The sequence below is a fragment of the Balaenoptera physalus genome (assembly GCF_965194825.1).
Source record: "Balaenoptera physalus genome assembly, chromosome: 12".
In the NCBI taxonomy this organism is placed as follows: domain Eukaryota; kingdom Metazoa; phylum Chordata; class Mammalia; order Artiodactyla; family Balaenopteridae; genus Balaenoptera; species Balaenoptera physalus.
In genome coordinates this window covers 56,009,135-56,080,810 of record NC_138897.1, presented here as the reverse complement: position 1 = coordinate 56,080,810, position 71,676 = coordinate 56,009,135, and the positions used below count along the sequence as shown (strand labels likewise).

General features: G+C 39.7%; 3 protein-coding genes across 9 annotated transcripts in view; 1 reads left to right on the top strand and 2 right to left on the bottom strand.

The window, feature by feature from the left end:
* The window catches only part of OSBPL1A (oxysterol binding protein like 1A), a 215,755-nt gene extending 197,916 nt beyond the window's left edge, over positions 1-17,839 (bottom strand). For 2 of the 3 annotated variants that reach the window (XM_082417820.1, XM_082417822.1), the window contains exons 1-4: positions 17,600-17,839; positions 9,175-9,351; positions 6,300-6,422; positions 168-253 (exon numbers count right to left, since the gene is read on the bottom strand). In XM_082417820.1, the coding sequence (XP_082273946.1) occupies positions 168-253; positions 6,300-6,420 (207 nt within the window). In that variant the 5' untranslated portion in view covers positions 6,421-6,422; positions 9,175-9,351; positions 17,600-17,839. The remainder of the gene's footprint in view (positions 1-167; positions 254-6,299; positions 6,423-9,174; positions 9,352-17,599) is intronic. The other variant, XM_082417821.1, reaches the window with a different exon arrangement.
* A 5,150-nt stretch (positions 17,840-22,989) lies between these two features.
* On the bottom strand, positions 22,990-41,393 carry LOC309639927 (uncharacterized protein). 3 transcript variants are annotated; one of them, XM_082417849.1, is made up of 6 exons: positions 41,193-41,393; positions 32,354-32,454; positions 31,952-32,053; positions 31,750-31,818; positions 31,197-31,247; positions 22,990-24,764 (listed from the first exon to the last, which is right to left on the bottom strand). In XM_082417849.1, the coding sequence occupies exons 2-6, from the start codon at positions 32,405-32,407 to the stop codon at positions 24,705-24,707; spliced, it is 336 nt and encodes a 111-aa protein (XP_082273975.1). In that variant the 5' UTR covers positions 32,408-32,454; positions 41,193-41,393; the 3' UTR covers positions 22,990-24,704. The 3 variants fall into 3 exon arrangements, 1 of the variants encoding a protein (XP_082273975.1); XR_014251924.1 differs by lacking the exons at positions 22,990-24,764; positions 41,193-41,393 and adding an exon at positions 29,218-29,761 and having other exon boundaries at positions 32,354-32,663; XR_014251925.1 differs by lacking the exons at positions 22,990-24,764; positions 31,197-31,247; positions 41,193-41,393 and adding an exon at positions 29,218-29,761 and having other exon boundaries at positions 32,354-32,663.
* A 119-nt stretch (positions 41,394-41,512) lies between these two features.
* Positions 41,513-69,255, top strand: IMPACT (impact RWD domain protein). 3 transcript variants are annotated; one of them, XM_082417846.1, is made up of 13 exons: positions 41,513-41,678; positions 42,761-42,889; positions 43,895-43,947; positions 45,132-45,194; positions 51,171-51,239; positions 52,407-52,492; positions 56,398-56,520; positions 58,709-58,806; positions 60,897-60,970; positions 64,186-64,276; positions 65,607-65,741; positions 66,670-66,705; positions 67,261-69,255. In XM_082417846.1, exons 1-13 carry the CDS (start codon positions 41,643-41,645, stop codon positions 67,324-67,326), a joined length of 1,059 nt encoding a protein of 352 aa, XP_082273972.1. In that variant the 5' UTR covers positions 41,513-41,642; the 3' UTR covers positions 67,327-69,255. The 3 variants fall into 3 exon arrangements, with proteins under 3 accessions (XP_082273972.1, XP_082273973.1, XP_082273974.1); XM_082417847.1 differs by lacking the exon at positions 51,171-51,239; XM_082417848.1 differs by lacking the exon at positions 51,171-51,239 and having other exon boundaries at positions 66,670-69,255.
* Positions 69,256-71,676: the final 2,421 nt, after the last annotated feature.

Genomic DNA, 71,676 nt, shown 5'->3' with positions numbered 1-71,676 from the left:
TTAGTCAGGCTACCCTAATTCATGTATTTAGCAAAGAACAATTCAGTGATTAGCAACTGCTTTAAACAGGCCGTTATGCATCATGGCCCAGACCGCTTTTCCAAGACGTTTATAATTTCCATAATAGCCATATTTTATTTATTTAAAAATTAAAGCCGTACATATACCTTTAACAGATCCTGGACCACTTGCCTATGTCCAAAATAGCAGGCCAGATGAAGAGGTGTCCAGCCCAAATTAGACTTACTTCTTCCTAAAAAAAAAAAAAAATGGAAAGAGGTATTTTTAGATGTTACTGAGGTAACTGTACAATAAAATTAATTTCTCCTTAATACTCTGCTCCAACACATTGGCCGGTGGCTGCCTTTCACACTGCACTGCTGATGAGTGACAGGCAGGAGACATGACATTGTAATACATGTTCTGAGTGAGACGGGTCAGAACTCACAGGACCCAGATTCTGGGGCCACCTTCCTAACTCGAAGTCCTCACTCTTAACAGGGTGGAAGGAGACTTGACGGGGGTTACATTCAAACTGGCCTGCGGCTCTAAGGTGCCGAGCGAGTGTCTAACCACCCTGCCGTCAGCAAACAAGCACGTGGGTCTCTTGGCACAGCATTTCCTGAAAAGCACCTCTTGTTGAAAACCTGTCCCGCGTCAGGAGAGTGGACAGAAAGGGGAACTGGGAACCAATCTTTCCTGCAGCGTTTAGCAAGCGGTCGGCGCTGCAGACGGTGACTGAAAATGGAGGCTTGACCTCAGATAAAATCTCAGGTAACGAGGATAAGGGTTACCAGCATGGGAGAGTCCAACTAGATAACAAGAACCCAAATTAAAAGCAACGAAATGTCAGATCCCAGCTGAGGAGAGGTATAAAACAACTGAGCGTGGTGAAAACGAGCTACATAATTCAATTTAGGAAAAAAAGAAATAGGGCATTATAGCTTAGAGCTGAGAGAGCTTCAGAAGATCTCCAAAATTCCCAATGAAGCTTGAGAGAATACAGCCTATGACAGCCACGAAAGCCCACTACCGCCCTAGAGGGTCTCCCGAAGCCCAGCAGCAGGCTGCCCGGCCCTCCCTGGGAGGAGCTGGAGGTTAACGTCTGCCCTCAGCTCCTGGATTTCAGGTTTGGGGAAAACAGAAAGCCCGCCACCAGCCTCAGTGTACCCAGAACAGGGCTCTAACAGCTCCCAGAGGGACTGTCACCGCCAACAGTGTCCCTGTGACTGTTTGCCACTTACCAAACTCCCATAACTGTTCCCTCTCAAATGGGTGCCCTCTGGAACCCCTAATTCCACAGGCAATACGTCCTAGAGCCATGGTCTACTGCATGGAACATTTCTCTTTACCCTCTGTCCTTAACCTAGCTCTTCCTGATGACAATGATTCTCCTTCATCCCTCGGGGGGAGGCTCCCCCGTTCCCACACCCCCACTGGTCCTCATGGCACAGAGCCACGTGAATCTCCACGCCAAAACCCAACGTGGTCTTTGGTCAATGACCTCTCTCATGTTACAACTCCTCCTCTGAGGCTTCTGATATTAAGCACCGCTACACGCCCCGCAAATTCTTTCTCTGCCGTCATCTACCGGCCTCCCAGTGGCTCACCCCTCACCAGTTAACTCTGGGCAGCCAGAGTCTTTCTCCCCGTGGCAAATCCTGCCACCATCCTCGGGGTGACTACTAGGAGCCAGTATCCTGGTGTCTCCGATTCTCAGCTTCCCTCACTTCCCCGCGAACTTGGCCTCTGCTCCACGTCGGGTACCCAACCCCAGGGCCAGAGTCTGGATGTCATCATCATCTCTGAACTCAGGAACACAGAAAGCCCACTTTCCCACAGACTGCCCACTTTCCCACTTCTTCACACAGGCAAATCCCCAGACTTGTTCTTCAACTGAACTGACCCTCCAGTTCTTTAATCGCTTTCCCTCTATGTAAATACCCCCACCATCTTCACCTCCTTCCGTAAATCCAGCATATATTTCTTGGTCCCTCACTTCAACACTTCTTTGCCAATATCCTCAATATCCTATCTTTGTCACAGCAGCCTAGAAAAACCCCAAAGCCTGAAAAATACATGAGCTCAATTTTTTCTATAACCACACCCAGGTTGCTAACAGCGGTGGAAGAAAAATAACAAAACCTTGTGGATTCATGGCTCCATAAAGTCAGGATCTCATACTTCAGCAAAGCCTTCACTGCTGCCCGGCAATCCTTTCCACACTGCCGTTCAGGTGTCCCTCCTATGTTCCAGCACAGGTATTTCAATCCTCACCACTCCCCTCAAGCCTCTTACCCAGACACCTGCCTCTTAGCAAATGATCTGATCTCTTAGCTTCACAAAGAAGAGAGAAGCTTTCATAGGATTGCCTGGGCTTCCTGGCACCAAATCCACCCCATACCTCTACCCACAGGCGCCCATCCTTCCTCCTGAGGCCTCAGAACAATCACGCTTCCTGGATCCGGGATCCCATGCCCTCCTGCTTCCCAAGTACTCCTTTTCCTCCTTATCTTCAACCTCTCCCTCTTTAGTTGGGAATAGGAAGGAGCAGGTAAGGACTTGCGTCTCTTCCATCTAACAAGGAAAAGCACCCAACCCCTCCCTCTCTGGTCCCGGGCGCCCTCCGGCCACTGTCCTCCCCACTCTCCTCCCCTCCCCACCCCCGCCAGTCTTCACGCTTCCCACCTCGCGCTCCCTCCCATCAGCTACCCACCCACTGCAGACCAGGTTCATTTCCCACCGCCTCACTAAAACTGCCCTCAATTTTTACCAATAAATGGTGTCACTGGATCCCAGGGGCACTTTTCAGCAGCCAGCGCACCACGTCACTGGACGGCATCTGACAGCCCAGGCCAAGAGCCTCCACAGCCCTGCACTTCTTCCCAGGGCTCTGTGGAAACTCCACTTTCTCTGATTATCCTTCATTACTAGCATCTCCAATAATGACACCTCTCGGCCCTTTCTCACTGCTTTGTTTATAGGCTCTTGACTTCAAAATCCATATTTCCATTTCCAACTCTCTACTATTCACCTCCATTTGGACGATACAAGAATACCTTATGCTCAGGAGGTACAAAGCTGAACTCACTTACCTTACACATACACATGAGTACAGAAAAAACACCTGTTCCCCCTCCCACATCGTTTTCACAATGAACTGCCCCATTATTCACCTCCCTTCTCAAGTCAGAAATAAGCACCACTCTTGCTGCCTTTCTCCTTTTCAACCCCGTCCAACTCAATCAGTCCTATCAATTCTACCTCCTAAATGTTAACTATACCTACTTTTCACCATTCCCATTGTTTCTACTCCCATTTAACCCAAGAGTCTCCTCTGAGTTGCTGCAGCAGCTTCTGAACGGGTCTCCTCACATCTAGTGCTTCCACATGGGATTCTGAATCAAGAAGTCAAAATTTACAAAACCCTAAATAATTCTTAAAATACTCCAAATACCAGTAAAAATGTTTAAAAAAAAAAAAACGGCCATACTGTACAAGTTCTTGATAATCTTTAATAATTAAAATCTACTTTTTAATTTCACTTTGGTAAATAATGTAGCAGAGATACTTTCCCCTATCAATAAATCAGTATCTACATAAAAAAATAAGTAAATAAATGAGCTATTAAGTCATGAAAAAAAAAATGCTCCGAATATCCTTTATACTCTTTACAACTTATTATGGACATCCAAAATTTTTTATCAATAAGAAATATCAAGTTTAGAAATATTTACAGAAAACCGTACCCTATACTGAATATTAAACACTGGGAAACACCAGCAGACGTTATGGGTAATACTCAAGTAACTTCCCATGCAGACCTTCCAGCAAAGCAACAGGACAGCACTACACAAAATCATGTGTTGATGTTGCCAATATAAGCTCTTATTTTGCTTTCAAAAACTTATCTCTTAGATCACTCATAGAATTTATACAAAGCATGCTACGTGTATAAACATATTAGTATTTATTTCATTTGCAAGAATGTCTCGCCATTAGCAACAGACGGGACCATGAACACATGCTCATAACGGCAACAGCTACAAGCCAAACTGCCCAATTAGCTCTTCCTTTGTGCCCCTAGCCTAGAAGTGTTGACCTTAACCTTCAACTGCATGTCAGCGCTTCCCTCTCTCCCTTCAACTTGACATCAGTGGATTCCTTCCAACCAGTAAGTAACATCTCTATGTTGATTGTTGAGCTTTAATTCTTGCAGAAGAATTATACTACACTTTACCATTTTCTCAATTTCTCAGGGTTTGGAAAAACAAAATGAGATAGAAAAGAAAACCAAGAAATGCCAGGCACAGGGATTCCCATGTGGAGACACTCACACACCCAGTCCCAGCCCTCCCCACTCACTGCTGTTGGGTGAACTCACATCACCTGATTACGTTGTTCCTCTACATAAACCCTTCAAACTGCCCTGACGACAAGTCTGACTGACAGGTATCATGAGGGTGAAATTTTGAAAAAGCAGTAACACCTGTCTCTCAGTTTTACATTTCCAAGTAGGTGACTCTCCACTAACTAGCCTGAGGCAACCATGGGTGAGGGGGGGGGGGGGTGGTTGGTAGAAAGTAAAGGGTTGCTGAAGATTATCAAACCAGGCATGTTTCTGGCATTCCAAACAGAACCCCAAGGTAAAGATTAAGAACCAGGTTTCTGTTGAAGGATGAGAAGGATTTTTAGAATTCGTTTAGCATTCCAAGAACTGACTCAGACTACAATTTCTGGACAACTCAGAGCGTGGTTTCTTCACTGCTACAAAGATAATACTCCTTCCGCACTGAGGGTGAGGCCATGAAGTTTGCTGCTCTATGACAGGAGGAGAATGTGACACAGCAGAACAAAATACCCGTCAGGGACAGAGGGCTGTGGGAGAGGAAAAGACGTAAAATGGGGCACATGGCTCCTGATTCTAAGCCCAGAGAGTGAGATAAGTCGAGGGAACACTGCGAACAGGCAGTGGCATGTAGGATGCTAGGAAAAGGTCCCCTACCAGGCCACCTAGCCTAGCACCAACCTGCACGGTGGCCACGTCAAAGTAAACTCAGTAGTGCAGGCAGCGGGAAGGCCAAATGTTGGCTACCTAGAACTGCTCCGAGCCCCCATGGGTCACTCAACACCCCCATGGCCACACCCACAGGAGTGTGGCCGAGGTGAACCAGCAAGCCTAGGCCGCGTGCCACAGGGAGACATGAGAGAGGTTCAGGGTGACACAAAGCCAACAAGAGCCAGGATGAGACTCCCAACACAGCCAAGGAGCACCACCTGTGCTTATGAAAAACCTGCATTTGACTCTGAAGAGTTTTACTTCAGCTACAAATGCTTCAGGGGCACTAGGAAGACAGGTCACCAAGGAACCAAAGGCCGTACACACAGAACAAGGCTCACCTTTACATTTACAGGCCACCTTAGGTGAGACAGGGGAGGACACAGGTGAGAGGCTCTGGGAGGCCAATCATTTATCGAAAAAGCTACTGAAATGGAGGGACCCAAAGACTTATATTTAGTCCTCCAAACTCTCAGAATGAGAAGGAGCTTGTTGAAATATCAGAGCCAGTTTAGAAAATAAAGCCTATTTCTCTGCATCCCTGAGTTTAATCTACTTGTAACCTTGCTACACAAGGCACATTGTGATTTGGCTGCTACCTACCCACCTAGCCTTATCCCTCACCCCTCCTGCCTGCAAAAGCCCTTGCCATCTAGGCTGCTTCTCACCTCAGGACCTTGGCATATGACATTTCTTCTGCCTTGACCCCTTTTCTTCTCTATTTTTACTTGGTTAAGTCTACGCACTCTTCATTTATCACCTTAGAATAATTTCCTCCAAGAAGCTAATTCTTCGAGTTCCAGTTACATACTTCTTATATGTTCCCTAACACCCTGCACTTCATAGCTTCCATATTCTATACATATTGTGCAATGCAGACTAGTCTGAGTTAGTAATCCACTAATCTCAGTGAGGGTAAGGATCCTGTCTGACAACATTTCTAAGGTACTTCACATGCTTCACCTACAACGTCTTCGAGAAAAAGAAATTATCATAGCATGCATCCTGTGGACTCGGGGGTCACCCTTGTAGTTCATAAGGTTTAGGACCCATGACAATATTAAGACTGGATCTCAATTTCTCTGACTTAGAGGGGAGAAGGAGAGTATCCACTCTTACGGGGGTTCTTCCTAGGATAAGAGATGAAAATTTATTGCAAGTTCAGAAAGATTAGTGCTAAATAAATGATAAAGTAGTGCATACTCATAAGAAAAAGCTAAAAAATCCATTCAAAGGTTACCTTTGCAGTTAATGTCAGCAGTTACTTCATTCCTTTCCATGGTTTCCAATAACTGTCTTACTTCTTCAGCGTTGCCGTTTCTGGCATGATGGAGAAGCTGTTGCTCTGCTTCTGTGCTCATTTCTAGATTTAAAAAATAATAACATTGCTATTATCGAAGAACATATATTAGCTTTTGGATATTATCTGCTAACAGATAAAAGGGAACAAAAAATCATGTTCATTCTGCAGCTAATAAGACAGACACAAGAACTGATTAAATGAATCAGCTGCAGGGCCAAAACTTGACCTTGAGACTACGTGCCCTTTGTATTATTACTGAAGAAGTGCACTAGACAATTGGGCAAGTTTCTTACTCTCTCAAAGCTTCAGTTTCCTCACCTGCAAAATACAATCAACCTCATGACCTGTTGTAAGACCGTGTCTATGAAAGCACACTGTCAAGGTATTTTGTAAATAGTTATTAGTACAACATCAATAACCAGATATAAAGTTAAAATACGGCAATTCAGCAGTTTGTATAGAAATATCATAAGGCTGAAATGTAAATTAACACAATGTGAGAAACTTGTGAGAAAATAAATTACAGATAAGGATCCTGGAGCCACGATACTTACAAATAACTCTCATATTTTCTTACCAAGCCTCAAGCCAACTATAAAGGACTACAATCAAATTTAAAGCACTGATGTCAAAATGTTATGAACAGCAATTCCCAGAAAAAATACAAATTTCTTTCATACTAATAATCAGTTAAATGCAAATAAATCAAACACAATGATATTTTTTTGCCTACCTGATTAGCAAAAATAAAAAAATTAAACACACCAAATGCTGGAATGAACAGAAAATGTGCACTCCAGTAAACTGCTAATAATATTATGCATATTATATATTATAATAACATTCACACAATCCTTCATATGTTGCAGAGGGAGAGGCAACAATTTGACAAGATGAAATAATTTCAAAATACACAAAGGGTTCCAGGAGATAGCCAAGTAACAAATACCAGGGATCTGTCTCCCCACCTACACAACAACTGCACTGGCTGACTCTGTCCGATGTAACTAACAATTCTTTGGAACTCTGGAACCTCCTGAAGGCTTGCAACTGCCAGGGAAGACTTGGAAGGTAAATGTGGTTAATTTCAGCTCTTAGGGGTAGCAGCTCCCTACCCCCCACCTCCAGCCACTCAGCAGGCACCTGTGCATGTGCTTCTGGAGCAGCTTGCTGGAGCCGGCATCAGCAAAAAGGACCCTGTCCTCCAAATACTGGGGAGCCAGGCTCTGATCACTGATTGCTGCTTCTGACCACAGAAATGCAGACAAAGAAGTGGGCAGCCATTGTTGTTGCACCTGCACCCATGCTGCAAGCCTCTCCAGTGGCCTGGACTGCCAGAGGATTTAAAGGGCCAGCACCCTTTTTCCCCCTCTCTTCTTTTTTTCTCTTATCCCGCTTAAATTTCCCCTTAATTTCCCTCTTTTAAAGACTAGGACATTCACAAACAATTGCATATATGGGGAAAATTACAATGTGACTGTTCATGCCCACCAAAGGCTCAAAAAAGACATGAGACAACCTTAAGTTTAGGCTGGCCCTCAGCAGAAAGGTAGTCTACAACAATCAAAGACAAACAAACAATCAAAAAAAACCGACAAAAAATTAGCAAACCCTGAGGAAGAGGAGTATCTGATTTCTAGAGTTACTACATTAGATTCAAATGTCCAGTTTTCAGCAGCCAAAAAAAAAAATCACATGGCATATAAAGAAAACAGGAAAGCAGGGCCCCTTCAAAGGAAAAAAATAAATCAACAGAAACTGTCCCTGAAAAAGAACTGATGGCAGATATTCTAGACAAAGACTTCAAAAAAAGTCTTAAAAATGCTCAAAGAACTATAGGGATATATGGAAAAAGTCAAGAAAATGTATGAACAAACTTAAAATAAAGAGATAGAAAGCCTAGGGAATTCCCTGGTGGTCCAGTGGTTAGGACTCCATGCTTTCACTGCCCGGGGCTCAGGTTTAATCCCTGGTTGGGGAACTAAGATCCCATAAGATGCACGGTATGCCCTCCAAAAAAAAAAAAAAAAAAACAATGCATGGCTAGATTGCATATAATTTCTTAGATTGTAAATATGTCTATATTTTCTTGAATTTCAGAAGGAAATTTTTTTAATAACAATTTTTCCCCTGAATTTTGTTTAGACAGAACATTGGTGAAAGTATTCCTTACCTGTGGGTGGAGAAAATAAGAGATGCCCTAAGAGAATAAAAGCCTAAAAGGAAACCAAAAAGAAATTTTGCAGCTGAAAAGTACAATAACTGAAATGAAAAATTCACTTGAGGAATTCAAAAGCAGATTTGAGCAGGCAGAAGAATCAGTGAACTTGAAGACAGGACAATAGAAATATCCTTTTCCTGCTTTTTAAGAATGAATCAAAGAACATTTGAAGTAAGTATCTTCAGAACATACTAGAAATTGTTTATTATTACCTTGGGTTCTCACTACATTGGGTTTACAGAAAAAAAAAAAAAAAAAAAACCCACAATTTTTTTTAAGTTTTTCAACTTCTGTAAAATAAATATGAAGAGGGTAAAATTAAATCTACTTAAACAGTTCATTGTAATATCATATTAACCACGACAGCTGCTCATTAGTGCTGCAATTGGAATTAAGAATCATTCAAAGGTTTGCTGAGTACCCACCAATGACAGAGACTGCTACAGGCACTGGAGGTATGATGATGGACAATACAGTCCCTGCCCCCCAGACAGGGCAAACACGCACACAATTATACCAAATGTGCCAAGTACAGTAATGAACAAGGGACGGTGGCTGTACAGAGGACAAAGGGGGTGATTAGCCCTTTACCTGCATTAGTATGGGAAGGAATCACAGAGAAAGTGAAATTTAAGCTGGGGCTTGAAAAATGAGGTCACCAAGACCAGCAGGATGAAGAAGGTTTCCAACCCTGATGGACAACTGTTACACCAGAAAAAATCTTGGTTGAAGACGTGGCTCCATTTGGTCGTGGTGAGTTTGAGATTCCTGTGGGAAACAGAGAGGGAGATGTCCAATAAGCAGTCAGCTAATACCAGCCTGAGCAAGAGAAAGCAGTTATAGGCTAGAATTAAAATGGGGGGAGTTATCAGCACATCAGTAGTCATTAAAATCATAGGGGTAAATAAGACCTCTTACTGGGAGAAGACCAACACTAAAGGCGAAGGCGGCCAGTCACTATGGTCCAGCAAGAAAGGCCTAAGGATGGACAGAGGGACAGGAGAAGGCGATGGCACTGAAACCAAGAGGGGAGAGGGTTTCAAGGGGTTGGATAGGTGTGAAATGTCAAAGGAAGGGCAGGGACAAGGCCTGAAAATGCCGACTGGTTTGGCAGCTAGGCCATTGATGAACTCAAGAATACTTTAAGTAGAAATGACAGAGGCAAATAGATGTGGGTAAATTGAGGAGTGAAAGTGGGATGATGGGGAGAGACTGCAGCAGATTCCTTGAAAGCAACTCTGTTTTGAAGGGCTGGGGATAGCTTCAGTTTTCGGATATTAGATACCTGGGCATGTTCGTAGGTTGTGGGACAAGAGCCAGGAGAGAGGAAAAGCTTGAAAGACAGGAGGAAGGAGGGAAGAGAGGTGAAAAAGATCCTAGAGGAGCCTGAAGTAAGTGGATGAAAAGCCCAAGCAAGGATCAGCCTTGAAAAGAGGAAGCACCACACTAAGGCCGGGGGCAGGGCAGAGGGTAGTTAAGGGGCCGGTGGGGAGCTGGGTAGAGCTCCTTCCTGTCTGATGCTGCCAATTTCCTACGAAGAGAAACAGATTCTTAGGTATCTTCATAGGCAAGAGGAGTCTTACTATGAGACAGGATGGGGAGGGGGGCATGGAGGGGAGAGGTAACAGAGGTAAATAGAACAGATTGTTTGAAAATTAAAAAGGGTACAAGGCCAGTTAAATTTCACCGAGACAGAAAATTAAAACTCTTGTTGCTCTATGCCTAAATTCCATATGTGTTCATTTTAACACAGGCACCTGTCTGATTAAAAAATATTCTTAAAACAATTCATTCTCTCCTTTTCAAAGCAATTTCCCACCACATCCATTAAAACTAGCTACTCTACCTGCAGGCTGAGCAGATTCTAAAGGTTTGTCAACTGTAACACTTGGAACTTAGTCAAATAAGCAAGACCTTGAGGGTAAATTCCAAAATGCAAACAGGCATTTTCAACACTTTTCCTTTATAAACTTCTATTACTTTAGAAAGGAGTGGTAGGAGTTGCGGGGTGGGCTGACACTTTGCCCTATCTCCCTTTAGAAACAATTTTGTAAAATCATATATACATTTAGAACTTACTTCCATAAACAAATTATGTTAGGAGCAGAAAACAGTAAAAACACAATTTTATAACAAAATAATTTCCTAGTGCCTCTAACACCCAGTCAAAATAGCACAACTCCAAAAATATCTGTAATTTAAAGACCAAGTAAACGTCTTAAAATGATAGCTGTACTACAGTAAAACAAAATGATCATTATGTTCCTTTCAGCTATGCTGCAAAGAAACTCAGAAGATGTTCCAAACCAAGACATAAAAACATTCATTATTTTTTCTTCATCCAAGAACCATTATAACTAAAAGTCCACTGCCGTCTATGCAGACCTGAAGATTCAGAATTTGATACATCAATAGTACCTAAAACTTTATTCCTCAGGTCAGCATCTAGGTAGCCAGCTTGGGCTAGGAAGGTGCCCAACATGACATCCACAAGAAGCTGCAGTTTCCCCATCACCTCCAGGGCCAACAACACTTTCCCTATCTCTACTATCACAGTGTTACTACCAAGAAACCCTTAAATGAGGGCTGACCACGGTCCAGGCATTGTTCTAAACTTTGGTGACACAGTAATGAATAAAACCAGGCCTTACACTAGGATAATTTATGTTTTATGTTATTATATATTTTAACATATATAATATATATTAATATATATGTGCTTATATTTATATATTTTATATATATATATATGTATACACACACATTTTTTTTTTTTTTTTGGCCATGCTACACAGCTTGCAGGATCTTAGTTCCCTGACCAGGGCCTGAACCAGGGCCACGGCAGTGAAAGTGCAGAGTCCTAACCACTGAACCGCCAGGGAATTCCCAGTAACTTATGTTATACAGAAGTCAACTGTACAAATAAATTACTATCCACATTTCTCAAGAGGTCTGACTTGCCATCTCCACTCCCAACCTCCACTAGATCCCCTTTATAAACCTTCACAGCACCTTATTTTTGCCACAAATGTCTGTAGGTGCACATATGGTCATTTCTTTGGCTCTCCCTACACTACACTGTAAACTTAATGAGAAAAAGGGTCCCACATTTCTTATGTGTCCTCACTATATCCCTAGTACCCAGCAAGGTGCCTAGAACAGAGCAGGCAACCAAATATTTATTAAATGGACGGATGGATGAACGTGGAATTAGTTTTTCAAGAACAAAGCAATACCGATAGGAAGGCCTAAGAGTAACATGTTCATTATAAGTGGTACACCTTTATCCAGTGATCAAAAAATGAAGTTTTTTTTCCTTATATGCCACAGGAAATGAATTAAGATCATACCAAAAACCATACCTTTTTAAAATATACACTCCAGAATTATTGAGGATTATCACTGCTTCTTTAATTTGATATATCTCTAATTTATAATTTGTGGTTAACAGTTAACTTTAGAAAAAATACAAAAATCAAAGAATCCAAATTCAAATGTTGAACAGATGTTAAAAAACTTTCTTTGGACTCATGAGAGCTTATTTCAAAATGCACTGTCTCTGATGTTTAAGCCAAAAGAAAGACAAGTAATCTCTTAATGTATCTTATGAGACTAGATTTGAGCCACATCTTATCAGCATATATAGTATTTTTCAGTATCTCTTTGTGGATGTTTTCAGCCACTCTTTTCACATTTACGCAATTCCAAACTCTGCTTTTAAGATTAAGGAATGAGATTTTAATGGCCAAGAGAATGTTTTTGAGGAAATAACTAGTCAAAAACATTTTGAGCTTCAAAAACTAGGAGACTAGAGACCTTATGTTTTGCCTTATGTTTCCTCTCCTCCAAGGTCCACTGGGGAAGCCAAGCTTCTAATTCTAAATTATTTTGTGGAAAGCAAATTTGTTTTGTTGTTGTGTAAACACTGTATATTACCTAATTAAACTGGTCCCCATACTTGATAATCCATGCCACTAAATCCCCATTCACTACAGTGGATAAATTCTGTGGCCCTAACAACTCTGAAATCTTGGCAGAGACCCTGAAACTTGTAGCTTAAAGGGCAATCAACATTCAATTCAGTCAGAGGTCTACTATTTTACAAGTTGAACTGCTACTTTTCTTTACTATTTCTACAGAATCAAAGTAGAAAATTCCTAGAGAAATCAAAGACAGTGAAGTTCAACAATCAGAGCTAATTCCCCTGAGTACCAGACACTCAGAATATTAAATGATGTGTCCTTTAACAGAGTTCTTAAAGGTGTTTGAAGAGTTAAAATTCAAAGACCTCCAGGCTAACTTTATTTGATCATACATACAGCAATATTTAACTGGACATTATAAAACATCAGGAAAGTATGGTGAATCCTCAAAAACTTAAACATAGAATTCCCATATGATCCAGCAATTCCACTTCCGAGTATATACCCAAAAGAATTTAAAGAAGGAACTGCTGAAAGAGATATCTGCACATTCATGATCACAGGAGCATTCTTCACAAGAGCCAAGAGGTGGAAGCAGCCCAAGTGTCCACTGGTGGATGAATGGATGAGCAAAATGTAGTATATACATACAATGGACTATTATTCAGCCTTCAAAAGGAATGAAATTCTGAAACGTGACACAACAATCATGAACCCTGAACACATCATGCTAAGTGAAATAAGCCAGACACAAAAGGACAAATACATGACTCCACTAATATAAGATACTTGGAGTAGACAAATTCACGCAACCAAAAAGTAGAATGGTGGTTATTAAAAGCTGGGAGAGGAGAAAATGGGGAGTTAGTGCTTAACAGACACAGAGTTTCAGTTTGAGATGATGAGAAAGTTCTAGAGATGGATAGTGGTGATGGCTACTGCACAGTATACTTAAAAATGGTTAAAAACATATGTTACATGTATTTTACCACAATTAAAAAAAAATGAGGGGGTTCAGTTGTTAAGACTTCGCGCCTCCACTGCAAGGAGCGTGGGTTCAATCCCCGGTCGGGGAACTAAGATCTCACATGCTGCTCAGTACGGCCCAAAAATTGAAAAAAAAAAAAAAAAGAGGAAGCATCTGAAATTTGGCTCTAACAATTGAGAAATAGCTTTTGTACTATTAACAGAGCCAAAGGAAGCTAATTATTCAAAACTTGTTATGACTATATGTTGTGATGATTTTTAAAATTCTCAGATACTGATTTTATGCTTGGTAATACATTATTAAAATAATATTTGAAATGTACTGTATACTAGGGATTTGAATAGTGAGAAAAATTAAGTATTTATGAATACATATATTTTACAAACTAAGTCTTTAAAACAAAAAAATCTCTAGTGTGCTCAGCCCTGCATTCCGAAGTACACTAGTTAGCTGCTTAATGGTGCTTTCGTTTTCCAATATTTTTCCTTCCAATATTGTATTGTTAATATAAGGAAAATATTAAAAAATTCAAGTGACTATGTTAAAACATGGCGATAGAAATAGAGTTTTGCTCTCAATCTTATTAGTTCCTAGCAAGCAATCATTAAGTTCTTTTACGTGATCACATACTCCTCAGTGTATGTATGTGTGTGTGTATATACCTATTTGTACATAGGCATATACAAACATGTATATATAGAACTATGACATTGGTGATAACACAAATAATTAAATGCATTTTTTTCTTGGTTTAGAAATTTAGCTTTGGCAGATAGATTCATATTTAAGCTAAGACTGATTTTAGAGATGAAGAAACTGAAAAGCACAAAGATAAAGTTAATTGCCAAGGGTATGGCTTTAATAGCCACAACCAGAATCTAGAACTTCTTATCAAGGGATGAAATATTATTAATGCTATATATCTATAAAACTCAATTCAGCCTCTAAAATTAAAGGTCCTAGTTACTGTTCATGTATGAGCACTGAGGAAGCGGAATCTGAATTATAGCTTAATCCCCTCATTTTAAGAAGATTTACTGACTGAAATGAGACATCCAAAATATGGCAATTTAAGGAAAATGACAGCAAATTTTAAAGTCTATTTTAGGAAGCACTTGCCTTTTTTAAAAATATGAAATTAAATTAAAAATCACTTAATTTTTAATTCAGTGAAACTTTTTCTCTAACTTCAACAGGACCCTGTGTCCTGATAAACGACATCACCTCTTTTGCAGGAGAAATGATAGACACCTGGCTATAACTGTGATATGTCTTACTACAGTTTGTAAGCCATTGAAATCAATGTAAAATGCCTATACCAAATTATTTACTTTATATTCGACTTATTTACATTACTGTCTCTTATTCATTACGTACCCACACTGACTTGGATGCCATACAGGTATAATAAAAGAACAAGCCTACTTGCTGCCTATTTATTTATTATTTTACCTTTATTCAGTCGAAAATGTAAATGTTTAACAAAACTGTTGAAAATGAAATAAGCTTCATGGCCTTGCTTTATGAAATTGTTTAAACCTTAGGTTGCTATACATTTTATGTGCTTCACAAACAAGAACTAACCCTCAGATGCAGCTCTGATTTCAATTTGAACTTCGTAGATTCTACTGTTAATAAACAGTTAATAAAAACTATTAACTATTGTTTCCAAACAGTTTGGCCCATAGAAGCAAATGGCAGATAAGTCCACAAATTAAGATAAATAGTTTTAGATAATAATACCAACCAGGAGGCTGATCAACTGTTACCTTCCAATGAAAAAATTCCTTAAATTTTAGATAAAATGTATTTAAATGTTTCCCATTTTATTTCACATTTGAAAATTACCTTCCAAGCTTAATGAAACGTGTAATAATACTGACCAGTTATCCACCATATGGCCAGAAGTTTCTCTTTAAAGGAAAACTTTAAACAACAAAGTAAAAACGTGGTTACTTTCCATTGTCACATGATAGGAAACTGTACAGTTAAAGACCACTTTCACTGTATAGTACAGTAATTTCCTATTTGCTGGCTGATGAATACAACTCAGAAAAAGTTAGTGACCTAGTATATCCTCTTACTTTAGGCATTAAAAAGTATTCTTATACTTGCCCACCTTATTAGTGGATGAGATCAGGTAAGAGAAAAAAATGCAACATTTCTAGGGATCAAGAACATCCTGTAAGATACTTAGATGACATTATGATCATCAATATATTCTGTACAGAATGCAAGAGAGTATCTTTTCTGACACACATTAACGAATCCTGGTGAGACTGGCATCAGCTGGCGCCTATACTGCTAACACCTGTCCTCCTCCTAGGACCTGGAAAGAATTTACAAATCAATAAAGTTCTAATTACCACCAGACTTGGCTTAACCACTTCAAATTTCTTACATGTGCTTGCTCTATCCTCCATATGTTATTAGTTACGCTGATTTCCACTTTCTATTGACTACTTTTCTCAGTGAATACATATAATGTACAAAAGCTCAGCTCCTAGTAATAGCAAGAGGTAAGAAATCGCCAAAGTGTCAAGTTTGAGGTATTATAATTATAGATACGTCTAAGTAAAATAAAGCCACATGAAGAAAAAAAATGTGTTAAATAGACATTGCACCACGTTATCACACAAAAGAAATTGGCTGTTTCTACCTAGTTGCTGGTTCTAAACAAGTATCATTTCCCTTTGCTTTGGGGGAAGAGTGGGAAAGCAATTTTCACAGAAGTAACATCTAGCTGCTCTGAATTACAGGTGTAAGTGCTGTGCAAATAATTCCTGCGAGGCTGAGCAGCCTCCAGAGACAAGGATTAGCCAGCCCCCCACCCCCAAATTTCTGCTGATGAACAAGGAGATATTTAGCAAGTGTCATCTGATAAACAGACTCTGGCAAAACCCTACACTGATACACAACAACTGCTCCAGATAAATCTACTCAGCTTGCAGCAGTTAACTCCTATTTTGCATATCAGTTGCTCAATGCTGGGACAGTTGCTCTGCCTGGGAGAAAAGAAAAAGATAAATTTTAAAAGGAACTTTACTGACGGTTTTCTCCTCTCCCCCCTCCCCCTCCCCACAGACTGGAGATAGAGCCCTTAGTTTAGAACCTGGGAATGAAAAAAGGTTGAATTTTATAACTATTCTGTAATTAATACAGAGACCTTTAAAATTTCAGCTGGGGAATTCAGAAATTACACCTAGGCACACCGGCTGCAAAAAATTCGTTGCCTCAGAGTCAGACCACGAACATTGCTAAGCCATCAAAACAAATCAAAGTATTTTCCAAATTCTGAGTCAAGAGGTGAGGATATTCTGCTCTATAGCCAGAATGCATCAATTACAATACAACGCTGAGATTTTCAAGGAAAACACACCACTGATTTTAAAGCTGATTTCATTATGTTATCAACTATCCACAAAAGCCTAATCGCTAAATTTGCAACATTCAAACAGTCTAGTTTAAGTTAACATCGTCTGCCAACAGTTCGACTTCACAATACAATCTACATAAAGCAAAGGCTTTCACAACTGAAAACTAATATTAACTACATCAGGATAACCCTTTTCAACGTCTCCTGCCATAAATGAATCCTTGTTTCTCTTGTGCTGCTGCAATCTTTCACACTGTTTCTGAATTCCTCTGATAGTCTTTCATGCTAGTAGAATTGAGCACGAGGTACACTGTGAGAATGGTCACGTGAACAGCTCGTGACTTCCACTGTGAATCAATACTCTTCACGCCAGTAGGAAACTAAAAGTTGGAATGCACACATCCAAGTACCGAGAAAGCAAGCAGCTGATGACTTAGTAGGGAATGCATGTGGCACCAGGACGAAGTCCTAACACCCGAAGTGGAAATGCAACAAATACCAACATCTTGCTGCTTGTAACAACTAACTTCCTCGCAGCGCTGGAGCATCCAGGGACTTCGGGGAAGCCTAGCTCTGGCTCAGAGCCCAGCATCTCCAGGTCACGACCCTGACCATCCTCGGAGACGCGCGGAAGACGCGCCCTCGCCCCCCACCACGCGCGGACAGACCTCCCCCACCACCAGGCAAGGAGGGAGCCCGTTCGCAGGGGAACCGGCCTAGGAAACTGACCTACGCGGTCACCCGGGCTCCCAGAGCTCCCGGGGTGGGGACCACAACAGCAGGCTCCCCGTCTGCCCGCCTCACGCCCAGGAAGCGGCCATCAGCTGGCTCGCACCCCCGGAAGACTCGCGGCGCCGCGGAACGTCGGTCTCCGGGATCCCTGCGCCGGGAACCGGGTGGAGCGCAAGGCGGCCAGGCACCACTCCGCGAGGTGGCGCCGCCCCTCCGCGCGGCCGGCCCCACGAGCGCGCGCGCGCGCCCTGATTATTTACGGCAGGCCCGTGGGGCACGTGACCGGCGCGCGGGCCTCGGGGCGCGCTCGGCACCCGGCCCCGCCCCCGGCCTGGCACGTCCCGCCCTTAGCACGCTCCAGTCCCGCCTGGACTACCAAGGACGGTTCCAGGCTTTGCCAACCGCAGCCGGGAAGGGCAGAGCCTTCGCGCTCCTCCCACCACGCCCCGACCCGGAAGATGGATGGATCCTGCTTCGAAGGCCCCCCACAAGCCAAAGCAAATGTAAATACTGGGTTAATGCTCTGGAAATTTATTAAACCAATACATCACCCAGCTGCCCAGATTTTTTCTTTTCTGCTTTGGTTACCACTTCACTTTACCCATGGGAACTTAATAGGCAGTGTAAATTGGCTGCACCTCTTTCTCTTTTCACATGTCAAAGAATGGTCTTTAAATGCTAACAGGTGTAAGCATGTAAGATGTATATGAGTGAGGTATGCTTAAAGAGAGAAGGTTTTCCAAATTTTCCTTCACTTCCTCCCCCCATCAAATATCTTTCATAAAGAGTCCACCTCTTCAGACTCGCACAACAGGTCTAGCCAGAGCAGTTAACACATAGTCTATAATGTGAAGGTTCAAACTCTAGGGTAATTACACCCTTTTAAAAAATGCATAGCTGAAAAAGACAAAGGAAATTATGAGCATAGGGGAAAATTTTCAACTTTCTTGTATTTTCCAATGTATTTAATGAACATGTTCTTTTGTAATGAAAATTAATAAATAGGTATCATTTTTAAGGGACTGTAGATTTGCAGTCAAGTCTAGAAACATGTATTGAGAACCTATTCCAGGCCGGTTGGTGATGCACTACATGTGATACATGACGTGGCAGATCTCTTAGAATGTCTGGAGAACACAAGCAGCCTTGCTTATACATCCCAGCTTAGCATCATCTTTTATTAAGAAAAAAAGGGCACTTGAAGAGCACAATACTTCGACTGTAAATTGTGTGGTAACTAAGGCAGTCATATTTGCCTCGCAAAGAAGAAACCTCAGAGCTTATTTTCTAAGGATACTGAATTATCTTCCCAGCCAAAATAAAAATTGACTACCAAAATAATTTTCCACATGATTCCACAAAAGCCTTTATTCTCACTAACATGATTTAATTGCCTAAATTCACTACTCTCATTTTTTTCAATTCACTTTACTCTCTTCTTGAGTTTGTAAATGAAAACACATCCTAGCCAATAAGAGGATGAGAGTAACAGAAGGTAATCATCATGACTACCAATAAAAGAAGTTCTGATCTTGGTTAAGATCGCTCATTGTACATATTTTTACAGGAGTCTCTTTGATATTTATATAAACAATCTTTAGGAAAAGCTATCTCTTTGGCATTTTTATTTCTGACTAGTACAGATAAAAACACAACAAGGGTGTAACAATTCTTACTGTAGAACACTGCTATCCAATGGACTTTCTGCAATGATGGAAATGTTCTATAATTCTACCTTGTCCAATACAGTAGCCACCGGCCACATATGCCTACCGAGCTCTTGAAATTTGGCTAGTGTGATTAAAGATTTGAATTTTTAATTTTATTTAATTTTAATTAATTTTAATTTAAATAGCCACATGTGGCTAGCAGCTACCATAATGGATAGTGCTGTTCTAGAACAAGAAAGCAATTACTATATTGCCCCCAGTTGTGTCATACTCTATTTTGAGAAACGTGTGGCAGACATAGAACATCTGGAAACAATAACTATTTTCTCCAAACTCTTTTCTGAGTTCGTGAGCAGGTAGATATTTTAACTTTGCAGATGGAGCATGTTAAAGGTACTATGTCAATAAAGATGTTAAAAAAAAAAAAGTTACTATGTCACTCTTATCTACAAAGCATGTAAGTAGGAATAGAACTGGTAGGTCTGGATGAATAGAAAAGGGATTTGGGAGTAACTAACACTTTGCCCTGCCATTCCCAGGCCTGCCTGACCCAACTGAAAAGTTAACCAACTTCAGATCACAATGTGCTTCATCAGAATTACCCATTACCTGGATCCGCTAGGATTCTTTTGTTCACTTGTTTCGGGTAACTTAGGAGCCCACAACTACTACTGCCCACCCCACATTCCAGCAATTCCCTCCAGAATAAGATTCCCTCCAGATTACAGTACCCAATGTTTGTGTCCTTGCAGTTTTGTCTTAGCCTGAAACACCCCAGAATGCACTTCATGCACTGCATGTTTTAAAAACACTCCCCCCGGTGCCAGTGTGACTTTGAAGTGCTGCAGGAGCACACTAAAGGCTTATTAAAAGGAGGATTTTATGAACTGAGACTTTGGGGAGGGCTTTGGGTAAATATTGCCTGGAATGCTGAAAAGTAGGTCAGATGTAATCAGGCAAATCCAGATAATTTGTTGAGTTGGAAATTAACCATCCCCTAAACCTACATATTAAGTGTTTTGTAGTTATTATTAACCCAAGACCATCAAGGCTATGATGTCATTCTTTTTTTTTTAATGTCATTTTTTTTGTTTGTTTTTTTAATTTATTTATTTATTTATTTATTTTTGGCTGTGTTAGGTCTTCGTTTCTGTGCGAGAGCTTTCTCTAGTTGCGGCGAGCGGGGGCAACTCTTCATCGCAGTGCGCGGGCCTCTCACTATCGTGGCCTCTCTTGTTGCGGAGCACAGGCTCCAGACGCGCAGGCTCAGTAGTTGTGGCTCACGGGCCCAGTTGCTCCGCGGCATGTGGGATCTTCCCAGACCAGAGCTCGAACCCGTGTCCCCTGCATTGGCAGGCAGATTCTCAACCACTGCACCACCAGGGAAGCCCAATGTCATTGTTTTTTCTCTCTTAAAAGCTGTCTAAATTTTTTGTGTCATTTGTGCCATACACAGATTTAATAACTGAAATGAGTTGGTATATTTTCAGATATTAAATTATTTTTATCTAGACTTAATTCTGTGCCTGTCTTTCTTTTCCCAGGTGTGTGACACACAGATGTCTAAGCAACTGCCTTCCACTAATGATTGATTTTGCTAGGTCCCCACACAAAAAGTTTAGGAAGGTCCCCTCTATCTGTAGTTCCTTGATTGCTAGCAACAAGCGGTGACACTGGCTAACTTAAGCAAATAGGGAATGTATTGCACAGTATCAAAACAACATCTGAAAATCTGGCCCAGCAAGGACAGGACTAGGGCACTTCCAGGGATCTGGGTAGGAGGAACTAGTCTACAGGTTTTCCAGGTTGCTACCACTGGCAAAGAATAATTTCCATTTATTTTTGTTTTCCTATCCTTTTGTCTTCCCCTTCAGAAAAGGCAAAATTGAGAGAGAGACATACAGAGAAACAGACACCTTTTGGTATTCAGGGCAGGGTGCCTTGGCTGACAATCCCACAACACTACAGTAAGTCCCCTACATACGAACGAGTTCCGTTCTGAGAGCACGTTCATAAGTCCAGTTTATTCCTAAGTCCAACAAAGTTAGCCTAAGTACCCAACTAACACAATCAGCTATATAGTACTGTACTGTGATGGGTTTATAATACTTTTCACACAAATAATACACAGAAAACAGACACAAAAATAAACATTTTTAATCTTATACTACAGTACCTTGAAAAGTATGGTAGTACAGTACAACAGCTGGCATACAGGGGCTGGCATCAAGTGAACAGGCAAGAAGAGTTACTGACTGGAGGAGGGAGAAGAGGTGGGAGATGGTAGAGCTGAAGGGTGGTCAGCAATAGGAGACAGAGTGCAAGCTGCAGTTTCACTCAGGCCTGATATTGATGGAATGCACATTCGCATCTTTGAAAGTTCGCAACTTGAAGGTTTGTATGTAGGGGACTTACCTTCCGTAGGAAAGGTAGTTCCCCACTGACGCACGCGCTAGCCAGGTCCAGTGCTATTACCAGAAGAAAGAGCAGTGGATTCTGGGCAGCCACAATCACAAAAATGCCCATTATATTCTCTTTTTTGTTTTTCAATCAAACCCTTCCCTTTATAGCTTTTCTCGTAAGGCACAGGCTCCTTGGGCAATATTTCCAACTCCATCTTTAGCCCTTTGCTCTATTCATCATGAATATACCCCTGCTTTTCCATCCATAACTGTCTGGTCAAGCAATGTGCCTGACAATTACACTACCCCTTCTTGGAAGCCTCAGAAAGTCTGCCTTGCCCATAGTCCCCTATTGAGGGCTTCCTTACGCAGCCTATGATTCTTGGCTCAGCGGAAGGCGCAGGGCTGGGACCTAACCAAACGGAACGTTTTTATCAGGCTTACCAAAGGCCCGTAGATATGCTCTGCCCAACAGAAAAGATCTCTCCTGGGTACTATTAAACCATCTAGATTCTCTCTGGGTCCATTTGACTGTGAAGTATACAAAGTACAGTGTTCAGCCAGGGTAGAAGCAGAAAAAACATAAAGAGGGAAGTGAAGGCAGAGAGAAAGCAGAAACCATGGGCTGGCAAGAAGGAGAGTAGAAAAGAGGTGACTGGGAATAGCTGAAGCAAGAGCAGAGAGAGAATGAGACGTGGAGTGTGGAAACACTAGTGTGGGGAGCGAAGGGTGAGGCTCCTGTCTGAGAAGGCACTAACTGCTGGCTGCAGCTGTATCCTCAACCACCTGTCAGAGTAGCACAGATGTTTCTGCTTTTATCTCTCTATATTGTTGCAATACATTCCTACACTTTGTATTGCAAACAAAGTGATCTAACCTGATGTAACATCGCTGTGATGTGAACCTGAGTGTTTCTCTGTTCCTTGACCCAGAAAGAGACTCACACCATGACGACCCTTTCTTGCTCTCAGCTCTCTCGTTCTTCAAATCTCTAACAAACAACCCTGTCGATACCACCTTTCTTCTCAACAGCTACCCCTCCCTTTAAGGTCTCTACAGCTCTTGGCTCTTGTGAAACTTTGAAAACACATCTCTTTTCCAGATTCCCCCTAAGCTCCACTGTCCATTCCTGAGTGACCACCAGTCAACGCCTGATACAGCCAGCTCGAGGGCCCCACTCTCTCTGTGAGTTACCATAGCATGTGACATTAGTCCACTTACTGAAGTCACAAAGATCGAAGAGAGGGGATTTGATGGGCCAGTCTGAGCCCTGCATTGGAAGTACAGATCCCAGACTCCTGGATCTTAGATCTGGAAGAGTTAGAAGAAACCATCAAGCCCAACTTCACACCTAAAGCCAGACTGTTCTCAACCACATTCTGAAGGGGTATTTGCCCAGCCCGGGAACCTCCTGGACCGGCAGATCACTGCCTCACAGCGCAGCTCAAACCACTTTCCCTGACTGCATTATTACTGTTAGAGGTTCCTCTTTACAGAGGCAAATGCTAGCTCCACACAGCTCTCACCTGTTAGTCAATATAAAGCTGAACAGAACAAACTGAATTAGCCTTTCACAGGCCATTCTTCTAAACAGTTAAAGAAAACTAGTGTGAGCTGCCCTGATTTTTCTTTCCTGGGCTTACATTCCCAGATGCTCCAACCTGTGTTCATTCTCCAGCTGGTTGTGGCATTCTGATACACAGTTTGTACTTTTATCCCTTAAACTTTAGCACCCAGGATTAAGCAAATCACATCTGCTTCTATAAAGCTAAAGAGTGTAGAGAAATCTTAGTCCTAGTCTATCAACTTTGCTAAACTAAACTTTTGCCTTTTTTCCATCCTTATTATCTTGACCTCTCCACTGCCCTCTGGTGGTGGCTAATTTTTTCTCAAATGATAGAGAATTAGAGAGAAAAGAGATTGGTGAAAGGAGGGAGGTAGTGCAAAAAAAAAAAAAAAGAAGTGATTACACTTATATACAAATTCTTGGCCTCATGAAATTTATAATATAATTTTGGAGGCAAAGTATACAGTGAAAATTAACAAGAAAGACAAGCCATAATAACACCTAAAACTGATAAATAAAACAAATTCTAAAGGATTTGGGAAGACGAGATCATTGAGGACTAGAATAGAGAAGATGTACAGAAGTGGTGGTATTTACGCGTAGCCTCATCTTTAGATCAGAGACACCAGGAAATGGGAAATGAGTACCTTCAACATAGTAAGCTTGAGAGATGCAGCAAGAAACTGAAGACGTGAGAGTATATCTGGGGCAAGAGTTCAGGGCTAGAAAGAGATTTATGAATCACCCACAAATAGCCAAACATTGTAGGATTACCAACAGAAAGAAGATTGGATGACATGTAAGGACTTACCAGAGCAGAGAGAATCTGTCATCCATCCATGTCTTCATTAGTCAGTCAATACATATTAACTTAGTAATTGACATGATTTTGTGAGTGGATACATGTGCAAGGCACTGTTTTAGGCTGAGAGAAAAAAACATGACTCTGGTTAACAGCCTTGCCTTCAGGAATTTAAGAACTTAGTAAATGCAGATGAGGCAATGTAAGACTTGTACATCAGCAGGTATATTAAAAGATAGAAAATAGTAAGAACCATAAGTAAAATTCAGACAAAGGAGGAACAAAAGGAAGAAAGTTTTGTTTTCGAGCTGGGGCTACCAGTGAATACTTGACAGGAAAGATGGCTTTTAAAGTTAAGCCATTAAGATGGATGGGATTTGACGGTGTGGAAATGGCTGGGGAAACGACGTGTTAAGCAGATGAGACGTGGGCAAAACCGCCTAAGAGGGGGTGGGTGACATAAAGCTAGCACAGGGCCTTACACAGTGTAGGCCACACTGCAAATTCATGAAACTAAACATTGACTGGATTCTCAGCACCGCCCAACAACCCTCTGTCCTGAGCGGAAGCTGGAGGGGCAGGCAGTGGAAGGAGCCTTTGAGAGAGACAAGCGGAGGTGACAGAGGGTTGAGAGCTCAGAGGTGAGGTCTGGACTAGAGAGCTACATTTGTGACCATCCGTGTCGAGGGGACGTGAAGCCATGAGCATTGCAGGAGATGGCCTAGGGAGAAAGAAGAACAGAGCAAGAAGATGAGGGGCCAGGACGGAGCTTTGTTTCCTGTTCTTCACCGCACTTCTTTTTCTCCTCAAATTCCTCACCCCACCAGCTCCCTGGCACACCCTCAGCAGATGACTTTGCCTCCTACTTTACCAAGGACACAAAAACCATTAGTTGAGAACCCCGCAAACTTCTGACCACCAAACCAACAGGCTTACCTGCAGCCTTCTTACTTTTCCTCTTCTGTTAAAATGGAAGGGGTACCCCTCCTGTCCAAGGCCAGAGCCCTCCCGTGCCGTGTTGCCAATCCCTCCTCCTCGGCAACCTCACTCCATCAACCCTCTCCTAGATCTTCCAGTGCTCTCACGATGTACCCGTTCCACAAGGGTTCTCTAATGGCTGCCATCTTTTAAAAACCCTCCTGCCAGAGAGTGGTACCGTCTCCCTCCTCCTTCAGAGTTAAACTACTTGAAAGCACGGTCTCTACTGGCTCTCTCCAACTCCTCTGCACTCTCTCCTCTACTCTCTGTACTCAGCTTCCACTCCCACTACTACACTGAAACTGCTCCCTGTGGACACCAAAGGCCTCCTTATTGCAAAATCCAATGAACCCTTACAAGTCCTAACTTTAATTGACCTTTGGCCATATTTGACACCAGTGACCCCTCCCCTCCTCCTGAGAATGCTCTTCCCTTGAATGTTGCAAGTTCTGCCCTAAACTCTACCTCTCTTCACACTCTCCTTGGGTGAGCTCACGTGCCCCCATGGCTTCCTAACCCTCTGTATGCTCACGTCTCACAAATCTGTAACTTGGGTCCCAACATCACTCCTGAGCTCCCGACCACACAGCAGTTCATCAAACTCAGTTACAACTAAAAGGGCAGCTGCTCCTCTCCCCTCCCCCAACTGGCAGCCCTCCTTCTGTTCTCTTTCTCAGTGGCAAGCACTCTAGTCTCTGTTCCTCATTCTCCCCAACCTACCTTTTGCCCCACACTCAACCCTAATCTATTCTTCACTCTGTAGTCAGAGGATGTTTCCAAAATATCAATCTGATCAACTAATTCTCTTGCTTAGAATGCTACTCTGCCTTTTCCTTGCTTCGGGATGTAGTCTAAACTCCTTCGCATCAGAGTGTCCCGATTCGGCTCTCGTCATTATCACCGTGGTATTTTACACTTCAGCAGTTGTGAACAACTTTCAGTTCCCCGTATTGACACGGTCTCTGATGGTTTAGGACCTTTGCCCATGTTGTTCTTTTGTGCCTTGAACTCTCTTCCCCAGCTTCCTCATCTTGCCGAGGCTTATCCTATATGCAGTCTGAGCTTGGAAATCACTTCTCTCCAAAGGCCTTCCCTGACCGCCTATGACTGGGCTATGTATCCCTCCCATAGGCTTTCCAATTTACCTTGTACTTACTCCTATGATAACATTTGTCACATTGTGCCACAAACGCGTCTTTATTTGTCCGTATCTTTCATCAGACTAGAAGTGTACTGAAGGCAGGGAATGCCTTGTTCAGCAGTTCACCCCCTTTATCTAACACAGTGAATGGCACATATTAGGAAATCAATACATATTTGCTGAATTAATGAATGAACTTGGACTTTATGTCTAAAATGTTTTATCCAAGGTAGGAGCCAGTGTAGTAAAGTGGCAGGTGCATAAAATTTTGAATCAGAAACCTGAATTGAATCCCAGCTCTCTGTCTCTTAACCAGCTGTATGACCATGAACAATCTATTTAACTTCTCTGAATTGAGAGCCTACCCAATGCCAGGCACTGTACTGAGTGCTTGCAAGGTAAAGATAAAGAAAGACATGGTAACTGCCTTCAAGGAAGCTGAGTCCAAAACAATGTGTAGGAGGTGGGAGGAAAGAGCATCCCAGGTAGGGGGAGTAACGTGTGAGAAGAACTGCAGGCGAGCAATTGATCATGTGCCTTCCCAGGGGAAGTGGATATAATTCAGTAAAGCCAGAAGAGAAGGTGCAGAACAGAGAGTTGGGATGAAGCAATGAGGCTGGAGAGATACAAGGAGCCACGTCATGAAGGGCCCTTTACGATGTGTCACAGAGTTTGAGATTCATCCTCAAAGCCATGGAGTTAAAACCCCAAAGAGTTTTAAGCAGGAGAGTCACAATATTAGCTCTGTATCAGAGAAAGAGCTACGTCTAGTGGCGAGGTGGAGAATGGGCTGAAAGACAGTGAAGTCAGAGGCAGGTTAGGAGGCTGTTGAGTAGTCCAGTCAAGGGGCCTCAGCTTTGGCAAGGACTTTGAGGATGGAGAATAGTAGTAGGAGACTGATTCAAGAGACATATGTGACAGAACAGAAAGAACTTGATGACTGACTGCATGAGAGGGGTGTGACACAAGGAAAAGTACAGATGGCACCCAAGTTTCTGGTACAGGCAATTGGTATACAGAGGTGCCACTTACTGAGATGGGGACTGTGGAAGATGGAGAGGCTTTCGAAGAGAGGACTGATATGATCAGAGTGGTCCTGCAATGAGAGAGTTCTGTTGGCAGGAAGCAGGGTGGGAAAGGGACATGTCTGGAGTCGGGAAAATGAGCTAAGAAGTTACTGCAGTAGTCTAGGGGGAGCTGAGAGGGCCTGAACTAAGGTGAGCGGTGGGCATGGAAGGGAAGGTGGAGTAACAATAGACACGGTCGGCAGTTACAGTGGAGAGTCCTAGAGGATAGGATTACATAGCTGCATTGGGAGGGCTGGCCTGAAGTTCTCTGAACGCCAAGCAGAACTGAGACTTGATGCAACAGGAAAAAATAAAACGTTACATTATTCCTGAACAAAGTAGCATGTGAGGAATACTAGTCTAGCGATAGTATGCAAGGAGTACACTAGAACTAGAATGAGAAAAGGATGGAACCAGAACTAGAGTGAGGAGACAGTGGAGGCTGCAAGGGGAATTGGTTATCATTCCAATATAGCACTGTGAGAAAGTGGCTATTACCAAGGAAGCACCTGAGATACAATACTTGTGACTCATTTTGTGTGAGATGTAAAAAAGAGGAAACAACAGACATGTAACCATGGTACATGTAACATTCTCATAAATTACTTGTTTACATATCTACCTTCATCAGACTATGGTCTTCTTGAAATCAGAAACCGTGCCTTATTTATATCTTTAATATATAGCCCAGATTATGGCATAGATCAAGACTCAGTAAATGTTCTGAAGTGACCAACTCAATGAATAACTAAGTTGGAAGGGCAGATTATGTATGAAACCAAGGTAGTTTGGGGATGGTTTTGAATTTGGCTGTGAAATGTTGAGTTTAAGATGACATCTAAAATGTCCACTTGTAAATGTTTTATAGATGCTTACAAAAAGAGTAAGTGCTCAGAAGCTCAGTAGAGAGAAGAAACCCAAGAGGTATGCCAGGCGGTCATCAGTATTAATCATCCCCACAGCCCCCTCCCGCCATCTGCATCTGAACAAACAACACTGCAGCCTCAGTGGCTTCCTGTTACAGCGCAGTGTGGTCAGGATAGAGGCTCTGCTCTGAGTGGCCGTTCAGACCCGGGTTCCTTCCACGTGAACACCACCATCGTCAATGCACGGTCCCCAGAGTCACTGCAGGAGAGACTGTAGAGGATTATCCTGCAGGTTTTACGGAGAGGCTGGAAAGTGGTTTATATCACTCCATCCTCCCGTTTTTGTTCTCTCAGGCAGGCTTCACAGAGCGCCGTTCTCGACTATCCATTTGCCTTTTCAATCCATTCTATGCCCTCTTCTACTCTGCTGTGTCCTGGGACGCTGGCCCCTAGGAAGGCTAAGCATTCTGGCACTCTGGCTTCCAGGTGGGTTCACAGAATGAGAGGTACCAGCAGGAGAGTGTAAACAGAAAGAGAGAGAGGTTGAGGTATCTATGACATCATTACCCCCACCGTTTGTCGAGAACTCCTGACAGTGGCTGCATTTTTCTATAGCCACAGCTTCTGTTATAGCAACAGTCCCTGTTCTATGGCTCCAGCTCTTGCTGGCCTCCAAAACTCTACTCCTTCAATTCTGGGGGTCTTAGCAGCTTCCTGCGGTTAATAGTTCCTGGCTGCTTCTTGTGGGGTCCCTTAACCTTGCCCATTCTTCTGTAAATCGTCCCTTCTTAATCTCCCCTCAGTCAAATCCTTTGAGTGTGCCATTTGTATCCTACTGAAACCCTAACTGACACATTGTTGACTAGCTCACATTCATTCCATTTCAGATACCAATGTGCTCTTTTGTGGATGATTTAATTAATTTGTTCTACCAAAAAGGGTACAAGTGGCCACTGTAGTCAAAATTCCATTTTAGAACCTCATCCTGAAAGCTTTAAGTCCACGTACTCTATAGGAGGAGAGAATCCCTTCTTTTCATTAGACTCCAGAAATGGTTATGCAGGTAACTCTTGTCTTCCTCCATAGCTACAGACACTCCATAAAGTGATTTGAGTCACTCTATTCTCTTTCTCAGTAGTTTTACTCTTCCTTTTCCTGTTGGAGACCATTTCCACTTATGCACCCAAGGATACATCATAGATGTATTTTTAGTAATACTAGATACCATTTTCTGAAAGCTAAGACACATGCTAGGTGCTCCATTATTTAATTGTTTAACAACTTTCAAAATAGATATTAACATCTTTATTTCATAAGTAAGGAAACTAACACTTGGAGAAGCTAAATAACTTGTCCAAGGTCACACAACTAGTACATGAGTCAGGATATGAATCAAATACTGTACATTTAAAAAAAAATTTTTTTTTAAATATATAACCCATTCATTTTATTTATTTTATTTTATTGATTTTTAAAAAATTTTGGCTGCATTGGGTCTTAGTTGTGGCATGCGGGCTTCTCTCCAGGTGTGGCGTGCAGGTTTTCTTCTCTAGTTGTGGTGCACGGGCTCCAGGGCACATGGGCTCAGCAGTTGTGGCGAACGGGATTAGTTGCCCCGCGGCATGTGGGATCCCAGTTCCCCAACCAGGGATCGAACACGCGTCCCCTGCATTGAAAGGCGGATTCTCCAGTATTGGACCACTGGGGAAGTCCCCAAATACTCTACTTTTAAAGCTCATGCCCTTAACCTCTATGCTATCTTGCTAGGACCTAAGTACCCATAAACGGGTGATGCGCTTAGAAATAAGTGGTGGGTAACTGTAAAACAGCAGTAGTGGGAAGGAGAGAGAGAGTGGGTATATAAATGAGTAGCTGACAGAGATTTGCTTGGTATTGTGCAAAGACCAGGGTTAACAGAGCTAGAGTGGTGGAAAGAATCACTTTAGATAATCAACGTTTACGTCACGGGAGATGGGAAAGAGGAAAAACTGATTTCGTATACACATTTAGAAATAGCAGATAAGAGGTCTAGAGTTTTGTTCCCACCAGCAGTTGCTGAGCTTCAGGTGGGAACTCCCTCATAATAGGAACTGTGTCTTACTAATACTGATATCTCCAGCAAGCATGATGAATCTTCCACAGAGTGTGCAGCAAAAAATATTCACTAAGACAGTGAAACTTCATACTGTTTTCTGTATGAAGTATTATAAAGATGTTTACCTTATAATGTTTATTAATTATACAGCTCTGTAAACTCTGTGATAAAAATAGTAGTAACATACAATAAGATGTTAAGATACAATAAGATGTAAGATACAATAGTAACATAACATACTATAACATAACCTATACTAAAATAATAATATTTACTGAATGTCTATTATATGCTAGGCAATATACTATGCCCTTTACACAGGTTAGATCATTTCATTTCCACAATAATCCTATGAAATAGATACTATTATTGTCATCCTCAGTTACAGACCAGGAAACTGAGGCACAGAGCTGTTAAGTCACACAGCTAATTGTTGGCAATGCCAGTATTTTTATCTAAGCATCCTGGCTCGGGAGCCCTTCCAAAGTATGTGAAGAAACTAAATACCTATTGCAGCTTGAATGTATCCCATATCAAGTTCATAAGATCATGCTCAACAGTGCCTGGCTAAGGCTAATGATTCTGAATCTCTTCGGCGCAAATTAGTTAGGGTAGCTCAGCGTACCACAAATAGTTGAAAATAGGTTTTATTGAAAAAGGCAATTATGTCTTTTCCTTTATACTTTCTCAGCTTTCTTGGAAATGAACTGCATAGTGTCTTGCACATAGCACAAAATAGGCACTTAATAAATATCTACTTAATTTAACCAAACTGGTAACTTTTCAGTAAGAAAAAGTATAAGAAGATATTAAAAGCAAAAAAAAAAAAAAAAAATGGTGGTAGTAAAATATGCAAATAGTAGATATGAACATAAATCATCACTATTGCTCCTACATACAAACTTTGCTACCTTCCAGAAGATGTTTCAATGAATATTTTCAAGACTACTGTTTAAAATGGTCACTAAGTCTTTAAGTCCTTAACTGCAGTAGAGAGCATATTTACCTGGAATGCTTTCTTTGAAAGCATCAGAATGATTTCCAAATATACCACAGCCTTTTAATGAGAGGAAAAAGAGTTACATTCATTAACATTCTTTTCTTATGTAGGTGAATCTTGGGCCTGGACGTTAAAACAAAAGCTCTGAGAAGACACTTTATGATGACCATTGTATGAAGGTGATTGAAAGACCTTGTTTTTTCAGGTTCTACTTCCTGAGGGTAATAACAATCCAAATTGACAAGGACTAGAATATCTTCTGTACCCATCTAGACAGGGAAAATCAGATTTTAACATTTCACAATCTCACAGGGCTCTTCAGTTAGAATTCAAAAGGCCATTCACTCTAGGGTTAGTAGTTTCCCAGTCTCCCAGATCAGACATCCTGACACTGGCTGACATGGCAACCCCAGAGGTGACTGGAAACGGCTGCAGCATGAGGCATATGCTTCGCACTTCCTCACTTCCTTTCATGAAACTCTCTCCCGCCTCCAGATGAGCCCTTTCCCCAAGCATCTAATTTATGCATCTTTTCAACTAATATTTATTGAGTATTTACCATATGTTGGGGCTGCTTTTGATGTTGGAGACACAGTGATGAATGAGATGATACCATGTCCTCCTGCAGCTAATACATACATATTGAAGAAGACAGATCACACATATATTACAAATACATAAGTTAGATCATTGTTGGATATAGATTCATAATTGAAGAAATTACACAGGATAATGGGACAAAGTGGGAAAGAAAAGATCACCTGTTTGCTCGGAGCTGGCCTGGCACTCACAGCTAGACCATGGTGTTCTCTGGTCAAACATAATTTTACGGCACATCCACATGAGAGAAAGTCACTCTGTGACTGTGATGGAGGTCAAAAAAAAAAAAAATACTACTCTGTAATCGTGCCTGAGCATGGACAAAACCAAAACACTGTGCAACCACTAAAATCACCAACAGCCCCCCTCCCAGCTGACATGAGCAAATGCTGCTTCTTCATCAACTGCAGCGTTAGCCCCCCTCTGCTCCTCCTGCTTCCAAGATAAAGTTCATTAAGATACCCAGTCATACAATTAGTCCCATTTCCTGACAGCCCCCCATCCAGAGCAAACCCCACTTCCTTCCCAAACCCTTAACAAGCCCCATGGTAAGACTTTCTTACTGAGATGTCCCATGTTTCGTCAAGGTGTGCAGTCTTGCTTCCTGCCGGGAGCATCAATCAACAAGCCCCACTTTGTTGGATTGCAGTGTGTTCCTGGTGATCTTTGATTAACGGGCATCAACAATAAGGAGGGGGAAATTCTTTAATTAGGGTGGTTGGGGAAGTCTTTGATGAAGGGTTGTCAGTGTGCTGAGAGCTGATAGGTAAGGGGATGGCATTTGAAGATCGGGGAAAAAGCACTTCCAGCAGAGGGTAAAGCAAGTAGCATATACATATATGTATATGTATACATATACATGTTTTTTATTTTATTTTTTATTTTTATTTTTTTTATTTTATTTTATTTTTTTAATTTTTATTTATTTATTTATGGCTGTGTTGGGTCTTCGTTTCTGTGCGAGGGCTTCCTCCAATTGTGGCAAGCAGGGGCCACTCTTCATCGCAGTGCGCGGGCCTCTCACTATCGCGGCCTCTCTTGTTGCAGAGCACAGGCTCCAGACGCGCCGGCTCAGTAATTGTGGCTCATGGGCCCAGTTGCTCCGCGGCATGTGGGATCTTCCCAGACCAGGGCTGGAACCCGTGTCCCCTGCATTGGCAGGCAGATTCTCAACCACTGCGCCACCAGGGAAGCCCCCATATACATGTCTTTTGTTTGTTGTTTTGCTGTGCCGCACGGCTTGCAGGATCTCAGTTCCCCAACAAGGGATTGGACCTGGGCCACAGCAGTGAAAGCCTGGAATCCTAACCACTAGGCCACCAGGGAATTCCTACAAACAGCTTATATTTTTATCCAACATTTTAAAATTTCACATAATCATCTCCTTTGGACACTGATTTTGGGATAAGGGAAGGGAGCTGATCCTATTCTCTGTTTCTACTTTTAATCCAAGGAAAGCTTTTATAGAAGAACAAAACTAAAGTAACATGTAAGAGGCAAGGAGGTGGAAGGTGGAAGAGCCTTGGGCTGAGACAGGGTCACTATGCTTGATGCTGAGGAAGGCTGAGCCCTGGGTTCATCCTTCTCCAGTTCCCATCCACAGTCCTCTTCTGTGTTGGCTGTAACTCAATCCTTCCTAAGGTTTTAACAACTAACAATAGAACTGGTAACTATCCCTTCTAGAACTTCATTCATTAAGAAGAGGTTTCTTAAAAATTAAAAAAAAAAAAAAAATTTTCAAAAAGCCAGAGTTAATATTTTTGGCAAGTGGGGACCCAGGTCCTTCTTAATATTGGACCAGAAATAGATATAACAGTGACCTTTAACTTCTACCACCAGGGGAACATGAGGTATTATGATGCTAAATGGGGGTAGTACTTATCAAAAAGTGTTCTAGTAATTCTACTGCCCTAAGATTTTAGGGAGTGGAGGGAGGGGGGAGGATTCCTTGGTTAAATTCTTTCTGAAAAGCTGCATGTTACTGTCCTCTCTTGGAGATTTATACTGTACACTAGAATATTAAGGGTTCTAAGAGTTTTAACATAAAATTATCAGATGAAGTGTGTTTAGCACAGAGATGATAAACTCGATTGACCACAGAACACCTCACTTTACCACCTTCTACTCTGAGGGATGAATTTCTGTGGAATACACATTTGGACACACTGCTACTGGGAACTCAGCCACTGCCCCTGAGACCACTGAAGTGGCTGCACACCTTGTTAGGAGACAGGGGTGCCTATTTCTGAAATGGGGGTGCTAACCGGATTAGTGCTGTACCAGGATCCTTACTGCATGGTTCCACAGTAGATAAGCTCTAGTATTATGCATTAGATGTCACCCTTTCATTCCCTCCAAATCTCCTGAAGTCCGGAAATGCCTGGCATCATTATTGTTTCTTACTACTGTTTGTATAATTGCCAGCTAATCCTCCCAGGCTGCAGTGTTATTTATGGTGACATTAAAATATTCAAGGATTTCCTCCTGTCCCCAGTAGCTTGCTAATCTTGACTCTGTTTCCTTGACTATCTTTTTTCTTTGAGAGCTACTCCTTAAAACTTATATTTTAGTATCCAGTATGTTAATCTTCCTTTGTACCTCTATCACATTTCTTGGCCATAATTGGTCAAACCGTTGGCCAGAACACAAACAAATGTCACAAACAGAACCTATAGCCTCAGCAGTCACTGGCCTGTGTCTGCCACATTGGCTTTCATTAGCTGGGAGCACACAACAGACACAGGGGATTGGGGAAAGACTCATTATTAATAGTGTGCCAAGGTGTTTGTGTTTTGTTTCTTTAATATTTTAAGGACATATTTCCCTAAGAGAAATATTTTAGAAACAGATAATATGACTACAAGTCAATACTATATAGGCAGAATTCACCTGTGTTACAGGGTATCCTAAAGCAGCTTGTGCTGGTCTGGGTCCTGGAGAGACAGATGCCAACATGATGTTATATGTGAAAGAAATTTGTTGGGGGAAATACCTGTGAGAAAAAACAGGAAGGAGCCTGAGGAGGCTCTGAGAGCCATCAAACTGATGCAAATCTGACCCTAAGCAGAGGGAGAGAGGGAAAGAAGGGACAAAGGAAGGCTATGTGGCAGTAAATCTAAGGGAAGTTCAGCAAGACTTTGGGAGCCCAGGAGCCCAAGTCCCCCATCAGAGGAGTGTCTTATCTCCCAGGAATGGGTCTGTTTGAGTAACTCTGCCATGTGCTTGCCTGAGAGCAGCCCACGGTAAGTACAGTCTCAGTACAAACAGAGTAATAGATTTCAGAGCACAGTAGCTGGGGCCCTCAGTCAATTACTCTCCCTACTCTCCAAGATCTGAGAAGTGCTTTCCCATAGTCATCACACAAGATTCTCAAAATTTGATGTGCATACAAATCACCCAGGAATCTTACTAAAACGCAGATTCAATGGGTCTGGGGTGAGGCCTGAGTTTCCTTGCTTCTAACAAGCTCTCAGACAACATGATGCTGTTGTTCCAAAGACCTCACCTTAAGTATTTAGCAAGGTTCTAGAGAATACTTAGAAGAGCCCCATTCAAACCATCAATGTAGGCTGAAGGTTTTGTGGAGAACTGTTCACAGGCTTAATTCCTCACCGCTGACATGACAGCCAAATCCGTTGCCATCAGAAGATGTATGTACTTCCAGGTTAGGTTTTTTTCCATTCAAATAACTCATTCCCCTTCCTCTGATATCATAGCTGTCAACCCCCTCTTGTCACACTGCTTGCATAACCTGTTAATGATCATATCCATGTCATCTCTCTATCTATATGCATTCATTTTGGTACCAAGAGAGACCTTTGGTCCTTTGTGATCTAAATAACATTGCTTCTTCCTCCAAGTATTTGGTTTGGACAGTTTGTGTTTCTTAATGTCAAGCAAAAAGTTTTAAGCACCTCCTTCCAACCATATTGGGTTCTAAAGTCCACCCTGGTGGCGCAGTGGTTAAGAATCTGCCTGCCAGTGCAGGGGACATGGGTTCGATCCCTGGTCTGGGAAGACCCCACATGCCGCGGAGCAACAGAGCCCGTGCACCACAACTACTGAGCCTGCGCTCTAGAGCCAGTGAGCCACAACTACTGAACCCACGTGCCACAACGACTGAAGCCCATGTGCCTAGAGCCCGTGCTCCACAGCAAGAGAAGCCACCACAATGAGAAGGTCACGCACCGCAATGAAGAGTAGTCCCCGCTCACCGCAACTAGAGAAAGCCCGCGTGCAGCAACGAAGACCCAATGCAGCCAAAAATAAAATAAATAAATTTATAAAAAAATAGATAAAGTCCACCCTACATAGAAATTCTGGTGCAGCCGGTCATCATATTTCTCTTCTACATAAGAGTTCTGAGGGATCTGGCCACATGCATCTCCTCCACGTTGCCTGAAGACTTCTGCAGTTATCATCCTAATACCACGTAGCTGTCCATCTATTTTTTTTTAACATCTTTATTGGAGTATAATTGCTTTACAATGGTGTGCTTCTGCTTTATAACAAAGTGAATCAGCTATACATATACATATATTCCCATATCTCCTCCCTCTTCAGTCTCCCTCCCACCCTCCCTATCCCACCCCTCTAGGTGGTCACAAAGCACCGAGCTGATCCCCCTGTGCTATGCAGCTGCTTCCCACTAGCTATCTATTTTACATTTGTTAGTATATATAAGTCCATGCCACTCTCTCACTTCATCCCAGCTTACCCTTCCCCTTCCCCATGTCCTCAAGTCCATTCTCTACATCTGCGTCTTTATTCCTGTCCTGCCCCTAGGTTCTTCAGAACCTTTTTTTTTTTTTTTTTAGATTCCATATATATGTGTTAGCATATGGTATTTTTCTCCTTCTGACTTACTTCACTCTGTATGACAGTCTCTAGGTCTATCCACCTCACTACAAAAAACTCAATTTCGTTTCTTTTTATGTCTGAGCAAGATTCCATTGTATATACGTGCCACATATTCTTTATCCATTCATCTGTTGATGGACACTGAGGTTGCGTCCATGTAATGGCTATTGTAAATAGAGCTGCAATGAACATTGTGGTACATGACTCTTTTTGAATTATGGTTTTCTCAGGGTATATGCCCAGTAGTGGGATTGCTGGGTCGTATGGTAGTTCTATTTTTAGTTTTTTAAGGAACCTCCATGCTGTTCTCCATAGTGGCTATATCAATTTACATTCCCACCAACAGTGCAAGAGGGTTCCCTTTTCTCCACACCCTCTCCAGCAATTATTGTTTATAGACTTTTTGATGATGGCCATTCTGACTGGTGTGAGGTGATAACTCACTGTAGTTTCCATTTGCATTTCTCTAATGATTAGTGATGTTGAGCATCCTTTCACGTGTTTGTTGGCAATCTGTATATCTTCTTTGGAGAAATGTCTATTTAGGTCTTCTGCCCATTTTTGGATTGGGTTGTTTGTTTTTTTGATATTGAGCTGCATGAGCTGCTTGTAAATTTTGGAGATTAATCCTTTGTCAGTTGCTTCATTTACAAATATTTTCTCCCATTCTGAGGGTTGTCTTTTCGCCTTGTTTATGGTTTCCTTTGCTGCGCAGAAGCTTTTAAGTTTCATCAGGTCCCATTTGTTTATTTTTGTTTTTATTTCCATTTCTCTAGGAGGTGGGTCAAAAAGGATCTTGCTGTGATTTATGTCATAGAGTGTTCTGCCTATGTTTTCCTCTAAGAGTTTTATAGTGTCTGGCCTTACATTTAGGTCTTTAATCCATTTTGAGTTTATTTTTGTGTATGGTGTTAGGGAGTGTTCTAACTTCATTCTTTTACACGTAGCTGTCCAGTTTTCCTAGCACCACTTATTGAAGAGGCTGTCTTTTCTCCATTGTATATTCTTGCCTCCTTTATCAAAACTAAGGTGACCATATGTGCGTGGGTTTATCTCTGGGATTTCTATCCTGTTCCATTACCATTGCAACAAAAAGAATAAAATACCTAGGAATAAACCTACCTAAGGAGACAAAAGACCTGTATGCAGAAAACTATAAGACACTGATGAAAGAAACTAAAGATGATACAAACAGATGGAGAGATATACCATGTTCTTGGATTAGAAGAATCAACACTGTGAAAATGACTATACTACCCAAAGCAATCTACAGATTCAATGCAATCCCTATCAAACTACCAATGGAAATTTTCACAGAACTAGAACAAAAAATTTCACAATTTGTATGGAAACACAAAAGACCCCAAATAGCCAAAGCAATCTTGAGAAAGAAAAACGGAGCTGGAGGAATCAGGCTCCCAGACTTCAGACTATACAACAAAGCTACAGTAATCAAGACAGTATGGTATTGACACAAAGACAGAAATAGAGATCAATGTCCATCTATTGCTAAACAGATCCGTTCTCTTCCTTCACTCTAGTTACTGGCCTCTTTGTATACCTTAACTCATCCCCCTACACAGTGTCTATGGTGTAAAATAGCAGTTTTCACACTTTTTTTTTTCTAAAGCCATGGAATTCAAAGAAAGCTTTAAAAAAAAGATTAGGCTGGGGCTTCCCTGGTGGCGCAGTGGTTGAGAATCTGCCTGCCAATGCAGGGGACGTGGGTTCGAGCCCTGGTCTGGGAAGATCCCACATGCCGCGGAGCAACTAAGCCCGTGAGCCACAACTACTGAGCCTGTGCGTCTGGAGCCTGTGCTCCGCAACAAGAGAGGCCGCGATAGTGAGAGGCCCGCACACCGCGATGAAGAATGGCCCCCACTTGCCACAACTGGAGAAAGCCGTCGCACAGAAACGAAGACCCAACACAGCCAAAAATAAATAAATAAATTAATAAATTAAAAAAAAAAAAAATTAGGCTGGTCTGGCTAAAACAGGGGAGATAAAATTAGAGAGGTAGCCAGGAACACACCTTGTGTGTTAGGGTGTTTAAGCATTACCATGAAAGCTATGGGGAGCAAATAAAGGATTTCAAGGGAGAAAAAAACATATCAGACTTGTGCATTTTGAATGATGCCTCTGGCAGATGTGAGGAGGGTAATTTTAAGAGGGTCCAGACAGAATCAGAAAGACTAGAAAGGAGAATATGAGGAATGTAAGGGATATTAAGGAATCAGAATCAACAGAACTTGCTGTCTGTGTATGAAGGCAGTGAAAGAGAGGCGTATAGTATGTCTCCCAGGTTTCAAGACTGGACAATTATTGATGCAGGGTTCAGGGGTTGCCAATTACAGAAATGGGGAAGATAGGAGGAGGAACAGATTTAGGGAGAAAGACATTGAGCTCACTTTTGAACACAACGAGTTTGACGAAGATACCTAGTAAACCATTTGGGTAAAGGGATGTGGAAATCAGCAGAATCTGGTTTAGATACCCCGCTTGTATCGAAGTCTATGTTACTATTTGCAGACTATTCTCAGCCGCTGCTTAACTGCTCAAAGTTCGTATTAAGTAAAGTCTTTTTCAACTAAATTGTCTATAAAGTCTTGCTTTCTTCCAATATGTTCTGCAAAATGTAGATTGTCTGCCACACTCGTTACTGCAGTAATTACTTCTATCCTTTCCAAAGTGCTCTGTGCATAATCTGAGTTTTGAGCCTTATTCAGGGTTCTCTGCATTCAGAGAAATAGGGAAGGTTTTGTTTTGTGCACTTTGGCAGAAACAGTAATTTCCGTCTAAAATCTGAGCTCAAAAGAAGATTTAAAGGCTCTAGCTATGAAGAAACAGGAATTACTAGAAAATCATGGGTGTAACCTGCAGAAGGTAAAATAGACTAGGTTGATATATGTGGTAAGAAAAGAGGTGCTATGTATAATAAACTAGATATATTATGCTTTGTTTAGAAGGTTAAATTGTGCTGTGCATTGTTTTCTGTTACATTTTAACATGGTAGTTTTCAAATTTGGGTTGAAAGTCTTTGAGGGGCCACTGGGAGGGACGGTTGCTAGGTATTGATAGCGGGGACTTCAGGCCCATCACCACTATTTCAGCCAGAACAACCTAATCTGTTTTACATAGGCTTTCGTTGAAGAAAGGATTCTATGGCTTTCTTTTTTTTTAAGGGTGAAAATCACTGTTTTTTGCAACAGAAGCTGTAAGACATAAGAAGAGGTCAGTAGAGGTCAGTAGATGGACATCTAGGTAGTATTAGGATGATAACTGCAGAAAGTTTCAGGCAACCTGGAGACTCACAGTGACCAAACCTCTCGGCACTTCCAAGCAAATTCCTCACCAAGAAGAGAAATATCGTGATGGACTGGCTGCGCGGGGACTTTGGGGCCCTACTTGGTTGGAAGGAGGGGCTTAAAACTGCTTGTATTCAAGATGAAAAATACACTGTCCAAACCAAATAATTGGAGGGAGGGGATGTTATTGACATGACAGAGGGCCAAAGTCCTCCAAGTCCTCTCTTGGAACCAAAATGAGTGCACATGTGCAGATTTATGGAGACAATCATAAAGGGATTATGCAAGCCATGTGACAAGAGGAGGTTGACAGCTGTGATGTCAGAGGCAGTGAAATGCAGGATGTTCCTTAAATGGGCCACAAATTTTCTGCCAATATTTTTTTCTCCATCTGGAACAATTTCCTTCCTTTTTCAATTAACTAACCTCTACCTCTTCTTCAATAACTCAGTTCAAACATTGTCTGAAACAAGAAGCCCAATAAAATTTGAATAGATGGCCTTCTTTGTGATACTAACAGGACATAATTCTAGTTCATTTAAATACTGATTTACTTTTGTTCCCTCACATCTTAGCTTCTTAAAGGCAATGCACGACATCTAAATCTGCATTTCCAAAGTTTAGCACAGTAAGAACCTAATGTCTGTTGAATTAATAAATCCACAAGGCTTATATTAAGATCTCTTCAAAGTAATTCGGGTGCAATTCTTTACGGAATTTTCCTGATTCAGGGAAGTGTTTTAAAGGGGAAATAAAACATGCCCATGATTAAGGAAGACGGGAGAAAAGAAAGATGTAGTATTTTGAGTTTGTGTGTGTGTGCGTGTGCGTGTGTGAAGAAAGTGAGGCAAGAAGTGATAAAAATGCCTCTCGAATAAGACATTAAGTGATTTAATTAAGGTATCTCAAATAAAGTGACAGATATAAGTCACAACAAATGTATTGGAACGTACGTGTTGGGGGCAGGGGAGAAATGACACAAACTTATTCAAATTTTTTGGATAGTGAAACAACGACCTTCATGTTGACTGGCAAAACTAGCGTCCTGAACAAAAGATGCTCCCAGACAAAATGTCCAAGGACACCAAAGAAAACTATCACAACACAACGGCGAGTGAGTAAAGTTTTTCCGCACGCTTTCAAAATTGCCTTCTGCCCTCTCCTGCTCTCCTGCTTTTGGTAAATCAAACCCACCCCTGCTCAAATCAGACAAAATATCTTAAAACAAAACAAAAACACCGTGCCTTGAAATGCAAAGATGGGTCTTGGGCTGTGAGTCCCTTCCTGGGACGCTGCGGTGAAGCTGACTCCCCAGTGTCTCCGGGGGGTTCCGATGGCACCGACTGCGCCGTGGGCGAGCAGAAGCCCCAGCGGGTTTCAGGAGCAGAGCCCAGACGCCATCCTGCCGCCGCTTGGGCGGGACGGCGTCCCCAGGGCCCAGAGGAAGACGAGGGGAAAGGCGGGCGCGAGGCCAGAATCGGGAGCCCTGGCGCCGATAGCCCCCTAGTCCCACCTGGCCCGCAACCCGGAAGCAGATGCGAGCCGCGCTGCGTGGCTGGTTTGCGGTTCCGGGTCGGGCCGCGCTGCGGGCGGCGCTGCAGCCCGCGCTCGGCTCACAGTCGCAGCGCCCCGCCCCCGCGCTCCGGACCTGGGCAGGTGGTGGCCGCTCGGCCGCTCCCGGGGCCACATGGCTGAGGGGGACGCAGGGAGCGACCAGAGGCAGGTGAGGCCCCGGCGGGGCGCCGACCTTTAGGCTCGGCTCGGCCTCGTCTCGCCGCCCTGGGCCTCCTCGGCAGAGGGGCCTCTGCCCGGGGCCGCCCCCGGTCTCGCCCGCACCGCCCGCGCCCGAGGCCGCGCCGTTCGCTCCGCCGCGTCCCTTTGCCCCGGCGCTTGATCTCAGCCGATCGCTCTCGGGCCGGCCGCTTCCGGGCGTCGGCGCGCTGGGCCTGCCTCGGGCGCTGTCACCGTCAACCATCAGCACGCGACTGAGCAGCTCCCGGCCGGAGGCAGAAACCCGGGTTCTGCTCCCCGCCCTGTCCCCGCCGGGTCACCTTGGACAGGTCACTTAAGAACCGTTTCTGCTTTCGCAAAAGGGGCAATAATAACACAGACCCTGGAGTCACTGAACCTTCCTCCTCTTGGCGTTGAGCTTTCCCCAGCGCGTGGCTCACGTGGGCGCTCTTAAAGCTTTTCAGAATGCGCTATGAGGACAAAATGAGAGGATACAAAGTTGAATGTATACTTTGCTTCCCATTTTTACCTTTAGGTCCGGTTTTACTCTTCTTTAAGCCGAAACCAAAAGAGTAATTTCTGAAATGTTTCGAGGGTTTGATAACCAAAAACCCCAACAACCGCCCAGCCTCGTGCCCAAATTCAAAACAAAAACAACGAAGGAGATAGCCAGTAGTAATACAGGGCGAATATAATAAGTAGCAGTGCCACCGGGGAGTGGGGGCGTGGGGTTACCTGTTAAAAAGAGAAGGTGGAGCAAAGGAGATATGTGTATCCTTTAACTTGTAAATGTCAGTGCAGGATATGGGAGTGCATGTATATTTTGGCTCAGTAGCGGTCAAAAGCACAGTGATGTAGTAGCAGGGCTGGTGCCAGTCATTGCAATCGTGTCTGGTACCCAGAGGGTAGAACATGGTGACCGGCTGCTGAGAACGTTTGGTATCGTTCATTCAGGGATCCTTCATCCAAGCTGGTGATGTTAAATACAAATACCTTATAAAGCAATAAGGAAAACTCAGGTTTTTAGGGTCGGTGCATTCTTTGACTTTTTTTCCCCCCATCAACCTCTTTCAGAATGAGGAAATTGAAGCAATGGCAGCTATATATGGCGAGGAATGGTGTGTCATTGATGACTGTGCCAAAATATTTTGTATTAGAATTAGCGACGATATAGATGACCCCAAATGGACACTTTGCTTGCAGGTATTTTTGCCCTTCTCTACAGCCATTTTCCAGTTACAATGTTGACTCTTGTATGATCGACTGCTGTTGTATTCCTCTAATGATTATTCTTGTGTGACTTGTTCTGAATTGTCTTTTTGTTGTTGGCTTTTGTTAACGATTGATGATCTAAACATATGGGTAATTAAATCTCAGATCACTCTCAAGTAATGCTTTCATAGATAGTCTCAATCTTTTCTCTCCTTATTATTTTATTTATTTAAATGTTCTTAATGTACCATTGGCAGACTTGAGTTTCACTTCCTTTCACTATCCTGTACGTTTAATAGAAGAGAGTCTAAACCTGGGAAGATGACTAACATTTAAGAGGAAGAATAGGTTAGTTATTTAGATGGTTCATAGAGTAGGTACTCATTTGTTAGTTGGGAATCAGTTGTGGTTAGGATAAATGAAAACATCAGCTATGGCTTTCTATTCTAATGCTTATTCTTTGATGACTGCCTATACTTCCAACATAAAAGATGCCAAATTGAGTTTTTGTCAGTATTTGTTTTTATAGTAATACTGATTTGAAAATAAACGTGCATGGTTCTCTATTAAGTGTTAGCTATTTAATGTATTTAATAGTGTCTGGTAGGATTTTTTTTTTTTTTAATTCCTTAAGAAAAATATCTGGAACATGTTATAATGCCGCTCTTTCATTTGGGGTTGGGCTATAATGCCCCTATTTCAGTTTTTCTTTTCCTTTTGTCTTTGTCCTCCCCACTTATTTTCTAATTTTCATTGCTTTTATACTTTCTCTGCAAATAATGATCTCCTTCATAAAAGATTGGCATCATGTTAACAACATATTTAAGGCAGAAGCATAAATATGAGGTGGGAATTCTCTCCTGAAACTTAACAAAACAATGGTTTTGTTTCTTAGTTTGGCAAGTTAGAAATCTGTCCAATGACTGGCTTTATGAACGTTGTTATTTTTGAGCCATGATGAAGTATAAGCAGATTTGTTTTTAAACTGCTTTGTAGGTGATGCTACCGAATGAATACCCAGGTACAGCGCCACCTATTTATCAACTGAAGTAAGCTATATTTCTACATTTATATTTTTATAAAAAGATTATACTTTTCAAAGATTGTTTCTCTGTACTGTACCTTGTGTTTATATAGACTACCTTATCAAGATGTATATAGAAGTTAAAAACACCTTTTGGACTTGATATAGAGCATTTAAATTCAAAAATTAAATTATGTAAAAACACTTTGAAGTTTGCCGCTTAGTATAAAGGAGAATCAGAGCATCCATAGGGGGTAAAATAGCTACAGAACTGTCTTTAGAGACGGGGAGGGAAATCTTCCTCTTTAGACAACCTAGTAATCTAGAAACCTTGGCCTATAGAGTTGCTCCTAACCTGGTTCTGCTGACCTCGCCAGTTCCTTGACCTGCCTCTGTGTAAGACGCCTGCCTTCCAGGAATCGCCCGTGGTGCTTGCGGTGCTCGTCCTGCCCTTGCTGTTGAGGAACCATCTCAGCAGCCCGAGCGTAGTCTTAATGAGTCATGACCTGTTGGTTGCAAGTAACCTTCGATCCACCTTGCCCGCCTGCCCTACTAAGCTGTGTAAACCTGTGCAGACAGAACTGCGTTAAGTCTCAATTACTAAAAATGTTTACCTTCCAGTGGGATTGTCTTTTGTATGAGTGTTTTAAAACCATAGCGGTAAAATTTGCTATTACTCATGGTTCTGTAATTTTTCATTTTCATTGAAAATGAAAGATGTTATAGAATGCTTGTAAACATCTGTGCCCTTTTCAGAAAAAGTTGATTATTTTTTTTACAGTCATGTGGCAACTGACTTATTTGTTAGAGTTTGTTTTGAGACACCAGTTAGAAAAAACTGGGAGGTCCTGATAGTGTGGCAGATACTGTGAATATGGAAATTTAGATTCTGGAACCTCTTCTGCCACTTAGGTAAACTAGGGCAGATTTATGATATCCTATGAACTCTCCTGTTTTTTAAACCATATTTTAATTGAATAATAATGGTGTTGGCTTCAGCATGGTTTTTTGGGAGGAAAAAATGAATTAATGCCAATGAAAGCATTTTGGAACTGTATCGATTTGTACAACATAAGATAACATTTTGATGAAAATAGAAAAATTGATAAAGTTAAATAAAACCAGTTTGTGATTAATCAGTATTTTTTCTTTGAGATATAAACACAATTCTTTGAATAATCTTCTTTATTTTGTTTTATTTAATCTTAGTGCTCCTTGGCTTCAAGGGCAAGAACGTGCAGATTTATCGAATAGCCTTGAGGAAATATATATGTAAGTGATGGATGATTAAAAAAAATTCTATGAGTGACTATAGTGGGCCTTTGTTGGAATCATGATATGTTAGGGCCTTTTCTAAACTTTTTGTTAAGCTGCTTTTCCATTAACAAAAAGAATATACTTGAAAAATCCTTGAAAGATTGGTTGTATAATGTAATTTTATATATACATTTGATACGAATTCTGCTTAGAAACAAAAATACACTGTTATTTAGAACTAATAGCTATAAAGACACTTAGCCAGCTTGTGAAAGTAGATTAAGAGATACTGCTCTTATTTTGCTCTTTTCATAGGCTATGTTGAATGAAACTGGTAACAGCAGAATCCTAAGCATAATTATTCATTAAACTACTATGTATTTTTAATGGTAACGTTCTTGTATTAGGCCATAAGACTGAGAGTCTATTGATATACTGTATTTTTCACTCTTTCATTCATTCAACAAATGCTATATGGCAGGCATTGTACTAGATCCTGGATACGCATAATTAGCAAAAACAGAAATGGTCCCTGTTTTCATTTAGAATTTGCAGGTAGGGGAGATATTACTCATAACATTGTAAAAATGAATGTCACACTGCAGCTGTGATAAGTTTTGTAAAAGAAAGATATTAATATACAGTGCTAATTGAGTTTGAAAGAAGTCCTGACCTAGTCTAGGAGGTCAGGGATGGCTTGTTTGACTTAAGAGCTGAGTTACTTAAGTGAAGATAACTCCAGTGAAGGGCCACAGCATGTGCAAAGGCTCTGTGTCAATGAGTTTGGCACATGTCAAGATACAACGTAATGGTGGTATTAAGTGGGAAAAGAAAGGGGAGGAGAGAAGGGAACATGGTGGGAAAATGACCTAGTGAGGTAGGCAGGGGAAGTTATGGAGAGTCCTGTAGGCCATGTTGAGGATTTTTGTCTTTATCCTAAGACCTTTGGGAAGCAGAGAAGAGTTTTAAGTGGTGTGATGCCATAATAAGATTTTCATTTTGAAAACACCATTCTGTTTCTGGGTGAGAACTGATTGGAAGGAAGCAAGAATAGATGTGGGACATCAGGAGGCTAGTGAAGTAGTCCAGAGAAGATATTTCTGTGATTTGGGTTAATTTTAATGAGATACATTAATTTAGTACAACAAATAATGTTCTGGAATGTCAGTTTTACTGTAATCCAGGAACTGGTAAGGATTGTCTTATATGTTGTAGGTGGCTACCCCATTTGGCACAGTGAGAGAACCCCCTCTGTATCTGTGGGATCTAGACCAGGTTTCTTTTCCTCACAGAATATTTAATTTAAAAATGCTAAGTCTTCATGGAATTGATTCTGTTTGTTCCTTCCTAGAGGAAGTGTGGTCTTCCTTGAGTTCCTAGGTTTACACTTGACTCTGGAAGTAACCAAGAACTGGACATATCAATGGGAGAGGCCCCCATTTAGTGATTCCATCATCCTCAGCATATAAATATTACATGTTTTCCCAATGAAATGTTTTCTGATACCTGTCCCTGACCTTACTGGCCACTCCAACTTTCGTGCCCGCAACAAACTTCTTTCTGTAATCTTTTATTTATGCCTATTTACCAATTTATCTCCCCCCTAAAGTAGAATAAGATAAATATACTACAAATTTGCTCACCAATGATGTCGTAATTATACATCTTACAGTCATTTTTCAGTTCTTATCTTACTTGACCTCTGTAACTTTTGGTGGTGTTGAACACTTTCTCTTCTTGAAAAATCTTCCAACACTTGGCTTCCATCCTTTTAATCATATTCATCAATTAGATTTTTCTCCTATCTGTGCACAATGTCATGCACTCTGAAATGGCTTCCCATCTGCCTTTTTTCTGCCCCAAAAGTGCCCCCCTTTTTTAAGAGATACCCTCCTATAGGACACAACTTGCTGTTCTCCCTAAGTAGTTCACTTGAGCTACTAGAGAATTAGGAAGGATCAGAAATAACAAAGGAGTTTGTTCTAAAGATAGGATATGGTTCGTACTGTCTTGTTTATTAAAAACACTTGAAAATAAACCCAGTCCAATAGTAGTATTTTCACACATGTGGTCTAAATAGAAATATACATTCTGTTTTTAAAAGTTTTGTGTGACAACTTTTAATCATATTTTCCCATAAAATCCCAGCAGGGGGCAACAAGTGAAAAACACATTTAGTCATTGAAAATTAAGCATTTTAAATGTATGGCTATAGTTCTTAATGTTTATAGTTTTATTATGTTCTAAATAGTGTAACATTATCAAGATTTTCATATATATTTGGCATCATTTTGAATGCTAAATTTTATTTTTGCCTAGATAAGAAGATGAACTATGTTTTTTTTTTCTTATGTAAGGAGGGACGAAGTCTGAAAACTGAGTCTTTCCAGTAAACATTTTATGAGTACCTCCTATATGCTCACAATTTAAAAATTAATATAGATTAATTGTGTACCAAAACAATATAGTGACAATTACTGAGAGGTTTGGACCAAGTGCTACTGTTTTTAGAGGCCTCTGCATGTGGTGAGGTTGTAAAGGTGGGTTCCATTTTGAAGGTGACCTTTGGGTGCGGTGTTTGGCAGGTGATCAGAGGGCGAGAGATTTTCTGATAGAAGGAACTGCATGAGCAAAATCATGTAGGTGTGAAGCAACCTGGCATCTTCAGAGTTCAGCAGATAGTTCAACATGCCGGGAATAGAAATTGAGGTAGGTGTAAGAAAAAGGAACCTGTAAGCTGGTAAGGAGTTTGGGCATTATCTTGTAGGCTGTAGGTGTTTTAGGCAGGGGAGTGATGTAATGAGATTTGTGTGTCACTGTGGAGGGTGCTGTGAAGAGTTTGAAGTGAGGGACACCATAGGAAAAGCAGTCAGTAACTAGGAGGGAGATAGTGGAGACCTTTATTAAGGCAACAAGAATGCAAGGGAGAAGAATGGTCAGTTAAAGAAGTACTTAGGAACATGAACTAGGATTTGGTGATTGTGTAGATGTAGACTCATTTGCTTATCATACCTTATTTTTGTTTAAACATTTTGCATACGGATATATTGAATATATGAAAATAGTTTAATAAAACAAAAGGTAAATAACAGATTTAAAAATACTTTGAACATTATACTAATTGGTGTTAAGAGAAAATGAAAAGGATTAAAAATTTCTTTAATTTGAATTTATGATAGTCCATTTCAACAATATTTAATTTAAATCCAAGAAAATGATTAATTTCCCACAGCTCTTCACATTCTGATGTATCATGAAGTCTTAGATTTGGAACTTGGAGAGTGAGGCTTGTCAAAGCAGAAAGTGCACCGGACCAAGTTAAACAGGCAAGGAAGACTTTCTTCAAGACTATTGCAACAGGGGAGAGAGGCAGAACTCAGTCTGAACTCAACTTCCTGTAACAAAAGGCAGTACGGTTTTTAAGGGCTGGGATGAGCTGTAGAAAAGTACTGGGGGATGCTGGGGGGAGGTTGATCAGTGAGAGGGTCCAGCACATTAAGTTTCTTCCTCAGTTTGCAAGTGTGTTTCTCTGTGATTAGGCTATCTGCGTTTGCAAATTGTGGCTCATCAGGAGTTAGGCCCCTACCAGCCAACAGAGACTGGGAGATAGGGCACTGTCTTCCTTGATGACTACGTTTCAAAAGAATGGCTCCCAGGTCCTTGAGAAAGACACTCCTAGGTTCTAAAACTGACAGAACTTCTAAAAAGATGTCCATAATTCCAAAGGAGCAAAGGAAGAATTTACAGTGACAAGTTTTGTAAAGAAAATGCTCTAAGAAGAGAGAGGTCAGGGCCTAGAGTCAGGAAGCTCAGCCTGTCTGAAGTTTATTCAAGCTGATGTTAAGGCTGTTTTTGTCAGGCTTCTGGAGTCAGTTTTTGAAATAGTGTGACCTCTTTCTCATCTGTAAAATGAGGATAAAAATAATATCATTTTAAGGATTAAGTGACATAATCCATGTAATGTATTTTAGCACTATATAATAGCAGCTCTCAATTTTGTTGTTCTTGTTAGAAGAATCATCTCATCCAGTTTTGTCATTTTGAAAATGAGATGATGGAAACTCAGATCAAGTGATTTGTCTAAGGTCACACAACTTAGTAGTACATTGTAGTGAATAGCTTTACCCTTAAGTCAACAAATATAAATATTGGAAAATTAAAGATACAAAAATTAGAGCCACAAGTAAAACAAGAGTCACAAGTAACTTGACTTTTGTTTTGATCATTCTGAATTGGATAATAGTTATTTAAGTGTATTTAATTGCAGTATATCTCAACTAAAATATCAGTTCTTAATCCAAGTTGATCTTTTATTCAATTTGAAACAAATTTTGTTCTAGACTTTTTATATTCAGCTACTTTACCATAACTTAATTTCATAAATAAAAGCTTAGCATCTCACCCTATAATGAGTAGTTCTCAGATTTTGTACCAGTTCTTAGGATTCAGCTGACTTCCTCAAGGACCTTTGGGTGAGGGGAAGAAGGACATAGGAGGGAAGACTACAGCTTTTGTCTGTTTCTGTGAGAGATTTCATTACAGCGAAGGCAAAAGTTTGAAAACCACCAAATCCTAGTCTGTAGTTAAAAGATATGAACAATCAACTATACTTGAATCAAAAGATATGAACAAACTATTGTCATGAGAGAAAACACAAATACAGCAGTAATAACAACAACAATAAAAACACCCAAACCACCATCAGTGATAAATTTGGGGGTCCAAGGGAACAAATAATTTTCATTTTCTTTAGGAAACCTTTCACATCCACTACAACTTCCTTAAAATGGATTTCAGTGAGTCTAGTTAAATACTAGGGAAGAAGGAAGCATTTAATAAATGATTATGGGCAGAGTGCTGTTGTATATTGTTCTGCAGGAAGCCATGGGCCAGAGGAGAGGAAATTTGGAGTTAAGGTTTAATTTCTTTATTATTAGGAAAAATTACTTATTAATTGTGAAAATTCTTCCAAGGTGTTTTCCATCGTCCCCTGCTCCCAGTAGTCCCCTAACAACAATAACAACAAATCTGAATGTGAATATGTATTCACAGAGGGATGATTTTCCTGTCTCAAAGGGTGGTTATGAATGAGGATTAAGTGAAGTAACAAAGCATTTTCTATGTCTTATATAGTAGGTGTTCAATACACACTGGATATTAGTGCTACTACTTTTGGTGATGATGATGTGATGAATTAAATAGAATGAGATTAGAGGATGGAGAGAATTACATATGAAACCATACATTTGTAAGGATAATAACTGTAAACACTGAGACAGGAGACCCCGTTTTCTCATTCACTACCATACCCCCAGGGCTGCACGTAGTACTTGGTGTATAGGCAAGGCCCTTAAAGATCTGTTGAGTGAATTAAGATAGGTCCACTTGAAAAGAGACTACTTTTGTAAAGTAAGGCAAGATGCTGTAAATCTGTTTTATAGGTGAGGAAACTGAGACTCAGAGTTCAAGTGTCTTACTTGCCTAAGGACACAGCTGCTTGATAGGAGAGCAAAACGCAGTGGGCGACCTGAGCTTTGGAGTAAGTCTGCATTCACATTCTGGCTCTGGACTTCTTACTGCTTATTGTCTTAGACAAGTTAATTGATCTTCCTAGGTCTGCTTTCTCATCTGTACAATGGGGAAATAAAACCTACTCTATTAGACAATTATGAGCATTAAATGTGTTGATATATATAATGTACTTTGGGCTTAGTATATACTCAATACATTTTACCTTTCTCTGTCTCTATACCTCTAAATCTTTTATTGAGAAGAGAGGATGGGGGTAGGAATTATTTAAAAGAAACTCAACCAACATTCTCAATTTTTTAAAACCTTTCCAATTGACTTTTGCCCTCTCTAAATAAGACAGGTTGCCAAAGAACACGGAGGATTGTTTTAGTACTCAGGAGTTATGGGTGAGATGGGAGGGTTTGAGGGTACAGAATTATTTGAAAACAGTTGTTTTCTTCTGTATGCTTGTTTTGAAAGTTTCCTTTGGGTGCTGATGAGTGGTGATAAAAAGATGATGGTTTCAAGAGCAACTGTTAGAGGAAGGAGGTAAGGTGTTACGAAGTAGTGTGATGATTTCTTTAAACACACTTATTAAAACTTATCTAAAATTAGTGTCATCTCCTAAAGAGTAGACACTTGGGCCTTTATTTTATTGCTGTTGCCATCATTTAACATAACGCTATGGACATGAACTATGACATGTTCTTTTTCTCAGTGAGCCTTTGAGATGGATTTAATTATCTGAGGCAGCCAGACAGCCATTTGGAACCAAAATGAATCAATCCGGGCAGTAGAATATTTTGTCCAAAACAAAATAAGAATATAAAGTTTTCCATTGATTGTCTTTTAAGTCTTGTAAATTGGCTTTCTGAGGGAGTTTCTCAAATGCTTTGTATTCTTATTTGTTGAAATAAGTACATAAAAAAAGTGGCTTGAAATTGTTCAAAAAGTTTAGAAAAGCAAGCAATGACTGGGCATCAATACTACAATTATATTCACTGACAGAAACTAAATCATATTTATATCTATCTTAATTCATCCAGTTCAAGTTCAGAAATTTTCTTTCCCCTCTTTGGTTGCAACTCTTCTACTTATTTTAAGTGAGCAGTGTTAGTTTTAATTTGGGAGCCAGTTGGAATTTTTAATGTTGATGTATTAAATACTCATCCACAAATGTTAGTAAATTGCATTTTTATAAATTCCTCTTTAAAAGGCATGGCTAGGGAATTCCCTGGTGGTCCAGTGGTTAAGACTTAGCTCTTTCACTGCAAGGGCCTGGGTTCAGTCCCTGGTTGGGGAACTAATCCCACAAGCTGCACAGCACAGCAACCCCGCTCCAAAAAAAGGCACAGCTAGATTGCATAGAATTTCTTAGATTGTAAATATGTCTATATTTTCTTGAATTTGAGAAGGAAATTTTTTTAACATCTTTATTGGAGTATAATTGCTTTACAATGGTGTGTTAGTTTCTGCTGTATAACAAAGTGAATCAGCTCTACATATACATATATCCCCATATCCCCTCCCTCTTGCGTCTCCCTCCCACGCTCCCTATCCCACCCCTCTAGGTGGTCACAAAGCACTGAGCTGATCTCCCTGTGCTATGCGGCTGCTTCCCACTAGCTATCTGTTTTACATTTGGTAGTGTATATATGTCCATGCCACTGAGAAGGAAATTTTTAATAACAGATTTTTCCCCTGAATTTTGTTTAGAGAGAATATTGGTGAAAGTATTCTTTACCTGTGGGTGGAGAAAATAAGAGATGTCCTAATACAAAAATCTCAGATGACAGAACCAGGTAGGTTTGCTCTTTTAATTTACAGTAATTAAGTTTTCATGTAGATATTTTCATTGAAACTTTTAATGAAGATCTGTATGCTGTTTTATGTTTTTATATGATAAAATATGTTTCTCTGGAAAGTTCTTTACTCATGTAAATATGATTATTTCTTTCTATAAGCTTTAGCCTCCTTGGTTTCATATTACTATAAACTCTTATAGAAATAGAATTTTATGGTTAAAGAACTTGGGTCAAAAATCTTTGCTTTCTTTGACTATTGTTATGGTAATACGAACCATGTAACATTCTTCATGAATTATTGGACTATGTAACTTAGACATTAGCTTCAAATGAGTTTAGTGTTTATAGAAAAAGAACTTTGGAAAACACACTGACCAGTATTTAAGATATAAAAATTGACTTTGAAAGTTGATTTTTTAATTGAGATAGAATTCACATACCATGATTATTCACTGTTTAAAATGTATAATTCATTGGTTTTTAGTTTATTCCAAAGTTATGTAACCATCACCACTATATAATTTCAGGACATTTGAAAATTGAAAATTGATATTTTGCTCTATTATTATAGTTTTATTGAATCATAATATACAATGTAGAAATTTCTTTTGTTTTCTATTTACTTTGCTAGTCTTTGTTCCACTTACTACAAAAGCCCTTTAGAGAGGAAAATTACTAAGCCTGATTTTATCTCCAAATAGAGTTTTATTATTATCACTGATAGAATTATTTTCAATTTGGGGAGAAGAGGGATTAAAAAAAAACAAAACCCAATAGTCTATTTACTAATTTTTAGAAGGTTATTTACACCGAACCAATTATTAAGGATTCCCTTACCATAATCAGTATAGATTTAAAGTTGATAGAAATATATATTTTTCAGAGCATTTTACTATTTTTCTATAGAAGCAAATGTTTTCACTGCTTCCATTAAAATCAAAGAGATAAATGGTCTGAAGATATTCTGATCATGGGACAATATTTTTTGAAGTATTTTCCTTGACTTTTTATGATTCATGTTCTGATTTTGCAGCATTTCAGGGCATCTGAGAAGAGTTTTGAAACCTCAAAACAAAAATTGAGTTTTGCCAATCCACCATTCTAGAGTGTGGGATAATTGCAAAAATGGAATATAAGCAAAAATTTAGGACTCCAAAAAGCTTGGAATCACTGAACTATTAGGAAATTTTTAAAATTATTGATCTTAAAATGGTATTTTCCCTTTCCCACCTATATCTATAATTTAGTTTAGCCACACTTCAGATTTTCGAGTTATTGATTTAGGTTGTATAATTTATAATTTGAAAATATTTTGTTTGGAATTTTTTAATTAGAAATTTTCTAGACTTCATATTAAAACGGAAGGTTTAATAATTCTGAAGAATGAATAAGGGTATAAGCTAGTGATCAGGATATCTCATGAGAATTTTCTTCTCCAGGGTACCCACTTGACAAGTAATTTATTTTTATTTTACTATTAATCTTCAGTACATATTTATCCTTTATTATTTCATTTTTTCTACTATAGAAATGTGAAATTTTTAAAAAATTTATTTATTTTATTTATTTATTTTTGGCCACATTGGGTCTTTATTGCCATGCGCGGGCTTTCTCTAGTTGTGGCGAGTGGGGGCTACTCTTCGTTGCGGTGCACGGGCTTCTCATTGCGGTGGCTTCTCTTGTTGCGGAGCATGGGCTCTAGGCGTGAGGGCTCAGTAGTTGTGGCTCGTGGGCTCTAGAGCGCAGGCTCAGTAGTTGTGGCGTACGGGCTTAGTTGCTCCACAGCATGTGGGATCTTCCCGGACCAGGGCTCGAACCCGTGTCCCCTGCATTGGCAGGTGGAGTTTTAACCACTGCGCCAACAAGGAAACCCCAGAAATGTTAAATCTTGAAGTAATTATATACTATTTACACTTTTAAAAAATTCTGAACTAATTTTAGACTTACAGAAAAGTTGCAAAAATAGTTGAAATAGCTCTGTTATATCCTTCACCCTGCTTTCCCTAGTAACATCTTACATAACCATATTATAAAGAACAGAAAGCCGACATTGATATAATATTAACTAAACTAAAGAGCTTATTCAGATTTTACTAGGTTTTCCACTAATGTTCTTTCTGCTGTTCTAGAATCCTGTCTAGGATTCTTTGTTGCATTTAGTTGTTATTTCTCCTTACTCCCTTTTAGTCTATAAATAGTTCCCCAGTCTTTCCTTCACTTTTTTGACCTTTCATGACCTGACACTATTTTGTGGAATGTCCCTCAATTTGAATTTGTCCATTGTTTTCTCATGATTGGAGTAAGATTAGGCATTTTGGTAAGAATATCACAGAAATGATATTGTATCCTTCACAGTGTATTATATCAAGGAGCTAATGATATCAATATGCTTTATTAATGGTGATATTTACCTTGATCCCTTGGTTAAGGTGGTATCTGCCAAATGTTTCCACTGTAAAGTTACTGTATTAATCAAGTGTTCTCCAGAGAAATAGACCAATAAGATGTGTGTGTGTGTGTGTGTGTGTGTGTGTGTGTGTGTGTGTGTGTGTGTGTATTATAAAGAGAGAGGAGGAGGGAAGGAATGGTTGGGGGGGAGAAGGAGGGAGGGAGGGGGAGAGACAGAGAGATTGATTGATTTTAAGGAATTGGCTCACGAGATTATGGACGCTAGCAAGTCCAAACTCTGCAAGGTAGGCTGACAGCCTGGAGACCTAGGGAAGGAACGATATTGCAACTCAAGTCTGAAGGCTGTATGTTGGCAGAATTCCCTCCTTCTCTGGGGAGGTCAGTCCTTTTTCTTTTCTTTTTTTTTTTTTTTTTTTTAATTAATTAATTTATTTATGGCTGTGTTGGGTCTTCGTTTCTGTGCGAGGGCTTTCTGTAGTTGTGGCAAGCGGAGGCCACTCTTCATCGCGGTGCACAGGCCTCTCACTATCGCGGCCTCTCTTGTTGCGGAGCACAGGCTCCAGACGCGCAGGCTCAGCAATTGTGGCTCACGGGCCCAGCTGCTCTGCGGCATGTGGGATCTTCCCAGAGCAGGGCTCGAACCCGTGTCCCCTGCATTAGCAGGCAGACTCTCAACCACTGCGCCACCAGGGAAGCCCCCCTTTTCCCTTTAAAATCTTAACTGGAGTCTCACTTGCATTATGGAGGGCAATCTGCTTTACCCAAAGTCAACTGATTTGAATGTGAATTCCATCCAAGAAATACCTTTACAGAAACATCTAGAATAGTGTTTGACCAAATATCTGTGTACCATGGCCTAGCCAGGTTGACATATAAAATTATCAGTTACTGTCTTTCCCTTTGTAGTTGATAAGTATCTTGGGGGAGATACTTTGAGGCTATGCTAATACCCTATTCCTCCTTAAACTTTAACCTACTGATTTTAGTATCCATTAGTGTATCTTATCAACAATATTTGTAAACAATATGGTGTTGTAACAATATGGTGATTTTCATTTCCTTCTTTCCTTCTTGCTATGATTAATTGGAATTCTATTCTGAGAACAAGATGTCTTTTTTCCACATTTATTTATTTGATTACTTATATTAGTATGAACTCATATTATTTTATTTCGTGAGTTAAAATTCCATACTGTCATTATTTTGTTGCTCAAATTGTTCCCGGTTTGGCCTTTAGGAGAGCTCTCAGGTAGGCTCCTGTGTTCTTTTTATAAGTTTCCATTGTGTTTTGAACATTTCTTTACTCTCTGGAATCACAAGATATTCCAGGCTCATCTTGTATTTTCCTTGTCCCAACCCTGGAGTCAACCACTTCTTGTAGCAGCCCTGGTTCCTTCTGTTGAAGACTGGTGTTTAGAGACCAAGACTAACGGTTTTTTAAGTGTAATTTCTTACTGTCTTATGATCACTCATCATGTCTCATATCCACATAGGCCCAGACGTAAAGAAGAAAACTGAAGAGGAAGATATTGAATGTGAAGATGATCTCATTTTAGCATGTCAACCAGAAAATCCAGTTAAAGCATTGGATTTTGATGTCAGTGAAAATCGAACAGGTATAATGTTATTAGTTTATTTTGAGGAAAGCGGGATGGTAGCATTATGAATGGAATTTCTATACCATTTGAAATGGTATAGAAATTTAGTAAACTCACATTTTAGAAAATTCTTATTAATTTGTAGAGAATTGGGTTATTTTTTTCCTGTCTCCTGGCCATTTTGGTGTTTGCTAGGTCTATCAGAATGGTGAGGAAAAAAATAGAAATTTACTTTTTTCTTTTTTTTTTTTGCTATTTATCTAGAGTTTTCAATTAGTGGTGAGAGAAATTGAAACTAAGAAAAGCTGTGTTAATGTTCTCAGTTCACATCCTGCTTTTATATTTTTACTTTGAAATCCTTAGCTGTCTACTGATAGCTCAGAGTTAAATTTTAGTCTTTGCTCACAAATATAAATACAATAATTGAAGGTGCAACCACTGAATTAAAGCTAGTGAGATGCCTTCAGGATTTTAGTTTTTGCTTAAGCAAATTTGTTCCATGATAAATTTGTATTCAGCTTATGGATAGGTTGATGTGATAAATCAGCTCTGTATTTCTATCAGAAAGTATGTTCCATTTTAGTATTTTAAAATTTTGAATGATATAGTCAGTTTCCTCAAGTCTCTTACAAAAACATGATAGACCAGAGGGAATGTTCATTCTCTTTGAAGATAGGGAGTTCCCTGTACCATTATACAGTAGCTTTTAAACAGTAAATGAAAATTTAAAGTTCTTGCATAGTGTCTCAGGATTAGTAGAAGGGGACAGAGAAGCCTCGAATGAGTGGGGAAGAACACCCAGGATACCTGCTCCTGTTTCACTCTAAGTAGTTCCCAGTTTATTCATACACATATTTGCAGATTTGGCATAGGATGTCTTTTGGGAAAGAAGATCCACTATTAAAAGAAAAGGAGTGAAAATCAGAGTCATAATAAATCGCATCCAGTTCCTGTTGACCTTAATAGTGTACTAGTGCGGTTGTCACAGTCTGTTCAAGGAGAGAACACTACTGGGGGAAGGAAGAACATCCTGCATAAACCTGGCTTCTCGTCCTAGTCCTGCCACAAACCAGTGCAGTGATTTTTGGCAAGTTATTTAAAGTGCTCCAGAAATATTTTTACACGTGTTACTTGAAGTGTTTCATCACTTATAAAGCAAACTGACTTGGTAAGATTCAACAGATCAGTGAACAGAAATAGAAAAAAATTAAATTCTTTTTTTCTGAATAACTTTTCATCCTAAATGAGGCAGGTGCAGCAGCTAGGATGGTTGGTAAGTTTCTCATCTAAGTTAAGGGTAAAATTAATGGTTCTTAAGCTTGTTTAAAAGGCAGAATAGGGCTTCCCTGGTGGCGCAGTGGTTGGGAGTCTGCCTGCCGGTGCAGGGGACACGGGTTCGAGCCCTGGTCTGGGAGGATCCCACATGCCGCGGAGCAACTGGGTCCGTGAGCCACAACTGCTGAGCCTGCGCGTCTGGAGCCTGTGCTCCGCAGCGAGAGAGGCCGCGACGGTGAGAGGCCCGCGCACCGCGATGAAGAGTGGCCCCCGCTCGCCGCAGCTGGAGAAAGCCCTCGCACAGCAGCAAAGACCCAACACAGCCAAGAATAAATAAATAAATAAATAAAATTAAAAAAAAAAAAAAAAAAAAAGGCAGAATAACTGGAAATCACAGTACTCGATGGAATACCAATTTGGTGTACTACTGATACATTTAATTCAATCCTATGAAGTAGGAACAGTTTTATTAGCAGAAGACATTATATTACAGCTATACAAAATAAAGTCATAGATTTCCCAACCCAGAGGTCCATCAGCAGTAAAATGAATAAATACTCCATATTAGCAGCTGTCAATCTTTTTGGTCTCAGGACCCCTTTCTACTCTTAAAAATTAGATGTTATACCAACTTATACAACTGACACAGTCCAGGATTTGAGTCCCAACCTACCATTTCCACTGGGTGACCTTAGCAGGTGAAAATCATTTATAAGTCAGGTAGTTTTATCTTAATGTACAATATATTAGGAAACTTTTTACTTAAAATTATAACTTAATTTTAATAGACAACCAGTATTTGTTATTTGAGTTGATTTGCCATATAATTTACATCTCTTTCCCAACTCCCCCCACTATACCATTGCCAATTTTTCAGTATTTGAATGTAAGAATTTAAAAATTAAAGTTATATAATTCTTTAAATTTATAGAAATAGAAGAATTACCTCCGATTGATCATGGCATTCCTATCACAGACCGAAGAAATACTTTTCAGGCACACTTGGCTCCAGTAGTTTGTCCCAAACAGGTAAACTTACTGTGTCCAGTTCACTCTGATGTTGTTTTACCAAAGTAATTCAAGCAAATGGTTTTGCAATAACATCTTTGTTTTTACTATTATGTTTAATTTTCATGCAAGATAAAAATTATTTGCTAACTTTCTACCTCCAAGTTACTGGGAATCATGGAATATTTGTTTCTGTTTATCACTGCTTTCAAAATTGCATCCAGACTCTGATTAGGGCTTAACTCTCCAATGGATTTTCAAAGAAGAAAAACCCATTGTGGTGGTGTAGAAAATTATGATGCTTAATATCAATAGCTTGTTGAAAAATTATTTGTCTTATCACGTGGGAGTTCTATAAAACCTAGCCTGTTCTGTTGTTGCCCAAGTAAGGGGACAGTGGACAGACTGGTTGAGCCCAGTCTTCCCAACCTGAATTCCTTTTCCTTTCTGCTTCCTGATTTTAGGTGGCCTGATATCCACCAAAGGATATTATATGGGAAAATCTTCAGTCAAAAATAGTATTCCTAGGTCTTTGTCTTTCTCAGTCTCTTTTCAGCAGAATCATTTTCTTCTTCCTTGCTGCTATAATCTAGCCTAAACTTTATTAATGTAAGAGACAATTTCAGTACACCTATAAAGTTAAATTAACCAGAAAAGTCTTACTAGCTTAGCATAGGTTTTAAGCATTGGTCTCTTCCCTTTGGTCTCTCCAAATTCTTCTAAAGCCCTGACCTATAGGAATACAGTTTTTTGCACCAGGCTGCCTTTTCACTCTCTTTTAGTCTCTGGAAGAGGAAGTTCTTTCCTTCATTGATTTGTGGTCAAAATAACAGATTTTGGTGCAAGCTTCTGGGCTTTTCTCTCAGGAACCCTATTTTGCCCTTGGCCATTGCTCATAATCTTGTTGCCAGGGTCCTCGTTAGACATTCCATTCTGAATCTCTCCATACTGGATCCTTTTTCCATTTCTGATTATAGTCACTTAGACTTACAGGATCATAATTTGTGAGAGCTGAAATAAATCTGAGAGGTCAGTGTCTACTTTATTGATCAGGAATCTGGGAGTCTGAGAAGCACAAGATTGCACAATTTCTGATCCAAATTGGTCTCCGTATCTCCAGCTTAGTCTTCCTTACCTCCAGTATTTCTTCTATGTCCCTTGCCAACTACCTTTCTAAAAGATCTGACCACGTGTCACTCCTCCCCCACATACCCAATAATCTTTGCTGATTTCCATTGGCTACAAGGAAAAATCTAAACACATTATACAAGGTGCTTTGTGATAAGACCCTACTTTAATCATTCTGATACATCTTCTATCATCTCATTCATACTCTGCGTTAGAGCTACATAAAACTATTGGTCACTTCCTGAACCTTTCTCTTTTATGTCCCTGCTAAGGTTGACAGATAACATACAGAATAGCTAGCTAAAATTGGAATTTCAGATAAACATTATTGCATAGGCCATACTTACAATAACAAATTTGTGGTTTATCTGAAGTTCCAATTTGACTAAGCATCGTTTATTTCTGCTTACTAAATCTGGTATGTTTGTACATGCTGTTTCCTCTAAATGGAATGGCTTCTTCTTGCCCCACCTCACTCTTCCATTTTGATGCAGAACTGTCACTATCTTCCAAGACCTGGCCCTTGTTACCTCCTCTGTGAACCTTATTTGACTCCCAGAGAGAGTTTTGGTTTTATAACATTTTGAGCATACCATTGTTCTGTACCTGTCACTTTGGTAAGTTTTCAGAGCTCATTTCTAGAAATTCTTATATTTTCGTTTAAATTTCTCTATACAGTATGGGGAAAATTTCTTATGTACAAGTACCCTGGACATGGTTACTGCTCAGATATTTGTTGATAACTGGTGGTCAAAAATACCAGGTCTATCATTTTTGTACCAATTAGAGTCCCAGTTTTTGCCCCTAAAATGAGAAAACTTTGGAAATGGCTTTTTCAGAACGTAGTTGAGTCTTTAAATAACTCTTGTTAATTTCACTACAATAGTATGTATATCAATATGCTTTAAGTTTTTTTTTAGCATTTATTTACAGAGCAAATAAAAAGTATACATTAGTTTATTTACATTACTGCTGTTTTTAAGGTGAAAATGGTTCTTGCCAAATTGTATGAGAATAAGAAAATTGCTAGTGCCACCCACAACATCTATGCATACCGGTAAGTGATCATCACAATTTTAGGAACGTGCAATTTGTAAAAAATGGGGGAAGGGACTTCCCTGGTGGCGCAGTGGTTAAGACTCTGCGCTCCCAATGCAGGGGGCCTGGGTTCAATCCCTGCTCAGGGAACTAGATCCCACACGCATGCCTCAACTGAGAGTTCGCATGCCACAACTAATGAGCTGGTGAGCCGCAACTAAGGAGCCTGCCTGCCGCAACTAAGACCCAGCGCAACCAAATAAATAAATATTAAAAAAAAAATAATGGGGGAAACTGATGCATGATTTAAAAAAACAACAACTATTAGGTGTTTTTTTCCACTGTAAAAGTAATAATCATGTGTAGAATATTTGGAAATGGCAGAAAAAAGAATCAGAGGAAAAGTTAACCATTTTCTGCCATTAAATGAAACTGATATTGTGAAATATTTTCTTTCTGTCTTTTCTATGTAAAGTTTATTCTTTTCAATGCTTTATTCTAGTATCAAAATTTTTCCTTAATGTAACAAAAGCATTTTTCCATGTTGTTATAATTGCTTTATAAACATTATTTTAATGGCTGTGTAATATTTGTTTGAGGCTCCATACCACAATTTATTTAACCATTTCCTTTTTGTTTTTAGTTTTTCATTTTTTCTAAGTATTATAAAGAATAGTCCCGTGAACATCTTTGTGTACTTTTTGCATTATTTCCTCAGGATAGGTTCTGGTTGTTTCATATTCTTTTTTGAAATGAAACAGAAGTATAATTAAAAAGGAAAAAAGAATAGATTCCTAGAAGTAGAATTATCAAAAAGTATGAACATTTTTGAAACTCTTGATACATACTGCCAAATTTTTTCTAACATTTTTCTTTTAAACCAGTTTATGCAGTAAATTAAGACTGCTTCTTTCACTACATATCTTTTAGTTTTGAGTACGAAGGTTTTATAGAAATCTGCTGATTTGTTAGTAAAGAGATGAAGGGTATATTTTTTAAATATGCAAATTAGTACAGACTTACAGAACATAGTTTAGGACTAAAATAAATTAGAATATAGACATAGGAATTTGGTGCAAATTTAAAATGTGATTCAGACTATTTGTAAAATCTAGGCTACCTAAAACACAAAAATCTCAAAAAAATTTATCACTTTGGATAGGTGAGTTTTTAATATTACTAAGTCACATCCCTTTAAGTGCCAAATCTTACCAAAAAAACTATTTATTATATAATTCCCTACTTATTAGAGTATCACTACACAGAATTTTGGTGTTTTCTTAGTGAGTTAGGGTCATCAATATAAAAATGAGGGATTAGACTGTGCTTGCTCTCAGTGATTAGAATGTGCTGTAAAAGTATTAATAGGTACTATTCATTCGTCCCACGTGTTTGTTGAGGGCCTACTCTGTGTCAGGTGCTTTACGTAAGTTAAATCTAATTATTTCAGCAACTGTGCCACTGTAAAAAGGTTAACTTTTTCAATATCACATAGTCGTTAATGGTAGAGCTGAATTTGAGAATCTAATTTCATTTATCTCTATCTTATTCCTACATGGCCATGTTGGCTGCACCTTCAACAGTTGCTGGACATGATATTGATCTTAAGTTATCAAAAAGTTAAATAATGTGCCGTATACTCTATTTCAGGCCCCAGATTTTTGTTTTTTTAAGTACTTGAGTATTTTTGCGTATTAATGGGTGATCAGCTGTCACTTCTTACAGATGTCAGCTTGACTGCGTGTAGCAGCCCCTCCACCTCACCCCCTTATATAATTGATGCTTGGGAATGAAGGAGCTTAGCTTGTCAGAATTGTGTGTCAGATAACAATAAAAAGGCATAAAGGGGAGGCTTGACGGACTCCTCTGGGAGTTAAAGAAATAACCTTTATTTGGTACATGGACTTTGTGTTGTGTATTTTGAATGCTCAGGGTCCTTTTAAGGTTACTTCCTGGTTCTGGGGCTGTGTTCCTGCTTTGGAGTTATGGGGCACTCTTCAGGCTACTGGTGCACACAGCTATCGGATGCTGCATCATTATCTTCCTGGCATGTGAGGAAAGGGTTAGTGAAAATGTCCATGGTATTTCCTGATTTTTTTAAACCTAACAGTGCTGATTTATATAGTCAGATTTCTTCATTTGTTCTATAAAGTCAACCCCGGAATCCTTTTTGCCTTAAATTTGCCATATAAAATTTTGTTTAATAGTACTAACTTTCTTTTCTTCAAATGAGGCCAACTCTAAATAATAGTAGAGCTTGGTCATAGTAGGTGGGCAGTAAATATTTACTGAGTGAATGAATGAATAGATGGTTTGGTGGATGGAAAGATGAATGAATGAATAGGATTGCTATAATAAAATTAATATAATTGACTTAGGTGTATAGATAAGGTAGTATTTGGCTTTTTATCACCATAACTGGAAAGATATCTTTGCTATATTTGCCTAGTCCTTGATGGTACCATTTGTAGGGGCCTAAAAAATGCACTAGATGGCATACCTTAACTGGCACTGTTTTCTTTTTATAACTCACACTTATTTGCCAAGCTTATTCATCTACAATGTAGCCCATGCTAACTTTCTAGATAATTTAAATGGGTAAAAATACCATGATTTATCTCTGATATTGATAACTATCCAGGGGGAAATTATAGAGAAAAATAAATCTTATAATTCTTAGAATGGGGAAGATAGATAAATGCTTGGTGGCTAGAATGTTAGGAAAGTATAAAATATTACGTTGGTTTTATCACCTCCATCTTTTTTATATACTTGTTTTCTCTTTCACTGGAGTTTAGGCTCTTTGATGACAGGAGTACACCACTTATTTCTTTTATACCATTTCATAGCGCCTATTATGTGCCTATAATGCTTATATACAGTTTATTCTCAGTAAACGTTTTTTAGTGACTATTCTCTATAATCTCAGCTTCAAGATTAAATGAAGTGGAGGAAGTGTCAGATGTCTAAACTCACCTTCCCATAATTGTAGCATTTCTGATTTAAAGGAGGTACCCTTGATTCCTAGCTTTCCAAAATATAAAAAGGGAAGCATACTGGATAGGAAATCATCAGTGAAAATATAGCTAACTTATCGTTCAAGAAAGATTTTTTTAAAACAGGTATGCTGATTTTGGAAGTAAATGGATGGCAACAAATATGAAAGAGTAACTTTTATTATTGAATACAATATTTCAAGGTTTTAAAGTGTTACACTGTTACGTGTATTTCTAGAATATATTGTGAGGATAAACAGACCTTCTTACAGGACTGTGAGGATGACGGGGAAACAGCAGCTGGGGGGCGTCTTCTCCACCTCATGGAGGTAAGTGTGAGTTAAACCCTGTTGATCCTGTTCTGTGAACCATAAAATTTCTCAACAAAATTCATTCCTAAATTCCATTTAGGAATAAGTAAATCAGTTAGACTATATAACATGAGATAATTTGGTTTTATTAGTAGTTAGTTTTTAAACATGGGTAGAGAGATAATTTTAACCACTGGATGTGGGGCAGAAAGCAAAAGGTTAATAACAAGTGCTGTGCTTTCAAGCTCTTTCAGTCGTAGACAATAGAAGATTATCTTCAGCTCTGGAAAAACTTATCCTTTTTGTTTCATGACAATTTCCTCTCCTCTATTTTCTCTGTTCTGTCTTTGCAGAACTCCTGTTAGTTGGATATTGGACTTCTGGGTAGATCCAGAATGTTTCTTTTTTTATTAAGTTGTCCATCTCATTGCCTTATGTTCTAAGACATTTTCTTGACTGTCTTCCAAAATTTCTATCAAATTAAAATTTTTTTTAGCAACCATGTATTTAATTTTCAAGAGTTCTTTCTTGTTCTCTGTTTTTCCCTTTTCGTAGTGTGCTGTTCTGCTTTTATGGATACAGTATCTTCTAAAATTCTTCTGAGTATACTAATTAGAGTTTCTTTTTTTAGATGTTTTCTTCCTTAAATTTTTCCTGGTCCATTTTAGTTTGTTTATCTTGTCCTTTCTCTTTCATGCTGCTGGATTTTCTTCATCTGTCTGGTGATCATTGATTGTTCATTAATTTTAAGAATGGATTGTTTTTTTCCTAAGGTAGTTGCTATAGTTTCTTCTGCTGTTGTATGTGGAGGTTTGTTTTCTAACCAGGCCCTTTCCTTGATAGGAACTCTGTGGGGGTCAGGCCTGTAGACTGGTGGGCTTCACGTTAAGGGCAGCATTTGACAAATGTCAAACTGAGGAGGACCTTACTGGTAGGCACTAGTGATTACTCATGCAGCCCCAGTTCTCTCTAGCTGTTTTGTTCAGAAGCAGGTTTTGTGTTGCTGTTTGACCTAGGGGTAAAAAACTGCCTAAGCTAAGCTATTCTGGTTGAAGTCACCAAGAACTGGAACCCCACTGCATGATCTCCCCTTCACTCTGCCTGGTGGTCCCCAAGTTTGCAATTCAAGGACACTGTGGAGCACAGTGTTTGTTTTCCAAATTCCCTTCTTATTCTAACAGTCTGTCCCCTGAATTGTTATAAATCTCACTCTGCTTACTCATGGTTCTGCCATTAAAGTCGGGGAAATTTTATGTGCAATTTTATGTATGGGTTTTTTCATTTTCCTTTAAAACTCACATCTGTACCTGTCTATATTTGTATGTAATTATGCTTCTGAAAATAACAGATTTTGAATGTGAGAAATGTCATGGTGGTGGTATCACGCTGGTATGGAGGGATTTTGCTAGGACCAGATCGCTTCAAACATATCAACAACTGTGCCAGAAACATTCTAGTGGAGAAGAACTACACAAGTTCACCGGTAAGTGGTTACTGATATTATATCTAGAGAGTTTCTCACCACTGCCTGTGAAATTTAAAAAGGAAATTAAGAGTGAAGCAGAACAAGTGAGGTGCATTAGAAAAACCTTTGGACTAGGAAACTGGAAGCTTAGGTTTTAGTCAGAACAGTGTGATTGACCAGTTGTGTGACCTTGGGAGGATCACTTCATCTCTTCAAACCTTAATTTTGTAGATTCATGGAGTTTTATAAAAACCTTAAAGACCAGTTAGTTTCCACTCCCTAAAATTGAGACCCATAGAAGTTATAGCTAATGCTACAGTGAACTGGATAGTCTTTAAACATCTATAAAATTCTAACATTCTCTGTTAGTGTCAAAGTGTATCCCCTTTCCCCTGACATGCCTTTAGATGCCTTCTTCCTTTATACTTTTGAGTTTTTTTGTCTCGTATTTCAGATATGTTCATATCTATTTTATTTAAACTTTGCTGCCTTACTTTGAAAAATGAACAGTGGACTAAATAGTATTGAGAGGAATTCCCTGGCTGTCCAGTGGTTAGGACTTTGCACTTCCACTGCAGGAGGCATGGGTTCGATCCCTGGTGAGGGAAGTAAGATCCCACGAGCCGCACGGTATGGCAAAAAAAAAATACACACACACAAAAAAATAATTAAAAAAATAAACTTATAAATAATATTGAAATTACTCAAACATAAATCTGTTCGATAACTGAGATAAATGAGTGTTTTCTTTGATCATCCTTGATTATTTTGGAAATATTAAAATAGACTATAAATGAAAGAGCCCTGTAAAACAGAAAGATGGTACATATGGAAGTAATTATACTTTCACTGTTATACATATTCTATATGACTAGATTTAAAAGTCCTAAGCTAGTACCTTCGTATAAATGTAGGAAGATACTACATTGATTTATGTCTTTTTCAGGAGGAATCATCTAAGACTTTGGGAAAGAACAAAAAAGTAAGAAAAGACAAGAAGAGGAGTGAACATTAATACCTGAAACTGTATGAAAGGTTAATTTGCCTATAATCAGATACAAATTCCACAGTCATCAAGGAATATATTGTGCAGAGAGAGAATCCTGGACTGTTCAAGTCAGCCAATTCATTGTGGACACCAATATTATCTTTTCTTCTTTGGTTATATCATCTGCCAAAAATAGAGAACTTGTGATATTTTCATGAGTGTTTCAGGCTGATTCAGAAGGATTAATTTGAACTTAATCACCACTTCATATAATTTTAGGAAGGTAACAGTTGCCCAGGGCAGTACCTGAATTAACTGTCCATTTCATTACATGTCAAGTGCCTTTGTTAGGTGGGGAAGAAGTGTCTCTAGAGGAATATAAATACCTGATTTCTTGTCATTGGGATTCTCGTTCTGTTAAATGAATATTACCTTTTACTGCTCTTTACGGCTCCGTATGGCTTATTGAAATAGGGGCTCATTGAAGATTGATCTTAGAGTTTCTTCTTGTGATTTTAGTTCATAAGTATGTCACCTTTCATTTTATAGTGCTCATGGAGTGATGGATTAAGTGAAAATCCAGGAGTATCCATCTGCAGTTATGTGCTGAAGTGATAATTCATCTAACAGATTTGTTAGCACAAGTGTTACGCCTCACTTTCTGTCGCAAATTGGTGATTGTGAAATTTCAAAAAGTGATTTTCTAGTCTCTACTTTTTTTGTTTAATTCTTGTACTGTTAAGCAATAAATACGGTGTGCCAGTAGTCTCCTCCCACCACTGAAATGTGTTGGTGTAATATTCTGGTTTCTTTTAACAACCTGAAAGTACCTTTCTTGTGATCTTCCTTGAGAAATTAGAACTATGCCAGAAGCTGTGCTATGGTTAATGGAACATTTATGGAATGGGGTAGAGGTGGCAGAACACCACTGGTGTAAGGTGAGAGTGTGTTGTGTAGTTCTGTAAATGTGATGCACATTTCCCATCCACACTCCTCCAGCTATCCTTCTCAACTCCATGACTTTGTGGAGAGAAGGAGTAAATCTTTGATTGGAAAAACAGAGAAAATCCCTCTTTTTTTCCATCTTCCTTTCATCAGTGTTTGTTTTATAAAAGTTCCTTCTTTCATCTGCAAGTTGTGCAATTTACCTCTAGGCATCTAGACAATAAATTTATCCATGAGATATAAGTCATTAACTGTTCCCTTTTAGATAATGATTGCAAACAATTATTAAAAATTATTAATTGGTCACAGATATACTTGAGATTCCCTTCCAGAGAGAGGGAACAGAAATAAGGAAGCAATTTGGGATGGTGCTGGAGCATGGAAAACATCAGAGAAGAGTGGACACAGATTTTTTTTCTATTCTCTGATGTTTTACCTTTAAAAGATCTAACATCCTAACTTGGTATTTTTAATAAGAATCTAGTAAACAGCTTTACACTAGGATGGATTCTGAGAAGTAAAATCTAAATTATATTTGTTATAAGTGTGTTTAATTGTTGTAACCTATATTTATTTAAAACACTTACCTCAGATTCCATGAAAAAATTAAGTATGTTTTATGTATTAACTGTTAAAATAATTAAAGAACTTAAAGACCATTAATTAACATTAAAATAATTTCACAAGCATGTCAAAACCTGTGAAAGAAGATATAAAACAGTAAGAAATGCTGCTACAGAAAAATGAATGTGAGTTAATTTTTCTGCAACACCAAATTTGAATTCCCTTTTAGCTGTTTTATCTAACATTTATTTAGGTCTTTATAGAAAACCTTTTTATCTCTGATCCCATTTTCCCTTATTAAAAAAAATATTTTTGCTTCTTTCTTTTATTAACCACATTTTCCAGACTAAAAAAACCTAATATCCTTTGCCCAAAGTCAGGTAGTAAAAAGGAGAGACCCACAAGTCTCCAATTCTGGAACGTGAGTTATTTTACACTCTTCATTATGGACCCCTAACTAGTTATAGTATCTTTTTGTCTATTTAAAATTTCTCTTGATTAGAAGGTTTTCAAATTCTCCAAATAATAATTTTCCATAGCCAGATCTATGCTGTGGCATATTTGATAGCATATTGTGTTTGTTAGTTAGAAATATTCTCCATATGCCAGTTTGTAAGAGCAAGTAGCAGCATCTTGCTACTTGCTCTTACAAAGTAGCAAGTAATGGGAATAGCAGTATGATTTGGAGGTATATATCATGAAACATTTGATATATACCTATTTGAAGAGACATTATATCAAACTAATCACAACCAAGAAAGAATAGCATGAAGCAGATACTGTTTGAAGGCAGGTAAAATTTATTGCAGAAATTGTATAGTCACCTGTAATTCCACTGTCTAGAAATAACCATTATTAACATTTGGTATGTACATCCTTCTATTTTTTTCCTATGCATGATTTTGTATCTATGGCTATTTTTCTTTCCATAAAAATGGTACTAAACTGTATATACTGTTTTCTATCCTGCATATTTCATATAGAAGTATATTGTTAACATTTTCCCATGTCAATAAATATTCTTCTATGGCTTAATTTCTTATGGCTACATTGTATTCTATATACTGGGTATATCAAAATATACTAACTATGTAGTATAAACTATACTTGTTTCCAATATTGAGGTTTTTTCTGATTTTTCAGTATTATAAGCAACTATGAAAAACGAAATCATTGTCTGCAGATTTTTGTATATATCTCTGATTACTTTCTTAGGAAAAATTCCAGAAATGGAATTCCTTGGTCAAATGTTTGTACATTCTAAGAGCTCGACTGGTTCAGCCAAGTTGCCCTGTAGAAAAGTTTCATCAGTTATATCCTGATTAGCATTGTATTAGAATATGCTTAGAATATCGGTCAAAGATGTGGAAAAATAGGCAGTCTGGTAGGTAAAACTACCGATGTCTTTTTTTTTTTGCCACGCCACATGGCATGCGGGATCTTAGTTCCCTGACCAGGGATCAAATCTGTACCCCCTGCAGTGGAAGCACAGAGTCCTAACCACTGGACTGCCAGGGAATTCCCTTAATTGATCTTTTTTGTTTTGAAATAATTATAGACTCAAAAGAAGTTGTAAAAATATTCAACTTTCCCTAGTAGTAACATCTTACATAACTAAAGTATATTTATCAAAACCAAAATATATATTCTTTGTTAGGTATGTGATTTGCAAATATCTTCTCCCAGTTTGTAGCTTGTCTTTTCATCCTCTTAACAGTTTTTTTTGCAGAGTGAAAGTATTTAACTTTGATGAGATGTAATTTGCCTTTTTTTTTTCTTTTCCATTTTTTTTGGATTATGTTTTTGTTGTCATGTCTAAGGATTCTGTGTAACCCTGGGTCATAAAAACTTTCTTCTCTTTAGAGTTTCATGTTTTTCATTTAGATCTAATATTTATTTTTAGTTAATTTTTCTATAAGGTATGAGATTTAATTTGAAGTTCCTTTTTTTTTGCCTTTGCTTGTCCAATTATGGAAGTGACTAATTTTTAAAATCAATCTTTTTATTGATGAATTTTCACAGAATAAACGCAGTTAAGTAACCAGCACTTAGATGGAAAAAAGGTCAATACCAGCACTCCACAATCCCCCCTTTGTTCAGTCATTGCTGCTCTCCTCCCCACCAAGTAACCACCTCCCTGATTTATCATCAGAGATTAATTTGGTCTTTTTTGCCTTTTATGTAGAGCAATCAATCACACAGCATGTACCCTTGTTCAGGCTCCTTTTGTTCCATCATTTTGTGAGATTCATCTGGGTTATTGCATGTAGCAGTTCTGTCATTCTTATTACTGCATAGTATTCCATTGAATGAACATGGATTTATCAGTTCTATTTACGGATAGTTGGGTTTCCAGCCATTACAAATAATGCTGCTATGAACATTCTTGTACATGGCTTTTGGGCCCTATCTGCACACATTCCTAAAGCGTGGATACCTAGAAATGGATTTGCTGAGTCACAGGATATATATAGTGGAGCTTTATTGCCCAGTGGTTTGCTGGTAAATGTTTAACAACTGGATCTAGGGTGGGTGCTCATTTATAATGGTAGCCAGTTCCTGTGGTGTAAATACTCCAGCTGCCCAATTTCAAGCTACCAATGTGAAATCAGTTGATTCACAAAATTCCTGGAAATTCAACCATCACTTCTTGTGAGCTCCAGCCCCCATCACTCATACTGCCAAGCAGTTTTCCAAAGTAGTTGCACCAATTTACACTCCTACCAGTAGTGAATGAGAGTTCTAGCTGCTGCTCGTCCACATTTGGTATTACCTGACTCTCATTTCACTCATGCTGCGTGGTGGGTAGGGGCATCACTTTGTGGTTTTAATTTCCATTTCTCTGATGGCTAATGAAACTGAACACCTTTGGCTACTACATTTTATACCTGCGGTGGCCGAGTAATCTTATACTGTCACATTTCCCTCCCTTCCAGGAATAGAAATATGGGGCTTGATATCAAGTTTGGTTCAGGTACAGAGAAATCCAGTTACAGTTTTGCATATCTGAGCATCTAGTCTATAAATTTCAACACGCCACCACCACCTCACTGGTATACTAAATCTGTGAAATTATCAGGAAATCATCTTTTTTTGTTCTTAGTTTCCAATTTATAAAAATGTGGATTATGATTCCTCCCTGTCTGGGATATTCTGAGGGTTAAATGAGATGCTCTTTATGTGATACACATCCAATAAAACCATTAAATAATTATCTTTTCCTCACTACTTAGGGGAGAACTGTCCTACAGCAATACCTCTTATTTAAGATAGACTATGTCTGAGGATTTTAACAGTACCTAGAATTTTATGTTGACATTGAGGTTACCAGGTTCTTAGTAACCTAGGTTACCTAGGTTCCCCTAGGGAGGCAATATAGCATCACAGCTTAGAGCTGGGTCTCTGGAGACTGCCAGGTTCAAATCCTGTGTCTGCTTTTTGCTTGCCTTGCTAGCT

What these genes read in the sequence shown, in the direction of transcription:
- LOC309639927 (XM_082417849.1), bottom strand. Translation starts at nt 32,407, where the DNA reads ATGCTCCCGGCAGGAAGCAAGACTGCACACCTTGACGAAACATGGGAC. An exon ending in ACGAAACATGGGACATCTCA is followed by an intron (nt 32,054 to 32,353) that starts GTAAGAAAGTCT and finishes CCTCCATCACAG; the next exon opens with TCACAGAGTGACTTTCTCTC. An exon ending in AAAAGCAGCCCCAACATATG is followed by an intron (nt 31,248 to 31,749) that starts GTAAATACTCAA and finishes TCTCATTAAAAG; the next exon opens with GCTGTGGTATATTTGGAAAT.
- IMPACT (XM_082417846.1), top strand. Translation starts at nt 41,643, where the DNA reads ATGGCTGAGGGGGACGCAGGGAGCGACCAGAGGCAG. An exon ending in GCAACTGTTAGAGGAAGGAG is followed by an intron (nt 51,240 to 52,406) that starts GTAAGGTGTTAC and finishes AATTTTGTTTAG; the next exon opens with AGAGAATATTGGTGAAAGTA. An exon ending in CAGTAGTTTGTCCCAAACAG is followed by an intron (nt 58,807 to 60,896) that starts GTAAACTTACTG and finishes GCTGTTTTTAAG; the next exon opens with GTGAAAATGGTTCTTGCCAA.